Below are 72,089 nucleotides of genomic sequence, written 5' to 3'. Positions count from 1 at the left end.
AGCGGAACTGTCCTCAATACCTGACCACCCTGAAGAACAAGAAGGATGGTCCTTCTAGAGGAATGCTCATTATAGAATCTAATCTTTTGGTTTTCTCTGCATCCAGTTGGGTACTTGACTCTGGTTCTAGTGCTCATTTGTGCACTTCTATGTAGGGTCTTGAGGAGAACAGAAGGCTGAGGGATGGGGATATGATCCTACGCATCGGGAACGAAGCAAGAGTTATTGCTGTGATTACCGTTAGAATTAGATTTAGTTCTTAGAGATTGTTATTATATGCCTGCGGCAAGCAAGAATTTGATTTCTGTTTCATGTTTAGCATAAGAAGGCTATGTGATTAGCTTTCATAAGAATCATTGTAATATATTTTATGAAAATAATAAAGTTGCAAATAATTTTCTTATTAATGGTCTCTATCAGCTACATATTGATGTATCTGTATTTCATATCGAGAAAAATGTGAATGCCATGGGAATTAAAAGGTCTAGAGATAGTCTAAATGATAGGTATCTGTGGCACCTAAGGCTAGGTCATATAGCGGAAGACAGGATTAACAAATTGAAGAAATTCGGGCTATTGAGTCCGTTGACTTCCAAATCATATCCAGTTTGTAAATCATGCCTTCAAGGCAAAATGATCAAGCTCCCTTTTATAGGGCATGGGGAAAGGGCCACAGACCTACTTGACCTAGTACATACAGATGTATGTGGCCCATTTGATGTATCGGCTAGAGGTAACTATGTTTACTTCATTACTTTCACTGATGATATGTCTAGGTATGGATATATGTTTCTAATAAAACATAAGTCTGAAGTCTTTAAAAAGTTTAAAGAATTCAGACATGAAGTAGAAAAACAAACAGAAAAACCCATTAAGGTTGTTCGATCAGATCGAGGAGGTGAATACCTTAGTCGGAAGTTCTTAGACTATCTTAAGGACAATGGCATAGTCTCTCAATGAACTCCACCTGGAATGCCACAACTCAATGGGATTTCAGAACGGAGGAACCGGACCCTATTAGATATGGTCCGTTCCATGATGAACTTCACAGACCTCCCTGAGTTTCTTTGGGGATATTGTCTCATGATAGCAATATATGTATTGAATAGGGTTTCCTCTAAAACCGTTCCTACCATACCATATGAGATATGGCATGGTAAGAAGCCAAGTCTGAGTCATCTCAGAATTTGGGGTTGTCTGGCTCATGTCAAGAGATAGCAGATGGACAAGTTAGAGTTTAGGTTTTTTAGAGCTCGGTTCATAGGATATCCTAAAGAGTTATTAGGATACTATTTCTATATTCTAGAAGATCACAATGTGATTGTGAATCGACATGCTATTTTTCTTGAAAAATAATTTATTCAAGATGGTGGCATCGAAAGAATAATTAAGCTCAAGGAGAATGTCTACCAAGAGCAACGAGCTAAAGAACCTGAGGAACCCAATCAATTAGAACCAGTTCTAATACAATCTCTTCCACCCCATAGATCGACTAGGATTTTTTGTCCTCCTAAAAGGTACTTAGGTGCTATACAAGAGAAAGAAGAGAAAATATTTCTCACAAAAAATGAGACTCATGGTGATGACCACAAGACTTATGATGAGGTGATATCAGATATCAATTTCGAGAAATGGTTAGAGGCAATGAGATCAGAAATTAACTCAATGCACTCAAACCAAGTCTGGACCTTGATAGATCCACCTGAAGGTATTGTACCTATTAAGTGTAAATGGATCTTCAAGAGAAAGATAGGTGCAGATGGGAATGTGGAGACATTCAAGGCTAGGCTCGTAGCGAAAGGTTATAGTCAGCACGAAGGCATTGATTATCAGGATACCTTTTCGTTCGTAGCCATACTAAAATCTATCCGTACATTGCTTACTGTTGCAGCCTATTTCGATTATGAAATATGACAGATGGATGTGAAAATGGCGTTCTTAAATGGATATCTTGAAAAAGATATCTATATGGAATAGCCGCTTGGTTTCACATCCAGTGATGATGATCACAAGATCTGCAAGCTGCAAAGGTCCATTTATGGACTTAAGCAAGCATCTCGGAGCTGGAATACTCGTTTCAATGATGTGATCAAAATGTTTGATTTCATCAAGAATGAGGAGGAACCACATGTGTTCAAGAAGGTCAGTGAGAGCGCAGTTGTCTTCCTCGTACTGTCCATAGATGACATCCTCCTGATTGAAAATGATATTTTTATGTTGACCTCAGTCAAAATATGGTTGTCTAAAGAGTTCTCTATGAAAGATCTAGGAGAGCCATCCTTTATACTGGGTATTAAGGTCTATAGAGATAGACCAAATAGGATGCTAGAACTTTCATAGAAGATGTACATAGAGAAGATGCTAAAAAAGTTTAGCATGAAAAACTCCAAAAGAGGTTTAGTACCTTGTAGATATGGCATTCATCTCTCCAAGAAGATGTGCCCTAGCACACCTGAGGAGACTGAACGAATGAGCAAGATCCCTTATGCTTCGGCAATAGGGAGCCTCATGTATGCCATGCTATGTATACGACCTGATATAGCCCATGCTGTGAGTGTCACAAGCAGATATCAGTCGAATCCAGGCAAAGAGCACTGGACTTCTATGAAATGTATCCTTAAGTAATTAAGAAAGACTAAGGATATGTTTCTAGTCTTTGAGAATAGAGAATTCCAGGTTCAGAAATTTACAGACTCAGATTTTATATCTGATATAGATGATCGAAAGTCGACATCTGAAAGTCTGTTTATTTGTAATGATGATGCATTAGCTGGAAGAGTTTCAAGCAGACGGTGATTACTGATTCCATCATGGAGGCAGAGTATATTGCTGCATCGAAAAATACGAAGGAGGCATTCTTGTACAAGAAGTTTGCTGCAGAGCTTGGAGTGATGTCATCAGATGCCATCCCTCTTTACTGCGACAATAATGGTACCATAGCCCTAGCTAAGGAGCCAAGGTCTCACTAGAAGTCCAAGCATATCGAGCGGTGATTCTATCTGATTCATAATTACCTCGAAAAAGATTATGTCGAGGTTAAGAGAGTCGACTCCACAGACAATGTGGCGGACTCACTGACAAAGCCATTAGGCCAGTAGAAGATCGAAGCCCACCTTGAAAAGATGGAACTTAGATATGTAGCCAATTGGCATTAGGTCAAGTGGGAGTTTGTTAGATGTGTGCCTTAGATGCCGGATAGGCTGACACATTCCTGTACAAATGTAAGGGTAAATTTATAATTTTGACTATAAATGAATAAAAGAATTATTCTACTATCACATTGTGTACATTATGTCTGTGATACATCCTTTGAGTTAGTAGGAATGTTAATTCATATTTTCAAGAGTTGAAAATTTAAGGCATGAATTTACATAACTAACTCATAAATAGCTCCTGACCATAGGATCATCATGAGGATGGTGATCGATCCGGAAGGTTGGTGTACGATCACTTTCTTAGGGTAGATGTGTCTTGAGTCTACAGTGTGGAGACACCAGAGTGAGAGTATAGGTATTCGTTGAGAACGAGAGTACTGAGCGTGACCACCTCGGGCAGTCATAAAGAAATCTACCTTCTTGTCGATGACTAGCTCGATGCTGCAGCTGTGTGTCTAGTTCTTTGACCTGAGGTATATCGACAGTTCACCTTAAGTGTGTTATAGTTTGACTACATCATAACTCGATCTCCTAGCCATTCGAAACCCTGAGGTGTATGTTGGCTGTAGCATATTCATTATAGGAACCAGATTGCACCAAGATGGGATCTATCAACCTCGATAGATAAGAGGAGTAGTCCTATGATGATCGAAAGATTGAGTTCTTAAGCTCATGGCTATGGCAGAGTGAAATAATAGAAAAGAGTTTTCTATTAAGGTTTCATATTGGACTTGGATCGATCGATTGATTCATATGACTGATGTTGGGTTTGACGAGTTCACCTTAATCCTAATTCAGTCGGGACTCATGATAGAGGAACTCAATCACATAGGTAGCTGCACCGAGAGGTTCATCTTTATTTCTTATGAATTGCCACCATATACTGCTAGGTGTCACTGGTGGATTTTGGGAGCAATTAGAATGATCTTGATGATCGATCATTCTAATTGTCTGAATCAGAAGAGTTCTGGTCCATCGAAAGGAGTTTCGATGATGTCGATGATGAGATCACAACATGTCTCATTACCATACGAAAATAAACCTAACTGGGTCACACAAATAAAAGTTAGGATCTGGATATCATCAATTGAGCTAGCCCAGTTTGATTGATTTGGATTAGATGTAATTAGGTTCAAGAAAATTGTGCTAGCATACGATTGAGCTTAACTTTCTCCTCGTGTAATCTTTTCTATCTCGACTGAGACAAATATGATTTGACTCACCCAGAGAACCTTGAGAAGGTTTCTCTCAGTCTGACTGGAGCCAGTCTAGCTTAGAAAAGACTTGTCTTAATTCATGAGATGAATTTAAGACAACAACTGCGAATTCTTGTCACCTGCCATTTTCATTTTAGGATATTGATCAAACGTTGACCCATGGACCTTGGACTGAAGGCCACTTGGCAAGAGGTCATTGGAGAATTTTTGTGGAGTGTCCACCTACTAATTTTATCCTCAAAGTGGGCACCACAATCATATATGGCGTGCGCCTCAAGTGGATAAGGATAGAGTCCCATGAAATGAGGACTCTGATCCCTTAATCAACTTGGACTGTGGGGTGCCAATCTCACTGTGCTTATCCAGTGTTGGCACCAATAGTAGGAGGAATTATGGAGATTCTTATCTAATATGATCATATGATATTACTCCACCAATCAAAATTTTTTTAGAATTAATTAAAATTTTTTGATTGATCGAATGATGTGGCATTGCATGGCGCAGCAGGGTCTTTTTAAACCCTATCTTCGCCTAGGGTTGAGAGACTCTGCTAAATAACTAGTAAAAACCTAAATCTTCTCCACTTCTCCATGCCCCCTCTGCTCCTCTCCTTCCCCTCTTCATGTCCAAGAGGTTGGGCATCCATTTGGTGCTTGTCCAAGGCGTGATGGCTTCCTGATTAGAAGGTTGTAGAGATTTGTCGAGAAGCTGCTGCTCCAGCTTTAGAAGATCTTTTGAAGATCTTCCAGATCAGATCCAGATCTAATTTTTAGAGCAAAGATTCATGAAGAGAAGACGATCCAGATTCTACTCGAGTGGATACTGATAGAGGCCAGGTGACTGCGTGGCTATTTTAGAACCTCGGACATTGCTGCGATCATCTACAGGGTAATCTAGTTACCCTAGAGGTATTTTTCTATTCCTCATATTTTTAGATTTAATTTTAGATTTAATGTTAGATAATAAGAATTAGATCTAATAGATCTTAGATCTAAAATATTATAGGATAATTTTTTTGAAATATTCCGCCCCAGATCTCATTAGATCTGGAAGATCCTACAAGGAAAAAGTTGATTTTTCCTTCAGCCCCATCTTCACAAGACAGGCTTTAGTCTTAGGCTAGCTAAGTGACTTACCAGTGGGTCATCCACATCTCATGTAGAGTTTGCTCTCTGCACCTCTATGTATTTTTACTTGAGGTAGTCGCATGTTCTGCTACTCTTTGTGCTTGGATATCTTGTGAGATCTAAGCTCCTTAGCAAGGGCTATGGTGCCGTTATCTTTGTAGTATAGTATCACGGTATCTGATGGCATGACATCTAGTTTTGTAACTAATATTAAAATCAAAATACATCCTACACATCTATAGTGTACTCAGCTTCCATCGATCGATTGCTTAGAATCCTTCCAAGATATCGATATGATTACACCTATGATGCAGACATTCTACCATCAACATCAGACATAAAATCTGAATTGGTATATCCTTCCACTCCTAGCTTTGATCCTTCTCCAAATTAAGAATAAATCTTTAGTTTTATTTTCATAGCAATCTAGCATTCTCAGCCTGGATATAACTGATATCTACTCATGACATTCATAGTGTTGGGTATAAAATACCCACAGCCGGAACCCACGGCGGAACCGCCATCAGCAAACGCGACTCCGCCCGGACTCCTACGGGAGCCGGGCTCCACCGACGACATCAGCACAGCTCCGCCCGGACTCCTACGGGAGCCAGGCTCCACCGACGACATCAGCACAGCTCCGCCCGGACTCCTACGGGAGCCGGGCTCCACCGACGACATCAGCACAGCTCCGCCCGGACTCCTACGGGAGCCGGGCTCCACCGACATCAGCACAGCTCCGCCCGGACTCCTACGGGAGCCGGGCTCCACCGACATCAGCACAGCTCCGCCCGGACTCCTACGGGAGCCGGGCTCCACCGCCATCAGCAAGTGCAGCTCCGCCCGGACTCCTACGGGAGCCGGGCTCCACCGCCATCAGCAAGCGCTGCTCCGCCCGGACTCCTACGGGAGCCGGGCTCCGCTCTCAATATCAATCGCTGGTAAGCTCAATCCGGACTCCTATCAGAGCCGGACTTCACCCTTGATTTTGTTTGCAACGCAGCTCCGCCCGGACTCCTACGGGAGCCAGGCTCCACCGACGACATCAGCGCAGCTCCGCCCGGACTCCTACGGGAGCCGGGCTCTGCCACCATCATCACAGCTCCGGCCGGACTCCTACGGGAGCCGGACTCCACCGCCGACATCAGAACAGCTCCGCCCGGACTCCTACGGGAGCCGGGCTCCGCTCACGACGGCTCCGACCATTGCCGAGCTTCAATCGACAGATCCACGCCCCCTGACAGGCCCTCAAAACGGCTGCGACCCTGCTCCACCTCCTGTGGCGGACTCCACGCAGTATCATCATTCCCTGACAAGCCGCAGCAGCCATAGCCGCCCTGCTCCACTTCCTGTGGTGGACTCCGCACAGCTCCATTATCCCCCTGGCAGGCCACAGTAACGGTCACGAACCTGCTCCACCTCCTGCGACGGATACCATGCGATTCTCCTGACGACGGACACTGCTCCACCCCTCATAACGGATTCCACGTGGCAAGTCGAGGTGATACCCACGTGTCTGCTCCATTATCTTTTGCAATCAATTCCCCTGACCATGGGCGGCCCACTACCAGGCAGTTACACACGTCGCCATCAGTCCGTTGCCTCCCCCGCCTATAAAAAGGGGGACTCAGATACGTTATTTTTTAAGCTCTTTTGCCTTATCTCAAAACTCTGCTAAATTCTTCGCTCGAGCACTCCATTCTTGTTGAGGCAGAGAACTGACTTGAGCGTCGGAGGGTCTTGCCGGAGCAACCCCACCTCTGGTTTAGACTTCCCTTGCAGGTCCCGGCGGCGACCGCGGCTTCCTCAACTCCAGCTTCTCCGGCGCAGGCGAATTTTTGCACCAACAGGATTGGCGCTAGAGGAAGGGGCCTGTGTCTTCGCGGCACCCTTGTTCTTGAAGGAGCGCTCAACGGAGCCACCTCCGGCCATCTCTCCATCATCTACTCCTAATCCTCCCCGGCGAGATCGACACCCGATGCCTCCGCGCAGGGCGTCCACCCGACGGTCCACGGCCTCCGCGGCCAGATCTCAGGCTCCGGCCTCCCCTCCCGTGTCTCAGCCAGCCCCTCCTCCCCCTCTGGTGACGGTGGTCGGCGCGGAGCAGTTTGACTTGCTGGCGCAGCAGGTCAAGGGCCTCGTCGAGGCCGTACAGGCGATGCAGCAGCAGCCGCCGCAGGCGTCAGCGCATCCGGAAGGGGCATCTCCGGAATGCCAGAACCCGACGGTGGGGCGGGCCACCTGGGCTAGCCGCCCCATCCTTCCCGAGAAGGCGAATCCGAGGGTGGAGAGCCCTCAGTCGAACCACGGCTCCACCCCTGGGAGATCCCTGCCCCCGTTCTGCCAACGGACCCTCGAGACTCGAAGTCGAGAGGATTTCCTGGACCGAAGGCTCCAGGAGATGAACCGATGGATCGAAGAACTCCGCCATGCGCCTCCCACTTACGGTGAGGATATCTGCACTAACCCTCCCTTCTCCCAAATGATTATGCAGGAACCGATCCCGTCGAATTTCAAGCTCCCCTAGTTTGAAAGCTACGACGGGACGTCGGACCCGATGGACCACCTGGAGGCCTTCCGAACAATGATGCTGCTTCATGGTGCCCCCGACGCCATCTTGTGCCGGGCTTTTCCGTCTACTTTGAAGGGAGCAGCAAGAAACTGGTACTCGGCACTGAAGTCGGGTACCATCTTCTCCTTCGACCAAATGAGCCACCAATTCGTGGCCCATTTTGTCAGCAGCCGACGTCCCCGGAAAGGTTCGGAGTCCCTCATCAACATCAAGCAGAGGGAAGGGGAGTCCATACGGGCCTACATCAACCGCTTCAACATCGCGGCGCTGGAGGTCCAGAACTTGGACCAGTCAGTGGCCATGGTCGCCCTGAAAGGTAGCCTTCAGAAGAATGATCTCTTGTACTCCCTGGAGAAGAAGTACCCCAGAGATTTTGCTGATCTGCTGGCTCGGGCTGAAGGATACGCCCGAGCGGAAGAGGCCTTCAAAATGAAGGATGAAGAGACTGCAAGGGAGCGCCAGGTGGGAGATTCTGGCAAGCCCGCAGTTGAGAAGAGGCCAAGGGAAGCCCGGCCTCGCTCCCGATCCCCTCCTGGGCACAAGCGCGCCCATACTCCACCCCGGACATGCAGGCAGAGAAGCCCGGACAACAGGTTTCGGCGGGGTTCCCCGCCAGGGAAGTTCCGCAGCTACGCCCCCCTCAACGCCTCGAAGGCCCAGGTACTGATGGAGGTCAGGGAGCTGATCCCTAGGCCGGAGAGGATGCGCACGCACCCCGGGAAGCGCAACCCCAACAAGTTCTGCCTCTACCATCGCGACCACGACCACGACACCGAAGAGTGCATCCAGCTCCAGGACGAGATCGAGGAGCTCATCTGGCGAGGTCGGCTCGACAGATTCATCCGCCGCAGGCCTGAGGGTAGAGGAGACCGGCCAAGAGCCCTCCCACCGCCCGAACCGCAGAAGAGGGAGGAGCAGCCCGGGGACCGGCCTCCTATCGGGACCATCGACTCCATTGCCGAAGGGCCTCAAGGAGGAGCGGGAGAACTGTAAATGTATTGCCTACTGTTTCGTTTTGAATCTACTTTTCTTTCTAGCTAACGCACTCCTCCTGCTTAACGCGGATGTATTATGACTGGATATGACCTCTCCAAAAAACAACGGTCGTGTCAGGAACAGGAGGAGAACCTCGTCCTGACATGAGCAAAGTCAAAGGCCCGGTTCTTTTAGACCGAATGGGGGGAGAGGCCTTACAACGCCCTAATGTGCCCCCACAGCCCTGTTAGGGACAGGAGGAAAACCTCGCCCTAACTTGAGCAAAGTCAAAGGCCCGGTTCTTTTAGACCGGATGGGGGGAGAGGCCTTACAATGCCCTAATGTGCCCCCACAGCCCTGTTAGGGACAGGAGGAAAACCTCGCCCTAACTTGAGCAAAGTCGAAGGCCCGGTTCTTTTAGATCGGATGGGGGGAGAGGCCTTGCAACGCCCTAATGTGCCCCCATAGCCATGTCAGGAACAGGAGGAGAACCTTGTCCTGACATGAGCAAAGTTGAAGGCCCGGTTCTTTTAGACCGGAGGGGAGAGAGGCCTTACAACGCCCTAACGCGCCCCCATAAGCCAGGCTGATGATGAGAACCTCGCCACCGGCTCAAGCGAAATGGAAGACCCGGACTCCTACGGGAGCCGGGTTCCGCCGCAAAGGTAGGCTTCACCCGGACTCCTACGGGAGCCGGGTTCCACCGCCAAGGTAAAGCTTCACCCGGACTCCTACGGGAGCCGGGTTCCGCCGCCAAGGTAAAGCTTCACCCGGACTCCTACGGGAGTCGGGTTCCGCCGCCAAGGTAAAGCTTCACCCGGACTCCTACGGGAGCCGGGTTCCATCGCCAAGGTAAAGCTTCACCCGGACTCCTATGGGAGCCGGGTTCCGCCGCCAAGGTAAAGCTTCACCCAGACTCCTACGGGAGCCGGATTCCGCCGCCAGGTAAAGCTTCACCCGGACTCCTACAGGAGCTGGGTTCCGCCGCCAAGGTAAAGCTTCACCCGGACTCCTACGGGAGCCGGGTTCTGCCGCCAGGTAAAGCTTCACCCGGACTCCTACGGGAGCCGGGTTCCGCCGCCAAGGTAAAGCTTCACCTGGACTCCTACGGGAGTCGGGTTCCACCGCCAGGTAAAGCTTCACCCGGACTCCTACGGGAGCCGGGTTCCGCCGCCAAGGTAAAGCTTCACCCGGACTCCTACGGGAGCCGGGTTCCGCCGCCAGGTAAAGCTTCACCCGGACTCCTACGGGAGCCGGGTTCCGCCGCCAAGGTAAAGCTTCACCCGGACTCCTACGGGAGCCGGGTTCCGTCGCCAGGTAAAGCTTCACCCGGACTCCTACGGGAGCCGGGTTCCGCCCCCAAGAAAGACTTTGCCCGGGCTCCTAAGAAAGCCGGGCTCCATCCGCCACTTCGCCAGCAAGGGTTAAAAACGGTGGCGAGGCTCGGCCACATGACGAGATCGGATGGAAGGGAAGAGCCCTTTCCCACGGCGACCTCTAAGCCAAACAGGCCAAACAACGAGAAAGGGTCAACGAACGACAATATTAGTGCTACGCGCGGACAAGGTAACACAAAATGCCTTTTTCTCATTTCCGATATATGTGCTACAGGGCCAGGACGGCCAGAAAAAGAGGGACAAAACGACAAGAAAAGAAAAGGGGGGCAGCTACAAAAAGGGGGTGACTACTAAAGAACTCTAAGGAGGTCCTGCTCCCTCTAACATAGGATGATCACCTCCATCCCCCGACCAGGACTGCCTCAGGGTCTCCACCATTTCCTCTAGTTCTTCCTTCTTTTGCAGCATATCCTGGAGCGCCTGACGAAGTCGCCGACTCTCAGCCTCCGCTTCCCGATGCCACTTCCGCAAAACTTCGGACTCCGCCTCTGCGTCCGCGACGGCCTTCCACTCAAGTCCCAGTTGAATTTTTACTTGTTGAAGCTCGACCGTCTTCTCCCCAAGTGAGACAGAGATCCCCTCGACGGTGCCTCTCAAGGCTCGAAGCTCTTCGGTGTCTTGGGCGTTCGTAAGCTGCGCCCTGGTAACCAGCTGCTTCTGAAGACGAACGACCTCGTCCGCCGCCTGTCGAAATCTCCTCTTGTGCTCTTCCACTTGCCGGCGCCAACTAGCCCGCTGCACGTCGTGGCTCATTTCGGCGTCTTGAAGCTGCATCTGGAGGTCGGAGACCCTCTGCGACCATTTTTGGGCATCGTCAGCCCGCACTAGGGTCCGGGATGAGTTTCCTTCCAGCTGGCCAATCCTCCTCTGCGCAGCTGAAAGCTCCATCTTAAGGGCGCTGATCCTGGCTTCTTGAGCCCAAGTTCGGTCACTGGCGCTCTTCTTACATTCCTCAAGCTCTTTTGTGAAGCTCGCCTTCCTCCGACTGTAGTCCATGATCGCCTTCACTTGAATACTCCTGAAGTGGGCGGCCTCGGCAGCGGCCTCGGAGTAGCATTTTTTCGCCTGACGGAGCTCGCCTTCCGACTTCTTCAGCTTCCTTGTCAAGTGAAGGACCTCCTTTTTCAACCGTCGGATAGTGGACTTCAGCGGGACCCCCAGGGGCAAGGGGAGTGCTTCAGCGAGACACTGCCATCGGAAGAGGCAAGCGTCAAAGATCGATTCGTTACAAGAAGAAGGGCCGGAAAGAAGGAGTAGAGGGAGGAAAAAATCATCCACAAAAAGAAATTCGGCTTTATTAATTGATCTTGAAGACAAATGAAAAGGAAGCATGACAACAAAAGAAAGATACAAGGTCGGAGGTCTCAGACCTCGGGAGCGGGGGGTGGAGAGTTCGGCGCGGGGGGTGCAACTGCTGTGGCGGCGGGCGAAGGGCCGGCCTCGTCGTCGGACTCCTCCAAGAATTCGAGGCCAAGATCGGGATATCTGCTGGCCACCTTCTCCCGGCAAAGTTCAAACCCTTTGGTAAATGCCTTCAGGCCGAACTGGACGTTCAGCTCCCTCATCTCCGCGGAGGCCTTGAACTCCTCCACCGCAAGGGTCCTGGCCTCCGAGACCAGAACCGGAGTTTGCTCGGCCAGATGGGCGACCTCGGCCTCCACCTTCCTCACCGACTCCTCCAGGCTCCGTCTCTCCGCCTCTCGGGCTTGTCTCTCCTCCTCCCGGGCTTGTCTTTCCTCTTCCCGGTCCTGTCTCTCTCTCTCCAGGGCCTCCCGGAGGGCGGCCACCTCGGCCGTCTTCGCTTGAAGATGGGCAGCCTCATCCCGGCAGCGCTCCTCCGCTCGGAGAAGGTCCCTTCTCGTGCGGCCCGATGCCTCGACGTAGGCGAAGAACTGGTGCCCGATCTGCAAGGACGGATAGAGAATTACAACAAAGACCGAACAACCATGCAAATAAACATCCGCTTACCTCAAGAAAGGATCCCAGAGTATCCCAGGCCCGCTGCTCGGGATCGGCATGGTCGATCCTCTCCACGACATCGGGCAGAATGCAGCCGTCGAGCAGCCGCCTGATTAGAGCCTTGTCGTTGAAGGGGTTCTCCGATCCCCCCTCGGAGCAGACGGACTCGTCCGCGGTAGTTCGGTGGCCGCTCGCCCTGCGGGCCACCGATTTCCTTCTCTTCCCCACGGCGGGCGCCTCCGCGGGGCGGACCTCCGGAATGGGGACCTCGGTCGGTGGGCTCCTTGGGGGAGCCCGGGGGACCACTGGTTCAGCATCCGAAGGAATGTCGATGGCCGGGGTCACCTGGACGGGCGCGACCAAGCTCGTCTCTCCCACCTTGGCCCTCTTCGCTGAGCCAGAGGTCGTCGCGCCCTTCCTCTTCTGGGCTCTCATGGACTTGGCGAGCATCCGTGTGGCTTCGGCGTCCATTGCTAAAGAAAAAGGAGGGGGGGAGAGAAGAAGAAGAAAAAGAAGCAACATCGATCAGTCTGGAGTCAAAAAAAAAAAAAAAAAAAAAAAAAAAAGAGAGAGAGAAGAGAAGGAAGAGGAGAGAAAAAATAAACAAAAAGAAGGCGAGAAAAGATAAATACTTGCTGGATCCTGGGGGCTCAGGCCGATGTTGAAAAGAAGCTGCTCCCTCAGAAGGTTAGGAAGGGAAGGAGCGGGGTAACTCAGAAGCTTCTGGGCGGCCTGGAGGTCGTCCTCTCCCAGGCTGGGAGCCCGGCGGACGGAATCCCTCAGAGCCTCCCAACGGGGCAGACCTAGTTCTAAGGTCGGGCAGTAGACAAAGAGGAATTTCCCCTTCCAGTTGTGAATCGAAGAAGGGGCGCCCTTCAGCAACCCCTTCTTACCGAACTGGGGGGAGAAGTACCACCAGTCCTTCGCTGAAGGATGGCGTTTGAAGGTGTAGAAATGTCTGAATAAGGAGAGGGATGGCTGGACCTCGGCTATATGGCAGAGAGAGAGAAACCCTATCAAAAACCTAAAGGAATTCGGGGCAACAGAAGCAAGTGAAATATCTAAAAAGCGAAAGAAGGCGGCGACGAAGTTTGGGAGCGGAAGCCGAAGCCCGGCACGAAAGGCCTCCTGGTACAGGCAAAAGCGGCCGGGAGGGGGAGCGCTGGCCCTATCAGAGGGGCCAGGAAGCTCCAGGTCGTACTCCGCAGGGACCCCGTATCGAGCCCTTATCAGGAGAAGTTCGTCCGGAGTCGACGAACACGAAATGGCACCCGACGCGAAAACTGGGCGAGGCCCTACCCCGAGCGTGGGTTCATCCGCGGAAACGGAGGCCTGGGGGTTCGAAGCAGAAGAACTCCCAGAACTTACGGGGACAGAAGATTCAGAAGACATTTTTTCTCGGGGGAAAACCTAAAGGGCCCTAGAAAGGCAAATCGAGAGGGGAACGAAACGCCAAAGGTCAACCCGGAGGAAGACACGAAGAGAATGAAAAGACGAAAGATCCCTAGGCGGTGAAAAGAAGGTGGGCACTAACCTATCTTGCTCTGAGGACCCGGGGGGCGAGAGACGGAAGGCGCCTACGGCTCGAAAGGGCGTTCGCGAGAGCAGACTCTCGGGGAGATGACAGACGCCAGCGAAGATCAAAAATGGAGTAGGACGCCTGAAGGGGGGAGGACGGGTTTAAATAGACCCTGGGATCTGGCGCCATAATGATCTCGAATCCCCCCAGGCCAGTCCGCGCTCAACACGTGTCCCACTCCCCGCGGCAGACGACTAAAGGCGGCTGGCGGTTGGCAGGGCCATAATTACGCCGTACCTAGGACAGCGTACCTGCGGGGTCTTCGAAGCATCCCCTCGTACCGCCCCAATTCGAAAAGACTCCGGCACGCGCTCATTTAATGCCAAAATATCTGGGAGCGGCAGGGCGCGGGATTCGAAGGGACGGTTCCGGCTGTACTTCTGTGTACTTCCTTCGTTTGAAATTCAAAACTCGGATGTAGGGGGACTGGTGTTGGGTATAAAATACCCACAGCCGGAACCCACGGCGGAACCGCCATCAGCAAACGCGACTCCGCCTGGACTCCTACGGGAGCCGGGCTCCACCGACGACATCAGCACAGCTCCACCCGGACTCCTACGGGAGCCGAGCTCCACCGACGACATCAGCACAGCTCCGCCCGGACTCCTACGGGAGCCGGGCTCCACCGACGACATCAGCACAGCTCCGCTCGGACTCCTACTGGAGCCGAGCTCCACCGACGACATCAGCACAGCTCCGCCCGGCCTCCTACGGGAGCCGGGCTCCACCGACGACATCAGCACAGCTCCGCCCGGACTCCTACGGGAGTCGGGCTCCACCGACATCAGCACAGCTCCGCCCGGACTCCTACGGGAGCCGGGCTCCACCGACATCAGCACAGCTCCGCCCGGACTCCTACGGGAGCTGGGCTCCACCGCCATCAGCAAGTGCAGCTCCGCCCGGACTCCTACGGGAGCCGGGCTCCACCGCCATCAACAAGCGCTGCTCCGCCCGGACTCCTACGGGAGCCGGGCTCCGCTCTCAATATCAATCGCTGGTAAGCTCAATCCGGACTCCTATCAGAGCCGGACTTCACCCTTGATTTTGTTTGCAGCGCAGCTCCGCCCGGACTCCTACGGGAGCCAGGCTCCACCGACGACATCAGCGCAGCTCCGCCCAGACTCCTACGGGAGCCGGGCTCTGCCGCCATCATCACAGCTCCGCCCGGACTCCTACGGGAGCCGGACTCCATCGCCGACATCAGAACAGCTCCGCCCGGACTCCTACGGGAGCCGGGCTCCGCTCACGATGGCTCCGACCATTGCCGAGCTTCAATCGATAGATCCACGCCCCCTGACAGGCCCTCAAAATGGCCGCGACCCTGCTCCACCTCCTGTGGCGGACTCCACGCAGTATCATTATTCCCTGACAAGCCGCAGCAGCCATAGCCGCCCTGCTCCACTTCCTGTGGTGGACTCCGCACAGCTCCATTATCCCCCTGGCAGGCCACAGTAACGGCCACAAACCTGCTCCACCTCCTGCGACGGATACCATGCGATTCTCCTGACGACGGACGCTGCTCCACCCCTCATAACGGATTCCACGTGGCAAGTCGAGGTGATACCCATGTGTCTGCTCCATTATCTTTCGCAATCAATTCCCCTGACCATGGGCGGCCCACTACCAGGCAGTTACACACGTCGCCATCAGTCCGTTGCCTCCCCCGCCTATAAAAAGGGGGACTCAGATACGTTATTTTTTAAGCTCTTTTGCCTTATCTCAAAACTCTGCTAAATTCTCCGCTCGAGCACTCCATTCTTGTTGAGGCAGAGAACTGACTTGAGCGTCGGAGGGTCTTGCCGGAGCAACCCCACCTCCGGTTTAGACTTCCCTTGCAGGTCCCGGCGGCGACCGCGGCTTCCTCAACTCCAGCTTCTCCGGCGCAGGCGGATTTTTGCACCAACACATAGTATTAACTATGTTAGTTCAAGTACATTATATGGCATACAACTATATCTAAGAAAATAGCAGATCTCTCTCCGAGATTTCTATACTGAACCCTTTCAGCATCTAGTCTCTGTAATTTATCTGTGAAAACACAAGCATCCAATTGCATCTATCTCTATAGATCTTTATATTCACAGAATATTGGATGCTTGCTTTATGTCTTTCATGAAAAATTCTATATTCAACCATATTTGAATCGATATCAGTATTGGACACTCCCACTGACTCTTTTGAAGATACATAATTTTTCTTTTCTGATCAAACAATTTGATCATATCATCAAAATGAATGTTCTAACTTGAAGATTATTGTAGACTTTGTGATCTTCTATCACAAGAAGTGAAATCTACGAGCTACTCCATATAGAAATCTTCAAAAGATATCTAGTCAGAAAAGCTATTTCATATCCCTTCTTGGAGTTGATGTCTAACATCACCTCATTGTAGGTTCTGGGATCATCTCTATGTTCTCCATCTCCCATGAGAAATAATTTTTTCTACATCTTCTGTTAAGCATACCCAAGTACCTTTCGACAGGATTGAAGATCTTACTATGTGTACGAGGTGGAAGAAGAATATACATCTACTGGCTCATCAAGAATAGGTTCTTTAGGTCCTACGGCTCATTGCTCTTCAAAGACACTCTCTTTAAGCTTAACTTTCCTCCCACTGCTTCATCTTGGTTAAATAATTTTTCAAGAAGATAGCATATCGAATCACAATCATATTGTAATCCTTTCAGAAGGTAGTATCCCAAACTTTTTTAAGATAAACTTTATAGACCTATCCTCTAACATATCCACCTGCTGTCCTAAACATAGGCTGGATATTTTTGGATCTTGAAATAATCAAGATTCAGTTCTCACCATGTCATATCTCATATAGTGTAGTAGGAACAAGTTTAGAAAAAATCTAATTTCATAGAAATAAAGCATGTCCCTAAAAAAATAAAATAAATCAGTAAATTTTATTATGGATCGGATCATATCTCATATAGTCCCATGACTCTTCTTATCTTGTTGAGCTGAGATATACTAAGAGGGGTTCAATATGAAACTATACTATTTTATGAGATAATCGAGAAATTTCTTTCATTGGTATTGCATCATCAATCTGATCGAAGTATCTTTAGAATTTTTTTAATTTATTTTTCTACTTTACATCTGAATTATTTGAATCTTTCAAAAATTTTAGATTTATATTTCATATACTTACCCATACTATGACTGATCATCGGTAAAGATAACAAAGTAGAGATAATTCTTTTTGTTAGCACATCATATGGGCTACATACATCAAATGTGTACCGAGATAAGTATCTCAGTGGTCTTTTTTTTCTTATCCCACAAGAGTAGCTTGGTCATATTCCTCAAAGAGATGATACACAAACTAGATATAACTCAGCGGTCAATGACCCCAAAGACTCATATTTCTTTAGTTTGTTAATCATTTCTTCTCCAGTACGATCTAGCTTAAGATTCCACATATACTTTAGTTTTATGTCAATTCTGGATCTCTCAGATCTAATGGCATTCACTGCTTGCTTAATTGAGTTCATAGATGCATTACCATGCAAATGATAGAGACTGTCTCTAAGAACTAAATTCAAACGATGATCACAAAGGACAGATACCCATAGCCACAGTAGCAACTTTTGCCTTATTACCAATTTTAAGGGTTACTTCCTCAGTCTTCTACCTTTTCATCGACTCTATAAAATCACTAGAGTCTATAACTCAACTGGGAGAAGAAGAAATCGTAAGGATAGTATTGAGTAATTTTGACATACCTACTCTAGGCATGTCTTTGTTTCTTTAGGCTCTCCAGATATTTACCTCTAAACTCTTTTAAAGTTCTTTTGTTACCAACACTTTGGCCAATTCAGATAAGATGCCAAAATGATCGTTCAGATGGTAGTTTATCATAAACTATCCATATAAACTAATCAAGGATCGCAGGATCAAATCCATAAGTAATTTTTTGTGCATGGTCATGTCGAGCCTTTTAAGCTCCTTAATATCTTTGATCATTATCAAATAATGATCATAGATTGACTATCCATCATGCATCTCATACGCTGTGCGACTCTAATCATCTCACAACACTTGTAGATGAATCAATGTATCATTGACAGTGAATATGTGCTCATGCATATGTTGGAGTTCATCTAACATGGACTTCAACATATAGCACCTATCTTTATTGTCATTGTCCATCTACTCATCAAGTATAGCTCGTTGACTTTGGATTAGATACACTGTTAACATCAGAATAACTTGATAGAAAATATTGCTTAATTTTTTAAAATTAAGAATGATTTTTAGGTTTATGAGTCAATCTATGTAATTGGTTTCGGTTAATCAATTGATATTTAGGATTTAAGCTAGAGGGTTGGAAGCTGACACAATAAATAGCAGAGAGTAAAGATTCTAATTGGATGTTTGTACTTATTTTATAATTTATTTTAGAGACTTTTAGATGCAAAAGAGACTCACTATTTTATCAGATCTCTCACACTCTCTGAGTGGAGAAACGAAAACCCTAACGTGATAACTAAATTTCTAGTGGATGCTGTGGTCCCATCGATATCGTACACCTCACCTCATAGTTATTGGTAACATGAACAAACACCGATGCGTGGATAACTTTTTGCCCAGATACTTCTCTAAGCATATTGCAGTGACTTGGTCTTTAAGTCATGTGGACTCATCTAACAGTTATTGCCTGCATTTTTTAGTTAAGCCAGACCCACCATTCATAAGTAGGTAGAAAGCCATTATTGGGTCCCTCACCTAATAGTTATTGGGCCCAACCTTATTTTTATCCTGGAGCAACTCTTTGGTAATAGAGTAGTTGCATATTCTCAATGCAACTGAACCACTGTGACCAGCTGAGAATAATCAATGTCGGTAGCACGCCCGCATATCTACAATGGTGAAAAACCATTGGACTTAAGATTTATGGAGAGATTTGAATTTTAGATCTCATCTAATCAATCATCATATGATTGATGTAATTAGCATGGACTAAATCAAACTGTCAAGCTATCATATTGGAGACTCAATCTTTCAAATTGATCAGGTAAATAGAGATTGATGGGGGTCCCCCTGTTGCTTTTCTTAGACACCAATAAATTGGTCAGATCAACGATCAAAACTAATTAAATAATCACCTTTTAATTACTTATCTTAGACATCAATTGGATAATTGATCTAAATAGATTAGCTTAGGTGAATCAGATTCGAGCTATAGAGTCGAATTAGATCCTTAGGTTAATCGATTCTATATATGGGTGTCAATCGATTCGATCAATTATATGATTTTAAACTCTATTGACCTCATCCTAATCAATACTTGACTCGATTTGATCAACTGTTAAATCGATTCAGACCCAATATGATCAAATCAAAAATCTTAGATGTAATCCAATTACATGATCTAATTTGATCTACCCATTACCAATCCTTTATGCACAAACATTAATTTTAGATCTTAAATCTAAATTTTCATATCTAAATTCTTTACATGAAAAGTATATTTTGATCTCAAAATAATTTTAGATTATACATATAAATATATATCATATACATGAATAAGTTCGGATCATAGAAATAAATTTCAGCCCTAAACATATCATCATATATCATATATATGAATCAAAATAGATCTCAAAATTTTTTTTTAGATCTAAATAACAAAACATATATCACATATATACTAAAAAATTGGATCTAAAATTCTATTTAGTTAGAAATTTTAACATCGTTCTAGGACAACCGTTCAGCATAACAAGTCATGCTAGGGCAATCTTATGTCAGAACGACATCAAAAACTTTTAGATCTAAAATTTTTCTCTATAGATTTCAGATCTAAATCCTAATATCATGCATATAATGTAGCTCTGATATCACTATTGAATTTTCATGATTTTATGCATGCAAAATTTTTCAAAATAAGTACACAGCAAAATTTTAAAATTTTCATATTAAATCTAATTTAATCTAAGCATGCATAAGATCAAATCTTAAAATTATAAACAGGATCATCATATGTGAGATAGGATTTAGATATAAAAATTAAATAAAAAAAAAATATCTTGGCATGGATCAATCTTCATCACGAATTGATGATCATGAATGTCTTTTGACAATTCCTTGTAGCCGCACAAGCGTTTGGCCTTTACGGATATCCACATGAGATTCTGATCTGATCAGAAGCTTTTTGATCTCATCGGAGTGTGAGCTTCTTTACAGAGATTGCATCTTGATAGTTGAAAATCTTCTTTTCTCTCAAGATAATCTTAGAGAAGAAGAAGTATGAGGATGTTGATCTCTACGTTAGAGATCATAAGAAGAACCCTTTCTTCTCTTTTATTCTTTAAACCCATGCACCAAATCTCTACACTAGAGATGTAAAAGTTTTGTCCAACTTTTGGATAAAGAGAAGTGAAGAAACCCATGTCTAAAAATGGACAAAAGATGGGAGAGAAGGTGTCCTAACAACCAACCTTTGGTTGTTTGTAATAAAGAAGAGATAAGTACAACCTTACCTTACACCATGGAGCAATTCACCATGCCCTCTCCCCTTGTTTTTCTCCACACACTCTCCTCTGGTTTGGGCATCCAAAATCTGATCTCTATCAGCTATCCAATGTCCCACATGACCCACGTTTAAATAGGCAATTAGGAGTTAGATTTTGAGTAGGAGATTAGAGTCCAAACAACTTTGGACTCTTGATTTTTTATGCCGCCCACCATCTAAATTTTGTGCACCTCATATCACATGTAAATAAGAGAGTTTCCATGGATTATTACACATCAAAAAGAGGAGTGGGGTGTGGGGTATTTTGGCATCAAAACCTGGTTGGCATGGGACCTTGTTGGCACATGAAAGGAAGGAGTTTTAATCTCATGGGACTCTTCTTTTAGATGGCTGATTTAAACCAATTTAAATCCCAACCAATCTTAATCATATTAGAAACTGATTAGATCCAAATAGATAAAAATTAAATCTAATTTAGAGTTTAAACTATTTAGATTAGATGTCACTTAATTAGAGAAGGAGTCCTAGTCCTTTAGGACTCTCTCTTGGTGTTTGAGTCAAACTCAATTTAATCTTGATCCAATTAGGATTTGGTGCACCCATGAAAATGAAAATTTTTAGTCTAAATAGGAATTCAAATATTTTTGTTTATATCCTAGTCTAATTAAAAATTAAGTCAAACTCAAATTCTAATTCTATAAGGAATCAATCTTCCATACAATTTGGTTATCTCAGAATCCAATTAGGCTTGATCAAATCAAACCCATATCCAATCAAATTAAATCTAATTTAATTAGACTTGATGCAAGCCCCATAGCTTAATCAAATTGAGCCAATTAGCAATTCAATTACTTATTAATCCTCCTATAACTTACTAACTCTTTAGCGAGTTACTTAATTATAACTTTTGCATTAGATCAATCATCAATCAAATTGATAATCAAATCCTATCATGATTCATAATCATAATTCAACTATTTGATCAGTCAAAAATCTCTTTTGTGTATGATCTCATAGGTTCTATTCTGTCTGATAGTGAGATATAATGTGATCTCTATCATAATATCATTAAAACTCTTTTCAATGGGTTGGAACCGTTCTAACTCTGCCTACCAAGGATTATCGATCATCAAGATGATGCTCGTGGGTCTCATAATTCATCAGTGACATCTAGCAGTATGTAGTGATAACTCAGTAGAATAAAAGGTGATGAACTTTTAGGTACAGTTAACATATGATACAGTTCCTCTATTGTGAGTTCCGACCACATGGCAGGTCATGGATAAATCATCAAATCTCATCATCGGTCATATGATAGATTCAATCAGCTCGAGTCTATGTATGATTTTTAATGAATTTTTTTTTAATTAATCACACTGCTATGGTCATAAACTTAATGACTTAGCTTCATAAATCTCATAGAACTATTCTCTTCTGCTAGGATCGATAGATTTCATCTAAGTGCACACCCTACTCCTACAGTGGATCAACTATCACCAACATCCACTACAAGGGCTCATTGAGACCCATGTTTATGTGTAGTCAAGCTCCAGTAGCCTTACTGCGAACAGCTGTAGTACTATAGATCAAAGGATCAGTTATACAACTGCAACATCGAGAAAGTCACTAACAAGTGAGCAGACATCCATGTGACTTCTCATGTTGGTTATGCTTAGTGCTAGTTATTCTCTAACAACTACTTATACTTTTGCTTCAGTGTCACTACAACACAGACTCGAGATCCATCATCCGAAGGAAGAGATCTATGCACTAGTTTATTTGGATCAATCGCCATCTTCATGATGATCCTATAATCAGGAGCATTTAAGAATTAACCATCAATGACACATGTCTCAAATTCTCAACTCTTTGAGAATATGTGTCATCACCTTGTTAATCCTTTGGATGATTCATGGACACATAAAATATGAATAAAAATCTAAATACCCATAAAGTATAAAAATATGTCCTAAAAATATAATATGTGTCCGCCAAGATTGGTTTCTAAAGCATACATCCAACAATCTCTCACTTGCACTAAAGTCAATCTACTATGTACTAAGCTCCATCTTCATAAGATAGGCTTTAGTCTTAAGCTAGCTAAGTGATTTACTAATGGGTCATCCATATCTCATGTAGAGTTTTCTCTCTACACCTCTATGTATTTCTACTTGAGATAGTCGTATGTTCTGCTGCTCTATGTGCTTGGATATCTGATGAGACCTAGGCTCCTTAGTAAGGGCTATGGTGCCATTATTTTTGCAGTACAGTATCACGACATCTGATGGCATGATATCTAGTTCTGTAACTAATATTAAAATCAGAATACATCCTACACATCCACAGTATACTCAGCTGCCATCGATCGATTGATATAATTACACCTATGATGTAGGCATTCTACCATCAATATCAGATATAAAATCTGAATTGGTGTATCCTCCCACTCCTAGCTTTGATCATTCTCCAAATTAAGAATAAATCTTTAGTTTTATTTTCACAGCAATCCAACACTCTCAGCCTAGATATAACTGATATCTACTCGTGACATTCACAGTATTAACTATATCAGTTCAAGTACATTACATGGCATACATCTATGCCCAAGAGGATAGCAGACTTCTCTCCGAAATTTTTATGCTGAACTCTTTCAGCATCTAATCTCGATACTTTATTTGTGAAAACACAAGCATCCAATTATATTTATCTCTATAGATCTTTATATTCGCAGAATATAGGATGCTTGCTTTATGTCTTTCATGGAGAATTTTATATTCAACCATATTTTAATCGATGTCAGTATTGGACACTCCCACTGACCCTTTTGAAAATACATAATTCCTCTTTTCTGATCAAACGATTTGATCATATCATCAAAATGAATGTTCCAGCTTCAAGATCATTGTAGATTTTGTGATCTCCTATCACAAGAAGTGAAATCTATGAGCTACTCCATATAGAAATCTTTAAAAAATATCTAGTCAGGAAAGCTATTTCATGTCCATTCTTGGAGTCGATGTCTAACATCACCTCGTAGGTTCTGGAATCATCTCTATGTTCTCCATCTCCCATGAGAAATAATTTTCTCTACATCCTCTATTAAGCATGGAGGAGGAATATACGTCTACTGGCTCATCAAGAATATGTTCTTTAGGTTCTATGGCTCATTGCTCTTCAAAGATATTCTCTTCGAGTTTAACTTTCCTCCCACTGCTTCATCTTGATTAAATAATTTTTCAAGAAGATAGCATGTTGGATCACAATCACATTATAATCCTTTCAGAAGGTAATATCCTAAACTCTTTTAGGATGAACTTTATAGACCTATCTTCTAACATATCCACCTACTATCCTAGATACAAACTGGACATCCTTAGATCTTGAAATAACCAAGATTCAATTCTTACCATGCCATATCTCATATGGTATGGTAAGAATAAGTTTAGAGAGAACCCAATTTTATAGAAATAAAGCATATCTCTGAAGAAATGAAATAAATTAGTGAATTCCATCATAGACCAGACCATATCTCATATAGTCCTATGATTCTTCTTATCTCGTTGAGCTGAGATGTACTAAGAGGGATTCAATATGAAACTATGCCATTTTATGAGATAACCAAAAAAATTCTTTCATCGGTATTGCATCCTCAATCTGATTGAAATACCTTTAAAAATTTTTTGATTTGCTTCTCTGCTTTACATCTGAATTCTTTAAACTTTTCAAAAATTTCAGATTTGTATCTTATATACTTATCTATACCATGACTGATCATCGGTAAAGGTAACAAAGTAGAGACAACTCCTTTGTTAGCACATCACATGGGCTACACACATCAAATGTGTATAAGGATAAGTATCTTAGTGGTCCTTTTTCTCTTGTCCCATAAGAGTAGCTTGGTCATATTTTTTTAAAGAGATGATGCACAAACTAGATATGACTCAATAGTCAATGAGCCCAAAGATCTATATTTTTTTAGTTTGTTAATCATTTCTTCTCTAATATGACTTAGCCTAAGGTTCCATATATACTTAAGGTTTATCTCAATTCTGGATCTCTCAGATCCAACGACATTCACTGCTTGCTTAATTAAGTTCATAAATGTATCACCATACAAATAACAGAGACTGTCTTTAAGAACTAAATTCAAACAATAATCACAAAGGACAAATATCTATGGCCACAGTAGCAACTCTTGCTTTATTGCCAATTTAGGGTTACCTTCTTAGCCCTCTACCTTCCTATAGACTCTATAAAAATTACTAGAGTCTATAACTCAACTGAAACAAGAAAAAATTGTAAGGATAGTATTGAGCAATTTTAATATACTTACTCTAGGCATATCTTTGTTTCTTTAGGCTCTCTAGGTATTTATCTCCAAACTCTTTCAAGGTTCTTTTGTTAGCAACAATTTGACTAATTCAGATAAGATGTGAATATGATCATTCATATGGTAGTTTACCATAAACTATCCATATAAACTAATTAGAGATCGCAGGATCAAATTCACAAGCAATTCCTTATGCATGATTATGTCGAGCCTTTTAAGTTCCTTAATATCCTTGATCATTATCAAATAATGATCATAGACTGACTACCCATCATGCATCTCATGTGCTGTGCGACTCTGATCACTTCACAATACTTGTAGATGAATCAATATATCGTTGGTAGTGTACATATACTAATGCACGTTAGAGTTCATCTAACATGGGCTTCAATATATAGCATCTATCTTTATTGTCTTTGTTCATCCACTCATCAAGTATAGCTCATTGATTTTGGGCTGGACAGACTGTTAACATTAGAATAACCTAGTAGAGAATATTAAAATAACACGTATCAACCTTTACGAGTATCCATTGGGGTCAGTCTCGAATTGATCTCCTCATTGTATAATCTTCTTATCAAGAAGAATTTTAGCCTTGAGATCTTAGACCAACACCTTGATCTGGACTGTAAAAGAAATTTGAGGTAGTACAATACATGCAATTGAAAAATTTTTGTGCAGTGAAAATAATAGATTAAACAATTTAATCCTAATCATATGTATAAGATCTAATCTTAGAGTACCACATCAAGATCTTTGAAATAAAAAATATATATTTTAGATCTAAAAATAAAAATCACATCGATCTCATCAATGCTGAAATTCTAGATCTAACTATTAGATCTACCATAGGAATTAAAATAAGTTAGGGATCATTACCAAACAAATTTTGATCTTGATCTCTTCTGATCCAATGATTAGAGAGGGTATTCCTCAGGTCACTCACAGCCATACAAAGTCATCTGGCCTCTATAGAAAAATCCACGTGAAGACTGGCACAGATCAAGGGCTCGGAGATGCTAGTCTGTGAACAACTTCGACAGCTGACCTCTTCCTTCTTCTACAAGCACCTTGGATACTCCAAAGTACTAGAGGATCTGGAGGAGAAAGAGAGGAGGAGGAAAAGAGGCTCTAAAAATAAAAAATCTATAAAGAAATTGATCATGGGATGTCCAAGAGAGGGGTCCCCTTTTTATAGACTAGAAATTAGGATCTTCCAAGAAAGGATGCCATGAATCAATGCCAAAACTCCTTTTTGGCATCTCCAAAAATTCCAAAAAAAATATTAAGACATGGATAAGAAATTTAAAGTCTTACATGTCAAAGAATTCCTTAAGAAAAATAAAAAAAAAGACTCCAATAATATACTATATATGAAAAATTTCTTTCCTAGTCTGTATCTTATCTCTAATTCGGATCGCATTCGAATTAGGCAAGATATAATATTATGACTCATCAACTATAGCCAACCATCCTTATTAGATTCTCTCTCACGATGCCAAAAGTCACAACCTAAATCCAATTAGGCATGGAGAAATTGATATGGATCCGATGTGGTGCAAAAGATAAGGATAGAGTCTTAGTCTGAATTGGACTCTTCATTTCTGATTCAATTCTAATCCAAATCAAATTTGAATTGAAACCACTGATAGAAATGAATCTAATCTAATTAAAAATTTAAATATCTCATCAAATTCCTAACCCAATTAGGAGTTACTCGAGTCCAAATCCTGATCGAATCAGGATCAAATTTCTTTTGTAATCGGATTTGATCATAATAATCTCAATATGAGTCGAACTAAATCTAATTTAATTAGACTTATTCCAAAGCTCTTTATTCAATCAAATTGAGTCAATTAGTAATATAATTACTAATTAATCCTTCATAAATGGTAGAATCCCAATCCCAGTGGGACTCTCCCACAGAGTCCTAGTCCAAGTAAGACTCTTCACCAGAGTCACAATCCAATTGGACTCTTCAGCCATCTGATTTGATCAAATCTTCTAATGTGTGTGATCCCATAGGTTCGAACCTAAGTCGATAGCATAGGAATAACTTTCTATACCAATCGATGTAACTATCTAGCAATGATGACCCGACGACCGGATGGGTCGAAGTGTTGCAAAGCAACCTTCTAGAATCTACTGGCGTATGGTTACCATATAATTCATCCCTTTGACCCAAATGCTCAAGGTGACTTAGAATTTAACTGTCAACCTTAATTAAATCGATCACATTGTATTTTAATCTTTCAAATCCATCTCATGGATTATCCTGGTCAAGATTTTGCTAAATTGAAATAGACTGATGCGTATCTCTTACCAATTCAGAGGGATCAATTTCATCTTAACTGACACACTGACTTGATAAGTACTTGACTGTACCTAATATCATTCAGTCACTAAGTTAGAAATTTAGATAGTCTGATACTAAAGTACAGTGAGTTGTTTACAAGTCACCATGGTGGTCTCAGGTCGGAGGGACACTTATATCCATACCCTTCACAAGCTACTCTTGACAGCAGAGTGCTCGGCACATGGTCACATTCGATGCGAATGTACTCCTACATTCTATCTGCATGCCATAACAGTATCTCTACACTTCTTGATTAAGAGGATAATCAACTCATATGGTACATAATGACCTACACTTGATATCGCTATCGTCCTAGTAATAGCGTATCATTTGGTTGCGAATAATTTTAAGGACTTAACGACAAATCCTCCTTTGTCGATTAATATATATAGTTCTAAAGACTTCATTACAATACAAAAATTCAAAGATGGTTAATTTGTAATGAAAATGCCAAATAACTTTTATCAATAAAAATTTATATACAATTTACAAGATGAGCACAATCGTCTAACGATTGGCTTTGGGATACATTTTCCAACAACTCCCACTTGGACTAAAGCCAATCGATACAGTATCATATATCCATCTTCGATTTGTGGTCATCAAACTTTTTGATTTTGAGAGCTTTAGTAAATAGATTGATCAGGTTCTTCCTTCCATCGATCTTCTGAAGATCGACGTCACCTCGATCCATGATCTCCTGGATAAGATGATAACAGTGCAGAATATGTTTGGTGCGTTGATGGGATCTCAGCTCCTTGGATTGAGCAATGGCTCCAGTATTATCGTAGTATAATAAGACAGGGCCATCAACACAGTATTGTCGCAGTATTCTCACCTAGATCTAATTGGTATCTGCTCATTATTCCTAGTGAGTATGCTACATCCGATCTCGTACATGTCATGACGTATATTATAGAACCCACTACCGAGACATATGGGATTCTACTTATATGCTCTCTCTCTTGAAAGATTGTTGGATAATTTTTCTTCAAGAGAAAAATTTCATGGCCTATTGGAAGATAGCCTTTCTTAAAATTTTCCATGTTGAATCATTTTAGTATGGTATCTATGTACGTGGATTGGGAGAGCCTGAGCAACCTCTTAAATTCATCCCTATAAATCTTTATCCCTAGGATGTAGGCTGCTTCTCCTAGATCTTTCATGGAGAATTGTGATGACAGTTACACTTTTATTCTCTATAATGCAGGGATATCATTTTCGATTAAGAGAATATCATCCACATATAATACAAGAAATATAATTATCAAACTATTTGCCCACTTATATATGCAGGATTCCTCTCTATTCCTAACAAAGCCATACGTTCTGATCACCTTATCAAAATGTATATTCCAACTTCAAGATGCTTGCTTCAATCCATAAATGGGTCTCTGAAGCTTGCACACCTTATGGCCTACAGCGATCTATGCTTGATAGAAGCTGTCGTCCTTATTAACAGCCCATCATTTGGTTGTGAACAGTTTTAAGGACCAATCAATAAATCCTCTCTTTATCGAATCTAAATAGTCCTAAGGACTTCATCACAATAATGGAGTTCATTAGAAGATGAAAACTTATGATAAAAATATCAAAAATATATTTTATTTATTGATAAATCAATTATAATACAAGGTTGCTCAACCGTCAATAGATTGACGATTGACTTTTGGGATATATTTTTCAACAACTCCCACTTGTCCTAAAGCCACTCGACATAGTATCTAATACCCATCTTTGACTTGTGGTTGTCGAACTTCTTTATCGTCAGGGCTTTAGTGAAGGGGTCAGCCAGGTTCTCCTTTCCATCGATCTTCTGAAGATCGATGTCATCTCGATCCATGATCTTCCGGATCAGGTGGAAGCGGCACAAAATATGCTTCGTCCGCTGGTATCCTTTGGGTTCCTTCGCCTGAGCTATGGCACCAGTGCTGTCGCAGTAAAGTAGGACCAGACCATCGAGGGAGGGTGCTACTTCGAGCTCGATGATGAATTTTCTCAGCCACATAGCTTTCTTCACGGCATCCGATGCTGCGATATACTCCGCCTCACAAATAGAGTCTGCCACAGTATGCTGCTTGAAACTCTTCCAGCAGATGGCTCCACCATTCAGAGTAAAGATATAATCCAACACGCTTCTGCTGTCATCATGGTCAGATTGAAAGCTGAAGTCTGTGAACCCCACAAGTTTTAGATTTGACTCACTATAAATCAACCATTGGTCCTTAGTATTTATCAAATACTTAAGGATGGTTTTTACCACTTTTCAGTGGTTTTCTCCAGGATCAGATTGGTATCTACTCACTACTCCTAGTGAGTATGCCACATCTGGCCTTGTACATATCATGACGTACATGATAGATCCTACGATCGAAGTATATGGGACTCTACTCATACGCTCTCTCTTTTCAAGAGTTATCGGACAATCCTTCTTAAAGAGAAAAATTTCATGGCCTATCGATGATAGCTCTTCTTGAAATTCTCCATGTTGAACCTCTTCAGCATAGTGTCTATATACGTGGACTGGGATAACCCAAGTATCCTTTTAGATCTATCCCTATAGATCTTCATCCCTAGGATGTAGGATGCTTCACCCAAGTCCTTCATGGAGAACTGTGATGACAACCAAACTTTTATTCTATATAGTGTGGGGATGTCATTCCCGATTAAGAGAATGTCATCCACGTACAAGACAAAAAATACCACAACTGGACTATTTGCCCATTTATAGATGCAGGACTCTTCTCTGTTCTTAATGAAGCCATACATTTTGATCACCTTATCAAAATGCATGTTCCAATTCCGAGAAGCTTACTTCAATCCATATATGGATCTCTGAAGCTTGCACATCTTGGACTCATCTGTGGATGTAAACCCCTAAGGTTGTATCATATACACTTCTTCGGTCAGCTCTCCATTTAGGAAAGCTATCTTTACATCCATCTATCAGATCTCATAATCCAGATGGACAGCTATTGCAAGCATTATCCGAATAAATTTGAGCATTGCCATAGGGGAGAACGTCTCGTTATAGTCAATACCATAATGTTGACGATACCCCTTGGCAATCAGACAGGCTTTATAGGTCTCCACCTTTCCATCTGCGCCCCTCTTCCTTTTGAAGATCCATTTACACCCAATGGGTTTAACTCCTTTAGGTGGGTCAACCAATGTCCATATATCATTGACCTTCATGGACTCCATTTCGGATATCATGGCTTCAAGCCATTTCTCGAAATCAGGTCTCTGCATTATATCCATATAAGTGATCAGTCGAGTTCGATGGGATCACCATCTTGGACTAAGAAATTATAGTATCTATCCGACTGACACGGTACTCTATTGGATCGTCTTAATGGTGCAGGTACATTGGGCTCCGGATTTGATCTAATCAAATCTGACTCAGGTTCAGCTATTAGTGTTGGTCCTTCTACCTATTGAACTTCATCAAGTTTAACCTTAGAGGCAACGGTTCCTTCACCAAGGAACTCCTTTTCTAAAAAGGTTGTCTTAAGGCTGACGAATATTTTTTGTTCATCAGCATGGTAGAAAAAATATCCTTTGGTCTCTTTGGGGTATCCTATGAATGTGTATTTGTCAGACCTAGGTCTAAGTTTATCTGTAACTAACCGTTTGACATAGGCCGGATACCCCCAGACCCTAAGGTGTGAAAGTGCTGGCTTACACCCTGTCCATATCTCATATGGAGTCTTAATTACAGATTTACTTGGAACCCTATTTAACAAATAACAGGTCGATTCAAGTGCATATCCCCAGAAGGATATCGGTAAGCTAGCAAAACCCATCATGGATTGGACCATGTCTAACAGAGTCCAATTTTTTCTTTCAGACACACCATTATGCTGTGGTGTTTCTGGAAGAGTCCATTGGGAGAGAATCCCATTCTCTTCTAGATATGTGAGAAACTCACCAGAAAGATATTTTCCTCCTCAGACAGATCGAAGAGTTTTAATACTCTTTCCAGTTTATTTTTCTACTTCACTTCGAAATTGTTTGAACATTTCAAATGAATCAGACTTATGTTTTATCAGATAGACATATCCATATCTGGATAGATCATTCGTGAAAGTGATGAAGTAGAAATATCCACCTCTAGCACTTATACTCATGGGCCCGCATACATCAGTATGTACTAGGCCCAAGAGCTCAGTAGCTCTCTCACCTTTTTCAGTAAAAGGTGACTTGGACATTTTACCAAGGAGACAGGACTCACAGGTTGGAAGTGATTCACAATCACTGACTTCGAGGATTTCCTCTTGAGTCAACCTGTTTATCCTGTTCTTGTTTATATGATCTAGTCAATAGTGCCATAAGTAGATATCTGATACACTATCTAATCTAGGGTGCTTACCAGTAGAATAGACTATGTCAATAGGTTGTGATAACATATACACACCATTATTCAAATATCCATAAAAAATAGTAACACCATTCACAATGATATTGCAAACTTATTTTTTTATTGAAATTTCATAATCATTTTTGGCAGAAGGCCTATAGAAATAATATTTAAAAAGAAACTGAGATAGAAATGATAATCATTGAGAACAACAGTATGGGACTCAAATACAAGTTTCAAGATTCCTAATGCTAGAACTGGAACTGATCTTCTATCTCCAACGTTCAGAAACCTCTCATCTTGCTCGAATCTCCTACTGACCTGCAACCCTTACAACGAATTGCAAATATGGTAAGGGCTATTGGTATCCAATACCCAGTCAGTTATATCATAAATAAAAAAATTACAAGGAGTTATCATATAAATACCTTGCCCAGCAACAGCTTGCTTCTTTCTCTGCCTGTTCGGGTCCAAGGAGGCAATGTACTGAGGATAGTTTCTTTTCCAGTGCCCTCGCTTCTTGCAAAAGAAGCATTCAGTTTGACTCTTATCGAGCTTGATCTTTCTGGTTTGGCTCTGCACTAATGTCCGAGCCTGAACTTGCACCTTCTTCACTTTCTTTTTCTTATTCTTCTTTTCTTTCTTAAAGGATCGAGAACCAGAAGATGAATCTCCTACTAAGTTCATCGACTCCTTGTGGAGTTGGTGATCCTTCTCAAAGTTCTGAAGTAACCCCAGTAACCCGTGGTAGTTTACTTCAGGCTTTGTCATTCTATAATGAGAGAGAAATGGAAGATAAGACTTGGGCAGTGAGTTTAGTATTACATCTTTCCTAAGCTGCTCATGTAAGGAAAAGCCGAGCTTGCTCAAAGGCTCCATTAGCTCGATCATGTACAATACATGATCAGTGACAGAGGCACCATCCCGCATTTTGACGTTGAAGATGACACAACTAGTCTTGTGCCTCTCTATGTCATCGGGTGTGCCAAAGGCATCCTCCAACACTTGAAGTATGTCTTTTGGCTGAGCTGTCTCAAATCTGTGATTAAACTCATTGCTCATGGCAGCCAGCATGATGCAGCGCACCGTGATCTGATCACTGAGCCACTTCTGATAAGTATCTCTGATTGTTCTGCATGCATTGACAGCTGGCTCCTCAGGTGCAGGATCCGTTATCATATATAGGATCCGTTCATGCTCCAGGACTATCTTCAACTTTCGGTACTAGCTACCGAAGTTGGGTCCCACCAAATTTTTATTATCTAACAATGATCAGAGCGATAGGGAAGTAGCCATATTTGCATAAAGAAAAATCATAACCTAATTAGTGATTGAATCATTAAACCTAAAGATTTAGAATTTAATCAAAAAGTTTCTCTCAATATTTTATTCAAATTGATAGCCTTTACTTCCAATTCGAAGAATTATCCTAATTTCTTAGTGGGTACTAGAATCCACTTATACTGCACACAAGTCCAACTTTGGTTGGCCAACCTATGTACATCTAAGGATAGATTCATAATCAATTATTTTTTTAAATAATTTTTAGTAATTTAAATTTTACCCCAGTCCCTAATCAGTAGGCTTTGGCCTCCACTGAAAAGGTCTGGTTAGGTACAACCATTAACATGACCATACTGTGGGGAAAATTCAATGCAGGGGTAAAATGATAATTTTAAAATTTTTTCAAAATTATGATTTTACAGTGAAAAATATTAATTAATCTAATTAATTAACATAAATTTATCCTACACTAGGATCTAAATATAATATATAGCATACATTCATTTAAATTTGAATTTTAAATTCAAACAGTAAACACTTTACTGTAATGTGTTCAGAACATAATACCTTTGTGCGGATAGTAGATTACCGTAATCTGATCACCGTCGAAAGAGTTTGATCATCGTGATGCAGCCACACAGTGTGTCTAGCCTCTACGGATCATCCACACGAAGCTCCCGATTGGATCGACTCCTCACGAGTGCTAGCTCGTTGTAGAGCCCTTTTGACGGCCGATGCTGATCGAACTCCTTCGATCGATGTCTGTCGATTCTTCTGATGCTTCGAATCATCAACAGACATGCTTGAGATGATGTTGAAAATCTTCCTGAGATTTTGTGAGCTCATGACACACGTAGCTCACTTTCTCACTTCCCGAACCCCAGGCTAAAACTCTAGGAAACTCACTGGAAACCTTGCACCTACTTTTCTTTCTTTTCTTTCTTTTTCTCTTGGAAGGATATGGACTTCCTTCTCATGCACAAGACTTCTCATGTCTCAAAATTTTTCTCCAAAAATCTTCTTCTTGCACGCCCCACTCTTCTCCTCCTTTTATAACCACGTCAAACATCTTATCCAAAAGAAAGGATAAAGATGAGTAATTGCACATTTGAATTCAAATCAAAATTTGAATTCAAATGGACACCAACTCATCCCTTATCCACTAAAGGTGTGAGGCATGGCTTAAATTGTGTATAGAGTGATTTCATGAGAAACTTTTTCTCATGTAATAAATGGGGCATAAAAAAAGGGATAAGGTGCAAAGATTGATTGCCCATTCAAATTCAAACTTTATTTTGAATTTGAATGGCCAATCAATCATCCTTATCCATTCATATGGCACATTAAAGTGGGGCGTGGAGAGGGCTTGGCGTGAGAAAATAATTCATGAGAAGTTCCTTCTCATGAATTCAAATGGGTGCAATGGAAGTGAGGTGGCGCATGGAGATTGGGTCAAGGTGGTTTCATTATTTAAACCAACCTAATTGAACCAAATAATTTAGGTCCAATTAGACTAATTTAAACTCAACTAAATTAGACTTAATTAGGCTCAATAAAATCTTAATCAAATCAGAAATTGACTAAGCCCAACCCCTGATCAAATCAGGGACCAAACCATCTTGACGATTAGGTCAACTCTTAACCTAATCGGGTCAAACCCAACTGAATCCAATTCAATTGGACTTGATCCAAAAATAATTACTCAATCAAATTGAGTTAATTAGTGATTAAATTACTAATTAAATCTCTCATAAATATTGAGTCCAAATTCGATGGGCAATCGGACATCAAAATTCATCGATATGTAATCCTGATCGAAAAGTCCCAACCAGTGGTACTCTTGACCCCGGTACCTATAATGTGTGGAATTCGTGATCAGAGAATCCTGATTCTCGATCACTGAGTCTCAAACATGTAGGATTCTACATCAGCCATTAGATCAGATTGGAACCTCTAATGTGTGTGACCCTGCAGGTTCGAACCTAAGCCGGTAGCACAGGAACCAATTCCTGTACTAATCGAAGTGACCATCTAGCAATGGTATCCGATGTCCGGATAGGTCGAAGAGTCGCAATTGCAACACTCAGAACCTACATGAATATGGTTACTATATAATTCATCCTTTTGACCCCTGTGTTTAGGATGACTCAGGGTTAAACTGTCAACCCTGATCAGATCATCCGAATCGTGCTCAACTCAAACAGTCCTGTGACTCCTCATAAGGACTACCCTGGCCAAGATTTTACTAAATTGAAACATGACTGTACACAGCTCCTAAACTGGAGTGGTCAATCCCATCTTGACACACGCACCGATAAGTCAAGTACTTGACTACACCCAGCAGCCTTCCGTCACTGAATTAAAAATTCAGGTAGTCCAGTGCCTCAGTGTAGTGAGTTGCTTGCAAGTCACCGTGACAGTCTCAGGTCAGAGGGATATTTATACCCATATTCTATCGGAGCAAATCTTGATAACAGAAATAGCTCCAGAGTCGGTCACGTTCAGTGTAGATGTACCCTTACATCTCACCTGTATGCCATACCAGTGTCTCCACACTCATTGGTTAAGAGGACAACCAACCTATATGGCACACAATGACCTAAGCTTGATAAATGTTGTCGTCTTTGGTAACAACGTATCATTTGGTCGCGAACAGATTTAAGGACTAAACGACAAATCCTCCTTTGTCGATTCTAAATAGTCCTAAGAACTTCACCACAACATAGGAGTTCATTAGAAGATGAAATATTTTATGATGAAAAGTGCCAAAATAATTTTTATTAATTCATAATTCATGTACATATACAAAAATGAGCACAACCGTCAACAAACTGACGATTGGCTTTGGGACACTATTCCCAATAATATCCCACTTGGCCTAAAGCCAATCAGTGCAGTATCTAATACCCATCTTCGACTTGTAGTCATCGAACTCCTTCACCGCAATGGCTTTAGTGAATGGGTCAGCCAGGTTCTCCTTTCCGTCGATCTTTTGAAAATCGACGTCACCTCGATCCATAATTTTTCGGATGAGATGGTAGCGGTGCAGAATATGCTTCGTCTGCTGGTGTGCCTTTGGTTCCTTCGCCTGAGCAATGGCTCTAGAGCTGTCATAGTAGAGCAGAATCGGACCAACAAGGGAGAGTGCTACTCCAAGCTCGGTGATGAATTTCCTTAGCCACACTGCTTCTTTGGCAGCATCTGATGCAGCAACATACTCTGCCTCGCAAACTGAATCAGCCACTGTGTGCTGCTTGAAACTTTTCCAGCAGATAGCCCCATCATTAAGGGTAAAAATAAATCCTGACATACTTTTGCTATCATCGTGATCAGACTGGAAACTAGAGTCTGTAAACCCTATAAGTCTCAAGTCCGATTCACTATAAACAAGCCACTGGTCCTTAGTATTTCTTAAATACTTCAGAATGGTTTTAACAACCTTCCAGTGATTCTCCCCTGGATCAGATTGGTATCTACTCACTACCCCTAGTGAGTATGCCACATCTGGTCGTGTACATGTCATGGCGTACATGATAGATCCCACTGCTGAAGCATATGGAATCCTACCCATACGCTCTCTCTCTTGAGGTGTTGTTGGACAATCCCTCTTCGAGAGAGACATTCCATGGCCTATCGGAAGATAGCCTTTCTTATAATTCTCCATGCTGAACCTCTTCAGCATAGTATCAATGTATGTGGACTGAGATAAACCAAGCAACCTTTTAGATCTATCCCTATAGATCCTCATCCCTAGGATGTAGGAAGCTTCTCCCAGATCCTTCATGGAGAACTGTGACGATAGCCAAATCTTTATTCCCTATAATGCAGGGACATCATTCCCGATTAAGAGAATATCATCCACATACAATAAAAGAAATACTACTACTGGACCATTAGCCCACTTATAAATGCATGGCTCTTTTCCATTCTTAACGAAGCCATACGTCTTGATCATCTTATCAAAACGTATGTTCCAACTCCGTGATGCCTGCTTAAGTCCATAAATGGACCTCTGTAGCCTGCACACCTTAGACTCATCTGTGGACGTGAATCCTTCAGGTTGTATCATATACACCTCTTTGTCCAGCTCTTTATTTAGGAAAGCTGTCTTCATATCCATCTGTCAGATTTCATAGTCCAGATGGGCAGCTATTGCAAGCATAATCCAAATGGATTTGAGCATTGCCACAGGAGAAAACGTCTCGTCATAGTCTATACCATAATGTTGACGATATCCCTTGGCAACCAGACGGGCTTTATAGGTTTCCACCTTTCCGTCTGCGCCCCTCTTCCTCTTGAAGACCCACTTATACCCTATGGGTTTTACTCCTTCGGGTGGGTCAACCAATGTCCATACATCGTTGACCTTCATGGACTCCATTTCGGATTTTATGGCCTCTAGCCATTTCTCAGAGTCGGATCTCTGCATTGCATCCATGTAGGTGATCGGATCCTCATCATTTTCATCAAGTTCGATAGGATCGTCATTCCGGACAAAAAAACTACAGTATCTGTCCGGTTGATGTGGTACTCTACCAGATCGCCTTAAGGGTGCTTGAACAATGGGCTCCAGATCTGATCTAATCAAATTCGGTTCAGATTCAGCAACTTATGTCGGTTTTTTCACTTGTCGAACTTCGTCAAGTTCGACCTTAGAGGCAACAGTCCCTTCACCAAGGAACTCTTTTTCCAAAAAGATTGCCTTAAGGCTGACAAATACTTTTTGTTCATCAGCTAGGTAGAAGTAATACCCTTTGGTCTCTTTTGGATATCCTATAAAATTACACTTGTCAGACCTAGGTCCAAGCTTGTCCGTAATTAAATGTTTAACATAAGTCGGACACTCCCAAATCCTAAGGTACGAGAGTACTGGCTTACGTCCTATCCATATCTCATATGGCATTTTGGTTACAGACTTACTCAAAACTCTATTTAGAAGGTAACAAGCTAATTCGAGCGCATATCCCCAGAGGAAGATCGGCAGACCAGCAAATCCCATCATGAATCGAACCATGTCCAACAAGGTCCGATTCCTCCTTTCAGATACACCATTATGCTGTGGTGTTCCAGGAAGAGTCCATTGAGAGAGAATTTCATTCTTCCCAAGATATGTCAGAAACTCATTGGAAAGGTATTCACCTCCTCGATCAGATCGAAGAGTTTTAATACACTTCTCAGTTTGTTTTTCTACCTCATTTCGGAATAGTTTGAACATTTCAAACGACTCCGACTTATGCTTCATTAAATAGACATACCCATACCTCGATAGGTCGTCTGTGAAGGTTATAAAGTAGAAATATCCACCTCTTGCACTTGAGCTCATGGGTCCACATACATCAGAATATACCAGACCCAAGAGTTCACTGGCTCACTCACCTTTTCTAGTAAAAGGTGACTTGGTCATTTTACCAAGAAGACAGGACTCACAGGTTGGAAGTGATTCACAATCATCTACTTCAAGAATTCCTTCTTGAGCCAACCTGTTTATCCTGTTCTTATTGATATGACCTAGCCTACAGTGCCAAAGGTAGACTTCTGACACATTATCTATTCTAGGGCATTTACCAGAGGTTTGAACCACATTAACAGGTTGTGATAGAAAGTAAATTCTATTATTAAGTTGTCCAACAAATATTGTAACACCATTCAGAATGATATTGCAAACGTTTTCTTTTATTAAAAATTGATAACCGTTCATGGCCAAAAGGCCTACAGAAATAATATTTAATAAAAAGCTTGGACAATAGTGACATTCACTCAGAATTATGTTTCGAGAATTGATTACAAGGTTCATGATTCCTAATGCTAGAACTGAAACTTTGCTTCCATCTCCAACGTTCAGGAATCTCTCACCTTCATCAAATCTCCTACTGACCTGCAGACCCTGCATCAAATTGCAAATATGATAAGGGCTTTCGGTATCCAATACCCAGACAGTAGTATCACAAAAGAAAAAGTTGCAAGGTGTTATCATATAAGTACCTTGCTTCTTCTTTGGCTTGTTCGGGTCCAGGGGGGCAATGTATAGAGGATAGTTCCTCTTCCAGTGCCCCTGCTTCTTACAAAAGAAGCACTCTGCCTAGCTCTGGTCAGGCTTGTGCTTCTTGGTCTGACCCTGTGCAGACATCCTAGCATGCAGCTGCACCTTCTTATTCTTCTTCTTCTTGTTCTTCTTCTTCCCTTTCTTAAAGGGTCGACGACCAGAAGAAGACCCTCCCATAACATTCACCGACTCCTTATGGAGCTGGTGATCCTTCTCAAAGTTTTGCAGTAACCCCAACAAGCCGTGGTAGTTCACTGTAGGCTTTGTCATCCAAAAATGAGTAAGGAAGGAGAGGAAGGACTTGGGTAATGAATTAAGGATCGCATCCTTACCGAGCTGCTCGTGCAAGGGAAAGCCTAGTTTACTTAGGCGCTCAATTATTTTGATCATGTACAGTACATGATCAGTGACTGAGGCTCCATCCCTCATCCGAGCATTGAAAATGGCACAACTAGTTTTGTGCCTTTCAACGTCGTCAGGCATGCCAAAGGAGTCGTTCAACAATTGAAGCATCTCCTGGGGTCGGGCATTCTCGAACCTGCGGCTGAACTCATCATTCAATGTCGCCAGCATTATGCATCGAACGGTGGTGTGATCGTTGAGCCACTTTTGATAAGTATCTCAGACCGTCCCTTTAACGTTCGGGGCTGGCTCCTCAGGTGCCAGATCCGTTACTACATAAAGGATCCGCTCATGCTCAAGGATGATTTTTAATTTTCGATACCAGCTATCGAAATTAGGTCCTATGAGCTTGTCATTATCTAATAATGACCGGAGTGACAGGGTAGTGGCCATAGCTGCATAAAAGAAAATCAGACCTCTATTAGTACATAAATTATAAATACTAAAGACTTGGACTTTAGTCTAAAATTTCTCCCAGTATTTTTACGAACTGGTAGCCTCAATTTTCAATTCGAGAAATTACTTTAATTTCTTAGTGGGTACTAGAATCCACACAAACTACACACGAGCCCAACTTTGGTTGGTCAACCCATGTGCATCTATGGATAGGTTCATAACCAGTTGTTTCTCTAAACAACTTCTAGTAATTGATTTTGCCCCAGAACCTAATCAGTAGGCTTTGGCCTCCATTGAAAAGATCTGGTTAGGTCCAACTATTAACATGATTTGATTTGGTGAATCAGATCAATAAATGATCAGGCCCGACTTTGACCAGCCAACCTGATCACTATCAGAAAGACTCAAACCAAATTATCATATTATGAATGATAATTCCATTAGTCAATAAGCACCAGGCCTTTGGGCCTCCAATGATTATTAAACTAATGGACTCATTATCACTCACTTAATGGGAGGCTATGACTTAGTTATCAATATAACTTAATCATTTTTAGAGACCTAATAATTTTTGAGGATTTTATTAAAGGATAGATGAGAAGAAAATATCCAGTCAATTTTAATCCTCCCACTGACTTCACCAAGTCAGATTAAAAAGGATTTAATTAAAGCTGGCATTAGGAGCACCTAAATTAGTCAAACTGATTTACCTAATGACATGGGTGAGCCCTAATCACCAAGTGATCTAATCAAAATCTAATTCACCAGGTTGGCCAGGTAAGTGAGATCAGTGGTGGGGATAAGCCATTAACTCATCAGAGATCGAATCACTGCGAGAAGCTCCCGCTTAAAAACCACTAGTCAAACTGCCAAACTTACCTTAGACACCAATCGGTTCATTAGTTTTAATTTGATCAACTTAGTGAATAGGGTTCCACCACGTAGCCATGAATTAAGTCCATCTTGGTCTAGTTAAAGACATGGACCCATTCAACTACAACTATTGGAGTTGAGTCTAGAGTATCCTTGACCTAATCTAATTCAACTTTTGATTAGATTTAACCAATTACTCTAATTTAGTCTATTTCTTTAAGCTAACCTTAGGTCTAACCCAATTATGGACCTAATCCATCTAACCCATTGACCCACAAGTTTATGCAATTGTCTTAGGTCTTAATTCACAATTCTAGATCTACTAGACAACACTTAATTCTTTTAATTAAGTATTTGGGCTGATGGATCAGGGTTTGGCATTTTGAAAATAATTTTCAAATTTGAAAGATTTTATTTTTTGTTCACCAAATATGTTGACTCATTTCACAAATAGATCAGCATATTTCATAAATAGCAATCCTATTGCTAATTACATAACAGAAAATAACTCAATCAAAATAAATCATGAATATTCCTTTAGATCTAATCTAACACATTCATGATAAATTTTACAATTAAACCTTTACAATTAATTCCTTTCGCTGCTTCATCTGCATGGGATATAATTACAGCGGTACCCCTACCGCCATAGAAGACCCCATCGAATGGGAGGAGAGGGCCTTTAAACCCTACTTTTCTCCTATGACCGGACGGCCATAGCAACCAACCCAATTCGATTACTTGCTACTTGGATCAAGTATATCTAAATATATCAATTTTAAAATTTAAATTTTAAATTTCAAATTTTAAATTTTAAATTTTAAATTTCAAATAAATTTCAAATTTCAAATTTTTAAATTTTTGAATTTCAAATTTTGAATTTCAAATTTCAAATTTTAAATTTTGATTTTCAAATTTGAAATTTCAACCAAATTTCAAATTTCAAATTTTAAATCTTAAATTTCAAATTTTTAAATTTTGAATTTCAAATTTTAAATTTTAAAATTCAAATATCAAATTTTGAATTTTAAATTTTTGAATTTTAAATTTCGAATTTCAAATTTCAAAATTCAAATTTTAAATTTTGAATTTCAAAATTTTGAATTTTGAATTTCAAACAACTTTCAAAATTCAAAATTTAAATTTTGAATTTCAAATTTTAAATTTAAACTTTTAGATTACAACTTAATCTATGCATGCAAATATATATATCATATCTAAGAACCCGCTTTGATACCATTTTGTCGAAAAAATTCAATGCAGGGGTAAAATGATAATTTTAAAACTTTTTCAAAATTATGATTTTACAGTGGAAAATATTAATTAATCTAATTAATTAATATAAATTTATCCTATACTAGGATCTAAATATGATATATAGCATGCATTCATTTAAATTTGAATTTTAAATTCAAACAGTAAACACTTTACTGTAATGTGTTCAGAACACAATACCTTTGTGCGGATAGTAGATCATCGTAATCTGATCACCGTTGGGAGAGTCTGATCATCACGATACATCCACACAGTATGTCTGGCCTCTACGGATCATCCACATGAAGCTCTCGGTCTGATCGATTCCTCACGAGTGCTAGCTCATTGTAGAGCCCTTTTGACGGCCGATGCTGATCGAACTCCTTCGATCGATGTCTATCGATTCTTCAGATACTCCAGATTATCAACAGATATGCTTGAGAGGATGTTAAAGATCTCCCTGAGATTTTGTGGGCTCACGACACTCGTAGCTCACTTTCTCACTTCCCGAACCCCAGGCTAAAACTCTAGGGAACTCACTGAAAATCTTGCACCCACTTTTCTTTCTTTTCTTTCTTTTTCTCTTGAAAGGATATATACTTTCTTCTCACACACAAGACTTCTCACACCCCAAAATTTTTCTCCAAAAATCTTCTTCTTACACGCCCCACTCTTCTCCTCCTTTTATAACCACTTCAAACGTCTTATCCAAAAGAAAGGATAAAGATGAGTAATTGCCCATTTGAATTCAAATCAAATTTTGAATTCAAATGAATACCAACTCATCCCTTATCCACTAAAGGCGTGAGGCATGGCTTAAATTATGCATGGAGTGATTTCATGAGAAATCTTTTCTCATGTAATAAATAGGGCGTAAAAAAAAGGATAAGGTGCAAAGATTGATTGCCCATTCAAATTCAAACTTTATTTTGAATTTGAATGGCCAACCAATCATTCTTATCCATTCATATGGCATATTAAAATGGGGCATGGAGAGGGCTTGGCATGAGGAAATAATTCATGAGAAGTTCCTTCTCATGAATTCAAATGGGTGCAATGGAAGTGAGGTGGCGCATGGAGATTGGGTCAAGGTGGTTTAATTATTTAAACCAATCTAATTGAACCAAATAATTTAGGTCCAATTAGACTAATTTAAACCCAACTAAATTAGGTTTAATTAGGCTCAATAAAATCTTAATCAAATCAAATACTGATTAAGCCCAACCCTTGATCAAATCAGGGACCAAACCATCTTGACGATTAGGTCAACTCTTAACCTAATCGGGTCAAACCCAACTGAATCCAATTCAATTGGACTTGATCTAAAAATAATTACTCAATCAAATTAAGTTAATTAGTAATTAAATCATTAATTAAACCTCTCATAAATACTGAGTCCAAATCCGATGGACAATCGGGCATCAAAATTCATCGATATGTAACCTTGATCGAAAAGTCCCAACCAGTGGTACTCTTGACCCCGGTACCCATAATGTGTGGAACTCATGATCAGAGAATCCTGATTCTCGATCACTGAGTCTCAAACATGTAGGATTCTACATCAGCCATCAGATCAGATAGGAACCTCTAATGTGTGTGACCCCACAGGTTCGAACCTAAGCCGGTAGCATAGGAACCAATTCCTGTACTAATCGAAGTGACCATCTAGCAATGGTACTCGATGTCCGGATAGATCGAAGAGTCACAATTGCAACACTCAGAACCTACATGAATATGGTTATTGTATAATTCATCCTTTTGATCCCTATGTTTAGGATGACTCAAGGTTAAACTGTCAACTTTGATCAGATCATCCGAATCGTGCTCAACTCAAACAGTCCTGTGACTCCTCATAAGGACTACCCTGGTCAAGGTTTCGCTAAATTAAAACACGACTGTACACAGCTCCTAAACTGGAGTGGTCAATCCCATCTTGACACACGCACCGACAAGTCAAGTACTTGACTACACCCAGCAGCCTTCCGTCACTGAATTAAAAATTTAGGTAGTCCAGTGCCTAAGTGCAGTGAGTTACTTGCAAGTCACTGTGGCGGTCTCAGATTGGAGGGATATTTATATCCATATTCCATCAGAGCAAATCTTGACAGCAGAAATAGCTCCAGAGTCGGTCACGTTCAGTGCAGATGTACCTTTACATCTCATCTGTATGCCATACTAGTGTCTCCACACTTATTGGTTAAGAGGACAACTAACCTATATGGCACACAACGACCTATGCTTGATAAACATTATCATCCTTGGTAACAACGTATCATTTGGTCGCGAACAGATTTAAGGACTAAACGATAAATCCTCTTTTGTCGAGTTTAAATAGTCCTAAGGACTTCACCACAACATAGGAGTTCATTAGAAGATGAAATATTTTGTGATGAAAAATACTAAAATAATTTTTATTAATTCATAATTCATGTACATATACAAAAATGAGCACAACCGTCAACAGATTGATGATTGGCTTTGGGATACTATTCCCAACACATACTTGGTCCATTTAGCCAATGAATGATTAGGCCCAACTTTGGTTGGCTAATCTAACCACCAGTTAGAAAGATGCAGTTAAGAAATCATATTATGAATAACAATTCCATCAACCGATAAGCACCAGGCCTTTGGGCCTTTAATGATTATCCAACTGATGGATCCATTATCATCCACTTAATGGTAGGCTATGATCTAGTTATCACCATAACTATTTTATTTTAAGAACCTAATAATTTTAGAGAATTTAATTGATTTAGAGGAGGAGGTCAGATGAACCAGCTTATCATGATCCTCCTACTGGCATCACCAAGTCAGCTTAAGGGAGACCATTAAAAGGGCTAGTCTAGGAGCACCTAAATCAGTCACACTGATTTACCTAGCTGACATGGGTTAACTCGAATAATCAAGTGATCCGATCAAAATATAATTTTACCAAGAGGTCAGGTAAGTTCGATCGGTGGGAGGGTCTGCCAAAGTTTGCTTTAGACACCATCAGAATTGACCAGATAAGTGGGCTGCTAATTAAAAACCACCGATCTAGTTTACCTTAGACACCAACTGGTTTAATTAGTTTTGATTAGATCAACCTAACAGTTCATGCTAGACCGCTTAGTCAAGAATCAAGTCCATTTGGTTCTCGTTAAAGACATGGACTTGACCAACTACAACTATTGTAATTGATCTAGAGAATCTTTGACCTAATCTAAGACAACAATTGATTAGATTTAGTCAATTCTCTAATTAAGTCTATATTTAATCTAACCTTAGGTCTAACCCATTTAACGGGCCTAATTTCCACTAATCCATTAACCCAATGTGTTATGGTTTGTGTCTTAGGTTCTTCAATTCACAATCCTAGAATCTAATCAAACAACTTCTTAATTCTCAATTAAGTTTTGGGCTGATAATTGGAGTTTGGCTTTTCGAAAATAATTTTTATATTTATAAAATATTTTTACAACATGATTGTACCAATCAAGTTGCATGTTTGATTTATAATAAAAAATACAAGTGAAATAAGTATGAAACTACTTTAGATCTGATCTAAACAGGTTCATGTAATTGAAACAATTTCAACTTTAAACTGCATAAATTTCTTAGATAAATATATGATGGTTCTTTGTGCGAAAATTATTAACAAAAAAATTTTATTTTAGATTTAAATATTTTTTAAATTTAATAAATTATAAATTTAATCTAAATCATATCTAATAAATTTATAATTAAAGATAGATCTACACAAACTAGAACAACCTTTACACTGTAAGGGATAAACCTTACAGCAAGATAACCTATAGTTCGTGATTGATCTAAAAATTTTAATTTTAAATTTAATAATTAGATTATAAATTAGATCTAATCTAAGAAATAATCTAAGCATGTATAAATAATCATGTAATAAACAATGTAGGCTCTGATACCAATTGAAGGAACCAAATCTAGGATTTCAGGGTTAGATCTTGAAACTTTTTCAAGATCAGGCAGCGGAAGACTAAAATAAATCAAAATTTATTTTATTAAAATTAAAAAATTTCTAGAACTAATATTCTATGATATGATTATTACATGGTATTAATTCAAAAATTAAAATATAAAGAGCAAGAACTACATGTTGATCATATCAACATGTTTCTATACTACATCTAATGTATGTAAAATATAATAGATCCGATCTATTACCTTGCAAGTTAGACGTTCTAACTTTGCTGATTTAGGCTTGAGGATGATATTGTGAGCCATACATATGTCTGACCTCTAGGAGTCGTTCACACGAGCCCACGAATCACGATCAGAAGTTCTGATCTAAAAAATTAGCACAGTATGCTAGTACTATACTGATCCTTCTTCGATGGTCTATCAGATGCCTCTTTCTTCTTGATTTAGACTTTTTCAAAAATGAGAAGTAAGAGAAAAAGTTTTAGATATGAGACACTCTCAGAAAACTCATAGATGGAGGAAGAGAAAAGGTGAACTCAGCAACCTTAGAAGAAGACCCTCTTCTTCTTCTCTTTGCTCTAACCCAGATATTTAGTTTTGTGTCTATTATATCTCCACACCCTAATACTCTTTCTCTCTAATTTTTATAAACCCCAAAGGTCTCTCAATGCTCTATAATTCATAAAAATTTTAAGAAAAAATTCATCTTAAATAATGAGATATGAAGAATCCTTGTCTAGGTCAAATATCTAGTCAAGAAAAATCCAAACAAGGCAAGACAAGGGGTGCCCAACTCATGGGCGCTCCCTCTTTCTTTTTTTGTCATGGACCACTAGAAAAGGGCACACAATATGTGCCATAAAAGCCACAAAAATTTTAAATAAAATCTGGATAAAATTAGTGCCATAAGAAAAGAGTTTTGGTTTTCTAAAATTCTATTTCATAGAATTTGAAATCCAAACTAATTCCTACTTTGAATTGGTCCACAACCACGTTCCATATAAGAGAGAAAGAGTGGAAAGCTTTGGGTGTGCATGAAGGCCTGGGAGAGAAGGTTTTGTCACATAAAATAAGAGAGAGTGGGTGTGGGGGGCTAAGGTGGCGCAAGGTGAAATCTTAGTCTTACTAGGATTCAATCTATGACTTGTTCAAATTTTGTTTCTCAAATCAAATCAAACTAAAACCAAATCAATCTAATTAAAATAGTTTTTAACCCAATTAAGAATTTAATTTAATTAGATTAAATTATATTTAAATCTAATTTAATTTTTTAATCTAATTAGAAATTAGGTTGACCCAAGTCCTAATTGAACAAGGACTAGTTTTTCTTTGCACTTGGCTTATCCAATAAACTAATTGGACTGGATCCAATCAAACCCAAATCAAATCAAATTAAATTATATTCAATTAAAATTAATTTTAGCTCATTGGTTTAATCAAATTAAGCCAATTAGCAATTGAATTGCTAATCGATCCTCCTGTAACACTTGCACTAGATTAAATGTCAATCGTATTGATTGTTTAACCCTAGAACGATTCTTAATCATTGATCAACCATCCAATCGAATCATGAACTCTAATGTGTGTGACCTCATAGGTTCAAATCTAAATTGATAGTATAGAAATAAATTTTTATACCAATCGAAATGATCATCTAGCAATGGTACCTGACGGCCAGATAGGTCGAATGTGTAGAACAACATCCTTAGAACCCATGCGGATATAGTTTTTATATAATTCATCCCTTTGATCAAAATGCTCATAGGACATCTCAGAGTTCAACTGTCAACTCTAATCAAGTTGTCCACATTGTATTTCAAAATATCAAATCTATCTGATGGATTATCCTGGCCAAAGTTTTGCTAAATTGAAATACAGCGACTCATTCTTCTCCAACTCTTGGAGTGGTCAATCCCATCTTGATCACACTCTGACTTCACAAGTATTTGACTATGCCAAGAAGCCTTCCGTCACTGAATTAAAAATTCAGTTAGTCCAGTACCAAAGCACAGTGAGTTGCTTGCAAGTCACTGAGGTGATTTCAGGTCTAAGGGATACTTATATCTATATCCCATCAGAGATATTCTTGACAGCAGAATGCTCTGAAGTTGGTCACGTTCAATGATGATGTACCCTTACATCTCACCTGTATATCATACCAGTATCTCCACACTTCTTGGTTAATAGGACAACCAACCCATATGGCCTACAGTGACCTATGCTCGATAGAAGCTGTCATCCTTATTAACAGCCCATCATTTGGTCGTAAATAGTTTTAAGGACTAATCGATAAATCCTCTCTTTATCGAATCTAAATAGTCCTAAGAACTTCATCACAACAACGGAGTTCATTAGAAGATGAAAACTTGTGATGAAAATACCAAAAATATATTTTATTTATTAACAAATCAATTATAATACAAGGTTGCTCAACCGTCAACAGGTTGATGATTGGCTTTTGAGATATATTTTCTAATAATATCCTCTTATTTTCTTGGGGTACCCTATAAAATTATACTTATCGAACTTAGGACTGAGCTTGTCAGTTTGTAATTATTTAACATAAGCTGGACACCCCCAGACCCTAAAGTAAGAGAGGTTCGGCCTACGTCCTGACTATATTTCATATGGTGTCTTACTAACTGACTTGCTCGAAATATTATTGAGCACAAGACAGGCTGTTTCAAGTGCATATCTCCAAAAAGAGATCGATAGAGTTGCAAATTCCATCATGGATCGAACCATGTCCAACAAGATTCTATTTCTCCTTTCTGAGATGCCATTATGCTGTGGTGTCCCTGGAGAGGTCTATTAGGAGCGAATCCCATTCCCTCCTAGATATGTTAGAAATTTATTGGAAAGGTATTCACCTCCTCGATCAGACCGAAAAATTTTAATACTTTTTTCAGTTTGTTTCTCTACTTCATTATGGAACCATTTGAACATATCAAACAATTGGAATTTGTGTTTCATCAAGTAGACATACCCATACCTAGATAGCTCGTCTGTGAACGTGATGAAGTAGCTATACCCTCCTCTAGCATATGTGCTCATGGGTCCACATACATCAGTATGTATCAGACCCAGCACATCACTGGCTCGTTCATCTTTTCTAGTAAAAGGTGACTTGGTCATCTTTCCAAGCAAACAAGACTTACAAGTAGGTAATGATTTATAATCATGTTTATCAAGAATTTCCTCTCGACCCAATCTGTTTATCCTGTTCTTGTTGATATGACCTACCTACAGTGCTAAAGGTAGGCATTTGTGACATCATCTATTCTAGGACATTTATTTGAAATGTACATTACATTAGGTCTAGATACAATATAGATACTATTGTTCAATTGTCCACGTAAAATTATAACACCATTCAAAATGATATCACAAAATTTTTTTTTTATTGATATTTTATAATTTGAATTGGCCAAAAGGCCTACAGAAATAATATTTAAAAAAAAATTAGGATAGTAATGATACTCATTAAGAACAATATATTGAGACTCAAATACAAGCTTGATGATTCTTAAAGCTAGAACTGAAACTGATCTTCCATCTCCAACATTCAAGAATCTCTCACCTTCTCCAAATCTCCTAGTGACCTGAAGATCCTGCAATGAATTGCAAATACGAATAGGGCTTTCAGTATCCAATACCCAGGTCATTATTTCTATAAGAGAGAAGTTACAAGGTGTTATCACATAAGTACCTTGTCCAGCTACTGATTGCTTCTTCTTCTTTAGTCTGTTCGGGTCAAAAGAAGTGATATACTGAGGATAATTCCTCTTCCAGTGATCCTGCTTCTTGCAAAAGAAGCACTCTACCTGACTTTGATCAGCCTTGAACTTGGGTTTCTGGGACTGACTCCCAGCACTGGCACCTTCTTATTTTTCTTCTTTTTTTCTTTCTTAAAGGGATGATGACTATCCGAAGAAGATCCTCCCACTAGATTCACTGTCTCCTTGTGGAGCTGGCGATCTTTCTCAAAAGTCTGTAGCAACCCCAATAGATCATGGTAGTTGACTACAGGCTTCGTCATTCTGAAATGACTGAGAAACGGTAGATAGAACTTAGGTAGAGAGTTCAGGATTGTATCCTTCCCCAGCTGTTCATACCAAGGAAAGCCGAGTTTGCTCAAATTTTCAATCTGCTCGATCATTTACAATACATGATCGGTAACAGATGCACCCTCCCTCATCCAGATATTGAAAATGATGCAATTAGTCTTGTGTCGCTCAACATCATCAGAAGTACCAAAAGAATTCCTTAACACTTGAAGCATTTTCTCTAGCTGAGCTTCTTCAAACTTTCAATCGAACTCGTTGTTCATGGAGGCCCACATGATGCAACAAATCATGGTGCAGTCATTGAGCCACTTCAAATAAGTATCTTGGACCACTCCTCGAGCATCAGGAGCAGGCTCCTCAGGTGTCGGATTCATTATCACATAAAGAATCCACTCGTGCTCCAGGACAATCTTTAATTTTCGATATCAATTATCAAAATTCAGTCTGGTAAGCTTCTCACTGTTCAATAGTGATCGGAGTGACCAGTTTGAGACCATATCTGCACGCACAAAAAAAGAACAAAGCTTAATTAGTATATGAATTTATTAATCCTAAAGATTTGGATTTTAGTCTAAAGGTCCTCTCACTATTTTATATGAATTGGTAGCCTCTACCTCCAATTTGAGAAATTATCTTAATTTTTTAGCGAGTATTAGAATCCATACAAACTACATATAGGCCTGAGGATAGCTCGGTCAACCCATATGCATCTATGGGTAGGTTCTCAATCAATTGTTTCTTCAAACAACTTTTAGTATTTAATTTAGCTTCAGATTTCATTTTAGTAGGCGATGGGCCTCCACTGAAAGTTTTGGTTAGGTCAAACCATTAATATGAACTTACTTAGTGATTCTACTTAATGAGTGATCAAGCTCGAGAATGGCTCGATCAACCCAACCATCATCAGATAGTTCATCAAAGTCATCATATGATGAATGATAATTTCATCATTCAGAGAGAACATCAGACGGATGGTGCCAGCAATGTCAATCAGAAATAATGGACTCATTATCACTCACCTTAATGGGAGGCTATGATCTAGTTATCATCATAACCAGCTCATTTTAAGAACATAATAATTTAAATGATTTAATCGATTTAGAGAAGAGAGAAGAGAAGAAAAGATCAATCAACAGACCATAATCCTCCCACTGACTTCACCAAGTCACTGAATCAGGTTAGGTCATGCTGATTGAACTGGCACGTAGATCAATCACACTGATCAACCTTAATGACATGGGCTAACTCGAGTCACTTAACGATCTAATCAAAATCTAGTTCATCAAATTGGCTAGATAAGTGAGATCGATGGAAGGGTCTGCTAAGTTGCCTTAAATACCATCGAAATGGTCAGATAAGCTACTCCTAATTAAAAATCATCAGTCAAAATGCCAAACTTATCTTAGACATCAATTGATTAACTAGTTTTGATTTGACCAACCTAATGGTTCGGATTCAACCACTGAGCAACAATCAAGGTCCATTTGGTCTAATCAAAGACTTGGACTTGACCATCTACAACTATTGTACTAGAGAAATCCTGATTAATCTAATTCAATATTTGATTAGACTTAAATAATTTTTCTACATGGTCAATCAATTCTTTGATTCTAACCTTAGATCTAACCCAATTAGAGAGAAGAACCTGATTTGAGCTAACCTATGCCCCATATTTTATGCAATGTCATTAGATCTAAATCACAATTTTAGATCCAATCAGCTTGACACTTAATTCTCAATTAAGTTTGCATCAACATGGTTAAAGTTTTAAAAATAATTTTTCATATAAATTTTTTACATCAAGTCATAAAATTTGTTAGATCAAATCTAAATTTTTTTATAGTTTTAGATCAAAATAATTTTGACTAAACAAGATTAGATGTAACTAACTATCTTCGCAACTTGCATCACATACAACAACACCTAGGGTTTCAAGATCTAGAGTTTTGTAAGAAAGTAAGTTTTCTCTTTTCACTTTCTTCTTTATAGGATCTCACAGTGGCACCCCTACACACTATGAAGAGCACCACATTGAATGGGAGGAGAGGATCATAAAATCCTACTTGCTCCTATGACCGGATGGCCTAATGATTACCCAATCTGAGTACTTTGCTACTCAAAATATCTAATTTAAATAAATAATTATCAGATTTAAAAATAAACTAATTTAGATCTAATCTAAATCATAAATAATTATATCTAATAATAAAAAATTAGATCTAAAGTCTTATTAATTCATATCAAAACAACCTTGCTCTGATATCAGTTGAAGAAAATTTACAGTAGTGCAATACATGCAATTAAAAAACTTTTGTACAGTGCAAATAATAGATTAAATAATTTAATTAAAATCATATGTATAAGATCTAATCTTAGACTACTACATCAAAATTTTTGATATGAAAAATATGTGCTTTAGATCTGAAAATAAAAATCACATCGATCTCATCGATGCTGAAATTTTAGATCTAACTATTAGATCTACCATAGAAATCAAAATAAGTTAGAGATCGTTATCAAATAAATTTTGATCTTGATCTATTCTGATCCAATGATTAGAGAGGGTATTCCTCAAGTCACTCATGAAGAAAAAATCGCCTTTTTTCTTTGTAGGATCTTCCAGATTTCATCAAATTTGGGATGGAATAATTAAAAAAAATTTATCCTATATTTATTTTAGATCTAAGTCTCTAGATATAATCTTCATATCTGAAATTAAGTTTAAAATAAATCTAAAAAGGATGAGGAAATAAGTAATACCTCAAGGATAATCTGATTACCCTGTAGATGATCTCAGCACAGTCCGAGGTTTTGATGTAGCCACGCAAGCACCTGACCTCTACCAGTATCCACTCAGGTAGGACCTGAAACATCTTCTCCTCATAAATCAATGCTCCAAAAATCAGATCTTTATCTAATTTGAAAGTACTTCAGAACTCCTTCTGAAGTTGGAGCGGCAGCATGTCGAAGATGTCCTGCAGCCTTCCTATTCCAGGCGTCACCACGCCTTGGACCTTTGCCAGATGGATGTCCAACTCCTTGGATGTGAAGAGGGGAGAGAGGAGAGCAGGGAGGATGTGGAGAAGAAGAGAGGATTCTCATTTTGACTAGGTATTGAGCAGAAACTTTCAAACCCTAGGCGCAGACATGGATTTTATAGATCCTGTATGCTGCGCAGTGCCACATCATTCGACCAATCAAAAAATTCTAATAAATTCTAATTGGTGGAGTGATGTCATTTGATCACATCAGATAAGAATCTCCACCCTCTCTCCTATGTTGGCACCAACTTTGGATAAGCACAAGCAAGGTGGCGCCAAAGAGTCCATGTTCATCAGGACTCTTTCATTCTTATCCATTTGGGGCACCCACTTTAATCCAATTGGGCTCACACCATAATCTGATTATGGCACCCAATTTGATGTGGTTTAGGTATGTGGACACTCCACAAAAATTTTTCAATGAGCTCTCTTCAGTTTAAGACCCATATGTCAACATTTGACAGATGTCCTAAAATGAAATTGGCAGGTGACAGGAATTAGCAGGTGCTTGTCTTAAATTCATCTCATGAATTAAGACAAGCCTTTTTTAAATTGGACAAGCTTCATTTAGACTGAGAAAAACCTTCTTAAGATTCTCTGAATGAGTCAAATCATATTTGGCTCAGTAGAGATAGAAAAGATTACATGAGGAGAAAGTTAGGCTCAATCATGTGCTAGCACGATTTTCTTGAACCTAATTGGATCTTATCCAAATCAATTGGGTTAGCCCAATTGATGACATCCAGACCCTAACCCTTGTTTGTGTGACCCAGTTAGGTTCAATTTTGTATGGTAATGAGACATGTCATGATCTCATCATCGACATCATCGAAACTCCTTTCGATGGATCAGAACTCTTCTGATTCAAACAATTAGAATGATCGATCATCAATATCATTCTAATTGCTTCCAAAATCCACCAGTGACACCTAGCAGTATATGGTCGTAATCCATCAGAATTGAAGACGAACCTCTCGATGCAGCTACATGTGTGATTGAGTTTCTCTATCATGAGTCCTGACTGAATTAGGGTTAAGGTGAACTCGTCAAACCCAACATTAGTCATATGAATCAATCGATCGATCCAAGTTCGATGTGAAACCCCAATGGAAAACTCTTTTTCCATTATTTCACTCTGCCATAGCCATGGGCTTAAGGACTCGATCTTTCGATCATCATAGGATAACTCCTCTCATCTACCGAGATTGATAGATCCCATCTTGGTGCGACCTAGTTCCTACAATGAATATACTACAGCCAACATACACCTCAGAGTTTCGAATGGCTAAGAGATCGAGTTATGGTGTAGTCAAACTATAACACACTCAAGGTGAACTATCGATGCACCTCAGGTCAAAGAACTAGACACACAACTGCAGCATCGAGCTAGTCATCGACGAGAAGGTAGACTTCCTTATGACTGCTCGAGGTGGTCATGCTCAGTACTCTCATTCTCAATGAATACCTATACTCTCGCTCTGGTATCTCCACACCATAGATTCAAGACACATCTACCCTAAGGAAGCGATCATACACCAACCTTCTGGATCGATCACCATCCTCGTGATGATCCTATGGTTAGGAGCTGTTTATGAGTTATGTAAATTCATGCCTTAAATTTTCAACTCTTAAAAATATGAATTGACATTCCTACTAACTCAAAGGACGTATCACAGACACAATGTACACAATGTACACAATGTGATTGAAGAATAATCCATTTATTGATTTATAGTTAAAATTTTAAATTTATCCTTAGATTTGTACAGGAATATGTCAGCCAATCTGGCATCTAAGGCACACATCTAACAAACTCCCACTTGACCTAATACCAATTGGCTACATATCTAAGTCCCATCTTCTCAAGATGCGCTTCGATCTTTTGCTGGCCCAATGGCTTAGTCAGCAGGTCTGTTACATTGTCTGTGGAGTCGACTCTCTTGACCTCGACATAATCCTTTTTAAGGTAATCACGGATCAAATAGAATCGCCGCTCGATGTGCTTGGATTTTTGATGAGACCTTGGCTCCTTAGCTAGAGCTATGGCACCATTATTGTCGCAGTAAAGAGGAATGGCATCCGATGATATCACTCCAAGCTTTGCGGCAAACTTCTTGTACCAGAATGCCTCCTTCGCAGCTTCCGATGCAGCAATGTACTCTGCCTCCATGGTGGAATCAGCAATCACCGTCTGCTTGGAACTCTTTCAGCTAACTGCACCACCATTGCAAATGAACAAACTCCCAGATGTCGACTTTGGATCATCTATTTCAGACATAAAGTCTGAGTCTGTATATCTCTGAATCTGAAGTTCTCCATTCTCAAAGACTAGAAACATATCCTTAGTCCTTCTCAAGTACTTAAGGATACATTTCACAGAAGTCCAGTGCTCTTCATCTGGATTCGACTAATATCTACTTGTGACACTCACAGCATGGGCTATATCAGGTCGTGTACATAGCATGGCATACATGAGGCTCCCTATTGTTGAAGCATAAGGGATATTGCTCATGCGTTCAATCTCCTCAGGTGTGCTAGGGCACATCTTCTTGGAGAGATGAATGCCATGTCTAAAAGGTAATAAACCTCTTTTGGAGTTTTTCATGCTAAACTTTTTTAGCACCTCCTCTATGTACATCTTCTGTGAAAGTCCGAGCATCCTATTTGGTCTATTTCTATAGACCTTAATACCCAGTATAAAGGATGCCTCACCTAGATCTTTTATAGAGAACTCCTTAGACAACCACACTTTGACTGAGGTTAATATGGGAATGTCATTCCCAATTAGGAGGATGTCATCTACGTACAATACGAGGAAGACAATCGTACTCTCACTGACCTTTTTGAACACACATGGTTCCTCCTCGTTCTTGATGAAATCAAACATTTTGATCACATCATTGAAATGAGTATTCCAGCTCTGAGATGCTTGCTTAAGTCCATAAATGGACCTTTGCAGCTTGTAGATCCTGTGATCATCATCACTGGATGTGAAACTAAGCGGCTGTTCTATATAGATATCTTTCTCAAGATATCCATTTAAGAACGCTGTTTTCACGTCCATCTGCCATATTTCATAATCGAAATAGGCTACAACCGCGAGCAATGTGCGGATGGATTTTAGCATGGCCACAGGCGAGAAGGTATCCTGATAGTCAATGCCTTCGCGCTGACTATAACCTTTCGCTATGAGCCTAGCCTTGAATGTCTCCACATTCCTATCTGCACCTATCTTTCTCTTGAAAATCCATTTACACCCAATAGGTACAATACCTTCAGGTGGATCTACCAAGGTCCATACTTGGTTTGAGTGCATCGAGTCAATTTCTGATCTCATTGCCTCTAACCATTTCTCGGAGTCGATATCTGATAACACCTCATCATAGATCTTGGGATCATCACCATGAACCCCATTTTTCATGAGGAACATTTCTTCTACATCCTCTTGTATGGTACCTAAGTACCTTTCAGGAGGATGAGAAACTCTAGTCGATCTACGAGGTAGAAGAGGTTGTGCTAGGATTGGTTCTAATTGATTGGGTTCCTCAGGTTCTTTAGCTCGTTGCTCTTGGGAGACATTCTCCTTGAGCTTAATTATTCTTCCGATGCCACCATCTTGAATAAACTATTTTTCAAGAAAAATAGCATTTCGACTCACAATCACATTGTGGTCTTCTGAAATATAGAAATAGTATTCTAATGACTGTTTAGGATATCCTATGAATCGAGTTCTAAAAGACCTGAACTCTAACTTGTCCGCCTGCTGTCTCATGACATGAGCCGGACAATCCCAAATTCTGAGATGATTCAGACTTGGCTTCTTACCATGCCATATCTCATACGATGTGGTAGGAACAGTTTTAGAGGAAATCCTATTCAATACATAAATTGCTGTCATGAGATAAGGTCCCCAAAAATTCAGGGAGGTCCGTGAAGCTCATCATGGAACGGACCATATCTAATAGGGTTCGATTTCTTCATTCTGAAACCCCATTGAGTTGAGGCATTTCAGGTGGAGTCCATTGAGAGACTATGCCATTATCCTTAAGATAGTTTAGGAACTCCTGACTAAGGTATTCACCTCCTCGATCTGATCGAAGAACCTTAATAGACTTTTCTGTTTTATTTTTCTACCTCATGTCTGAATTCTTTGAATCTTTCAAAAGCTTCAGACTTGTATTTCATTAGAAACACATACTCGTACCTAGATATATCATCAGTAAAGATAATGAAGTAGACGTAGTTGCCTCTAGCCGGCACATCAAATGGGCCATACACATCCGTATGTACTAGGGCAAGTAGGTCTGTGGCCCTTTCCCCATGTCCCACAAAAAGAAGCTTGGTCATTTTGCTTTGAAGGTATGATTCACAAACTGGATATGACTCGGAAGTCAACGGACTCAATAGCCTAGATTTCTTCAATTTGTTAACCCTGTCTTCTGCTATATGACCTAGCCTTAGGTGTCACAGATACCTATCATTTAGACTATCTCTAGGCTTTTTAATTCCTATGGCATTCACATTTTGCTCGATATTAAATACAGATACATCAATATGTAGCTGATAGAGACCGTTAATAAGAAAATCATCTGCAACTTTATTATTTTTATAAAAAATATTATAATGATCCTTATGAAAGCTAATCACATAGCCTTCTTGTGCTAAACATGAAACAGAAATCAAATTCCTGCTTGCTGCAGGCACATAATAACAATCTCTAAGAAATAAATTTAATCCTAATGGTAATTGCAGAGGGTAGGTTCCCACAGCCACAGTAGCAACTCTTACTCTATTTTCGATGCGTAGGATCATCTCCCCATCCCTCAGTCTCTTACATTCCTCAAGACCCTGCATAGAAGTGCACAAATGAGCACTAGAACCAGAGTCAAGCACCCAACTGAATGCAGAAGAAACCGTAAGATTAGATTCTAAAATGAGCATACCTCCAGAAGGACCATCCTTCTTGTTCTTCAGGATGGCCAGGTACTGAGGACAGTTTCACTTCCAATGACTGTTTGATTGGCAATGGAAATGTTTTTCCTTATCAGCAGCCTTCTTCTTCGGTTATGTCTTCTTCTTCTTGCCATCCACCTTCTGCTTCTTCGCAGACTTCTTTTTCTTTTCAAAAGACTTTCTCTTGGAAGAAGTCTGCTCCATAGTAAGAACTGAACCTTTTGAACCCTTCATGGAAAGCTCAGTCGTAACCAGCATGTTCATTAACTCGGTCAAGGTATACTGCATCTTATGCATATGGAAGTTCATGATGAACTGACCATATGCATCGGACAAGGACTGAAGGATCACATCAATATGAAAATCTTTATCTAAGATGATGCCGAGCTTCTCAAGCTCCTCAAGATCTTTGATCATTGTCAAACAATGATCTTGAATTGACTGTCCATCACACATCTTGGCCTTAAAAAGTCTTTGATAGACTTGATACTTGGCTGCGCGACTCTGTTCACCAAACAACTCTTGCAGGTGAGCCAACATTTGGTGGATAGTCAAAATATTCTCATGCTGGGCTGCAAGTCATCAGACATTGCACCCAACATATAGTACCTTGCTTTGTTATCATCATCCGTCCACTTTTCCAGAGATGCTCTCTGTTCAGCAGTCGGACGTGCTGGCATAGCAGGTGGGTCCTGATCCAAGACATGAGTCAATTTTTTAGAATCTAGAATAATTTATAATTCCTCAACCAGTCCTTGAAATTGGATCCAGTCAATCTGTGGGTGTCTAGTATTTTGGTCAGGGGGTTTGAGGCAGACATATTTTCTTAGAGAGTCAAAATTTTCTAGTTAGATTTTGTAATCAGACTTAATCAATTTATTTAGGGGTTTCATTTTTAAACAAATTAGGCTCTCACTATTTTCTTAGATCCCTACACTCCCTAGGTAGAGATGTGAAAATCTCCGTGATCAGTGATTTCTAGTGGGTGGTGCGGTCTCACCGACTGGCTCATCACCTCACCTAACAGTTATTGGTGATGGGTCAACCAATGAGTGGACAACTCTTGTCTAATGATTCTCTAATCATGGTGCACCCAAAACTTAGTTTCTAATTCATGAAGCTCACCGTATTCGGAATATTGCTCCAATCCTTAGTTAAGTCAAATCCACCATTTGCACGAACTAGATTCCTGATGGGGTCCCTCACCGTATCCAGAATATTGAGCCCAACCCATCCTCTAATCCGTAGCATCCAATGCCTAATGGACATGGTTGCATCTTTCCGGTGCAACTGAGCCACTGTATCTAGTCGAGAACAATCAACCCCGGAAAGGGTCCGCACATCCACAATGGTGGAAGACTCAGACTTAATATTTTTTTAGAGAGATTTGATTTAGGTCTCATTAAATTTGACTTGACATAGTCATAACAATTATGACTAATCTAGTGGCATGGGTCAGCTCGAATTGTTAGCCACCTCTAATCAGAACTGAGTCGACACATATGGTCAGGTAAGTGAGATCGATGGGAGGGATATGCTATTAACTCAACAAGAACGTATTCGAGTCGAGTAGCTCCCAATTAAAAACCATTCAGTCGTATTTGCCAAACTTACCTTAGATACCAAATTATCGAACCAGAACTAATTGGGTTAGCCTACAATTCAGGCTCTAACCTCTAAGCCAAATTAGGTCTTAACTTGATCAAGTCACATCTAAATGTGATTCGACCTTGACCCAGACTTAATCCTATTAGGCTGGTCAATTATTAATTTTCATGATCCCACCTAACCAACTCTTGATTCAGTTTGATCAACCGCTAGACCTAATTGAGCTACCCAAGTCCGAACCCAATTTTTATAAAAATATCTTAGATCTAAAATTCTCAATTTTAGATCTAACTTAATTTCATAAGCTTAATTCATTAATTAAGTTTGAGTTCATAAACAAAGCATGTAAAATAAATCCTAGGGTTTCAGGATCTAAGATTTTGTAGAAAAGTAAGTTTTGATTTCTGATTAAGGATGAATGCATGGCACCCCTACATGTCATATGAACACCCCATTGAATGGAAAGAGAGGGTCTTAAAACCTTACTTCATTCTTATGACCGGACGGTCATGAGGAATACCTTAATAAAAAATATAAATTTAACTACAAAACTAGTTAGATCTAAATTTACATATCTCATATACAATTTAAGATCTAACTAATACATATTTTGTGTACCTCTCATGTATCAAAAATTGATCTAATTAATATGCTTTCAGATCTGATACATCACATGTAATATTTGAAAAATAAGATTTAAATTAAACTATTCAAAATTAAATCTATTCTAGATAAGTTACTAGAACAATTCTACAACTAGTCTAGACATGCAACAGATCAATTTTATGGAATAATTAAAATTTTATTTTTTATTTTTGATCTGATTATAATATTTATAATATCAAAAAAATAGAGAATAAATTAGATTTAATTCATATTTTAATCATATTAAAATATAAACTTACAAGACTATTCATGGATTCAACTAATCCTAGTCTAGTCATGCATCTCATGCATGTTAGAACTTCTTAGATTTAATTTTAAATATTTTGATTTCAAATCTTATTATATTTGATGTGACATCTAAAATATTTTAAATATCAAATAAATAAATAAAAAATTAGATCTAAATTAGATCTGAAATAGAGCCAAAAACCTGGCTCTGATATCAGTTGAAGGAAAAACCATCTTTTTCCTTTGTAGGATCTTCCAGATTTCATCAAATTTGGGGTAGAATAATTTTAAAAAAAATTATTCTATATTAATTTTAGATCTAAGTCTCTAGATCTAATCTTCATATCTAATATTAAGTCTAAAATAAATCTAAAAAGAATGGAGAAACAAGTAATACCTCAAGGGTAATCTGATTACCCTGTAGATGATCTCAGCACAGCCCGAGGTTCTGATGTAGCCACGTAAGTGCCTGGCCTTTATCGATATCTACTTAGGTAGGACCTAGAACATCTTATCCTCATAAATCTATTCTCTAAAAATTAGATCTCTATCTGATTTGGAAGTGCTTCAGAACTCCTTCTGAAGTTGGAGCAGCAGCCTGCCGAAGATGTCCTGCAGCCTTCTTGTTCCAGACGTCACCATGCCTTGGACCTTTGCCAGATGGATGTCCAACTCCTTGGACATGAAGAGGGGAGAGAGGAGAGTAGGGAGGATATAGAGAAGAGGAGAGAATTCTCATTTTGGCTGGGTATTGAGTAGAAACTTCCAAACCCTAGGCACAGACATGGATTTTATAGACCCTGTATGCTGCGCAGTGCCACATCATTCGATCAATCAAAAAATTCTAATAAATTTTGAAAAAATTTTGATTGGTGGAGTGATGTAATCTGATCATATCAGATAAAAACTCCCATCCTCTCTCCTATGTTGGCACCAACTTTGGATAAGCACAAGTAAGGTGGCGCCAAAGAGTCCATGTTTATCAGGACTCTTTCATTCTTATCCATTTAGGGCACCCACCTTAATCCAATTGGGCTCATGCCATAATCTGATTATGGCACCCAATTTGATATAGTTTAGGCATGTAGACACTCCATAAAAATTTTCCAATGAACTCTCTTCAGTTTAAGACCCATATGTCAATATTTGACAGATGTCCTAAAATAAAATTGGCAGGTGATAGGAATTAGTAGGTGCTTGTCTTAAATTTATCTCATGAATTAAGACAAACCTTTTCTGAACTGGACAAGCTTCATTTAGATTGAGAGAAACCTTCTCAAGGTTCTCTAGATGAGTCAAATCATATTTGGCTCAGTAGAGACAGAAAAGATTACACGAGGAGAAAGTTAGGCTTAATCATGTGCTAGCATGATTTTCTTGAACCTAATTGGATCTTATCCAAATCATTTGGGTTAGTCCAATTGATGACATCCAAACCCTAACCTTTGTTTGTGTGACCCATTTAGGTTCAATTCTGTATGGTAATGAGAAGGTTCAATTCTGTATGGTAATGAGACATGTCGTGATCTCATCATTGACATCATCAAAATTCTTTTCGATGGATCAGAACTCTTCTGATTCAGACAATTAGAATGATCGATCATCAATATTATTCTAATTGCTTCCAAAATCCATCAGTAATATCTAGCAGTATATGATGGCAATCCATCAGAACTGAAAATGAAACTCTCGGTGCAGCTATCTGTGTGATTGAGTTCCTCTATCATGAGTCTCGACTGAATTAGGATTAAGGTGAACTCGTCAAACCCAACATCAGTCATATGAATCAATCGATTGATCCGAGTCCGATGTGAAACCCCAATGAAAAATTTCTTTTTCATTATTTCACTCTGCCATGGCCATGGGCTTAAGGACTCGATCTTTCGATCATCATAGGACTACTCTTCTCATCTATCGAGGTTGATAGATCCCATCTTGGTGCGACCTAGTTCCTACAATGAATATGCTACAGCCAACATATACCTCAGGGTTCTGAATGGCTAGGAGATCGAGTTATGGTGTAGTCAAACTATAACACACTCAAGGTGAACTGTCGATGCACCTCAGGTCAAAAAACTAGACACACAACTGCAGCATCGAGCTAGTCATCGATGAGGAGGTAGACTTCCTTATGACTACTCGAGGTGATCACGCTCAGTACTCTCATTCTCAACGAATACCTGTACTCTCACTCTGATGTCTCCACACTGTAGATTCAAGACATATCTACCCTAAGGAAGCGATCGTACACCAACCTTCCAAATCGATCACCATCCTTATGATGATCCTATGGTCAGGAGTTGTTTATGAGTTAGTTATGTAAATTCATGCATTAAATTTTTAACTCTTGAAAATATGAATTGACATTCCTACTAACTCAAAGGATGTATCACAGACATAATGTACACAATGTGATAGAAGAATAATCCATTTATTGATTTATAGTCAAAATTATAAATTTGCCCTTAGATTTGTATAGGAATGTATCAGCCAATCTGGCATCTAGGGTACACATCTAACAACTCATAACCATATGATGTCATCTGGTCTCTATAAAAAAATCCACATGAAGACTGGCACAGATCAGGGGCTCGGAGATGCTAGTCTGCGAATAACTTTGACAGCTGACCTCTTTCTTCTTCTATAAGCATCTTGGATACTCCAAAGTGATAGAAGATCTAGAGAAGGAAAAGAGGAGGAGGAGAAAAGGCTCTAAAAATAAAAAATCTAGAAGAGAATTGATCATGGGATGTCTAAAAGAGGAGTCCCCTTTTTATATACTAGGAATTAGGACTTTCCAAGAAAGGATGCCATGAATCAATGCCAAAACCCCTTTTTGGCATCTTCAAAAATTCCAAAAAAATATTTAAGATGTGGAGAAAAAATCTAAAGTCTCACATACCAAAGTATTCCTTAAAAAAATAAGAAAAAAAATAATATAACTCCAACAATATATCATATACGAAAAATCTCTTTCCTAGTCTGCATTTTATCTCTAATTCGGATCGCATTCGAATTAGGCATGAGATAATATCATGACTCATCAGCTATAACCAACCACCCTTATTAGATCATCTCTTATGATGCCAAAAATCATAACCCAAATCCAATTAGGCATGGAGAAATTGGTATAGATCCAGATGTGGCGCAAAAGATAAGGATAGAGTCCTAGTCTGACTTGGACTTTTCATTTCTATTTCAATTCTAATCCAAATAAAATTTGAATTGAAACAACTGATAGAAATAAACTTAATCTAATTAAAAATCTAAATATCTCATCAAATTCTTAACCCAATTAGAAATTAGCTGAGTTCAAACCCTGATCGAATCAGGATCAAATTTTTCTTATAATCGGATTTGATCATATCAATCTCAATTTGAGTCGAACTAAATCTAATTTAATTAGACTCATTCCAAAGCTCTTTACTCAATTAAATTAAGTCAATTAGTAATCTAATTACTAATAAATTCTCCATAAATGGTAGAGTCCCAATCCCAGTGGGACTCTCCCACAGAGTCCTAGTCCAAGTAGGACTCTTCATCAGAGTCACAATCCAATTAGACTCTTCAGCCATCAGATCTGATCAAATTTTTTAATGCATATGACCCCACAGGTTTGAACCTAAGCCAGTAGCATAGGAATAACTTTCTATACTAATCGATATAACCATCTAGCAATGATGACCCAATGATCGGATGGGTCAAAGTGTTGCAAAGCAACCTTCTAGAACCTACTAGGTATGGTTATCGTATAATTCATCCCTTTGATCCAAATGCTCAAAGTGACTTAGGGTTTAATTATCAACCCTAATTAAGTCGATCATATTGTATTTTAACCTTTCAAATCCATCTCATAGATTATCCTAGATAAGATTTTGCTAAATTGAAATACACTGATTCATATCTCCTACCAATTTAGAGGGGTCAATTCCATATTGACTCACACACCGATTTGATAAGTACTTAACTGCACCTAGTATCCTTCCACCACTAACTTAGAAACTCAGATAGTCTGGTACTAAAGTGTAGTGAGTTGCTTACAAGTCACCGTGGTGATTTCAGATCAGAGGGATACTTATATCCATACCCTTCACAAGCTACTCTTGACAGTAGAGTGCTCGGTACATGGTCACGTTCGATGCGAATGTACTCCTACATTCCATCTGCATGCCATAAAGGTATCTCTATACTCTTTGGTTAAGAGAACAACCAACTTATATGGCACACAACAACCTACATTTGATATCGCTATCATCCTAGTAATAGCATATCATTTGATCGCGAACAATTTTAAGGACTTAATGATAAATCCTCCTTTGTCGATTAATATATATAGTCTTAAAGACTTCATTATAGTATAGGAGTTCAAAGATGGTCAATTTGTAATGAAAATACCTAATAAATTTTATTAATAAAAATTCATATACAGTTTACAAGATGAGCACAATCATCTAATGATTGATTTTGGGACACATTTCTTAATAGACTGTGCGATCAACTCCTTGATCTACGGCCTTCTTTTTCTTCTCTTCAATCTTCACTCTTGAAGACAAAATAGCATCACCTCTTGGCGTATGGAAAGGAGATGCCAAACTCTTGGGCGTGGAAGAGAAGAGAGGGAGGAGAGGAGGTGTAGAGAAGGGAGAGAGAGGATTTTTTTCACAAAAAACTCTATTCTCTAGAAGCCCTAGAGATAGGCTCTTTATATAGGCACTACCCTGATACATAATTGGAACCCACTTATCTTAAAAAGGTAGATCCTTATCTCATAAGAATCTCTACCTTTTTAATCTGATTTATTCCAACTAAAATCAGAGATAATTGGTATATAATCAGCCCCTTTAAGTAGGTACAAGGGGCACCCTAGAAATATATGTTAGATAGTTGTTGGCACCCCACATAAGGGTTTTTTGCCATATGAGAGGGGGTGTGGTCCCTCTCTCCTCCGTGCCATGCCACATAAGAGGGGGCTGGTCCCTCTTACAATATCCTAGGATTTGGCACCCATTTTCTGCCAAAGACAAAAGTAGGCACCACTCATTCTTGTATTTATTCCACATGCACTTTTAGAGATAATTAGGAGATAAAAAAGAGATAATATTAGAATAATTTTACCAACTAATTGACTTGATCAAATCTGTTCGAAAATGTGTTCCAAAGCTAATTGTTTGATGATTGTGCTAATTATATATGAATTGATAAATAATAAAAGTTATTTAGCATTATTCTTCACAAAGTTACATCTTCTAATGAACTCCTATGTTGTGATGAAGTCTTTAGGATTTCTTTGATCGATAAAGGAGGATTTATTGTATAATCTTTAAATTAGTTTATGACCAAATGATACGCTATTACTAGGACGATAGCGATATCAAGTGTAGGTCATTGTGGGCCATATGTGTTAGTTATCTTCATAACCAAATGATGTGGAGATACTGATATGGCATATAGGTGAGATGTAGGAGTACATCATCACTGAATGTGACTAACTGCAGAACACTCTGCGGTCAAGGGTAGCTCATGAAGGGTATGGGTATAAGTGTCCCTCCGACCTGAGATCACCATGATGACTTGCAAGCAACTCACTGTACTTTGATACCAGACTAACTGAGTTTCTAATTCAGTAATGAAAGATTTTTGGGTGCAGTCAAGTACCTGTCAAGTCGGTGTCTGAATCAAGATGGGATTGATCCCTCTAAATTTGTAAGAGCTAATGTATCAATGTATTTTAATTTAGCAAAATCTAGGCCTGGATAATCTATATGATAGATTTGAAAGATTGAAATACAATGTGGATAATTTATCTATGATTGACAGTTAAATCTTAGATCATCCTCAAGCATTAGGATCAAAGAGATGAATTATATGATAACCATACACCAATAGGTTCTTAAATGTTGCTTCGCTTTCATTCTATCTATCCGAAAGTTGGGTCACTATTGCTAGATGGTTATATCGATTGGTTCAGAAAGTTATTTTTATACTATCGATTTAGGCTCAAACCTATGAGGTCATACTCAAAAGAAGTTTCTGACTGATCATGTAGCTGATCAATGATTGAAAATTATTCAAAAACTTAATCATTAATTCGATTGAAGGTTAACCTTATACAAAAATTGTAATAAATTAATTCATCAAGTGTTAGTAAATTAATAGAGCATTAATTAGCAATTAGATTGCTGATTAGCTTAATTTAATTAAACAAAGAGGATTAAATAAAATTTAATTAAATTAGATTCAATTAGGTTTGACTCGATTAGGTTATGAGATGACCTAATCGCTAAGGAAGAATTTTCCTGATTTGATCAGGACTTTGGTTCAATCAATTTTTAATTTGATTAAAAATTTATGAACCTAATTGAATTGGGTTTCATATATTTTATTTGGACTAAACTAGATGTGATTTAGTTTGGATTCAAATAAGGAAACCTAGAGTCCATATATGATTGGACTCTTCTCCCTTGCGCCAACCCACTTTGCATGCCATCAATCTCCATGCACAAATAGTTTTTGCATGAATTTTTTTTTTACATCAAAGAGTTCTTCTCTCTTTCTATGTCACTTCTAAATCTGATTTAATTTTGACAAAAGAAAGATTTTAAAATTAGATTTCAAAATATTTCTTATCAAGAGAGTTTGTTCTTATCCAAATCACTCCACATGCCAACTTATTTTTTTTCCTTATTTGTGTAATATTTTAAGAAGATTTTTTATAAAAAATTAGTTTGAGAACTATTTTATTGTGAAAAAAATATGGGAAGGGGTGTCCCATATTTTTTGGATATATTTTGGCGTAGAATTGGGAGAGGGTGCAACATCTCTTGGTAGAGTCCAAGATCCTTAGGACTATTCACCCAACTTATTATATGCCTATAAAAAGAAGTTTTGTTTCTCTCTTTTATACGTGTAAGAGGTAGAGAAAAGGGCTTTCACAGTGAGAAGTCATTGGGTATGGGTTCATGGTGTGAAAAGAGAAGGAGAGTCCTTTCTCTTGGGGTGTGTGCAAAATCTATTTTTTTGGGATTTGTTCCTCAGGGTTTGGGAAGAGAGAAAAAATAAGAAGAAAATTATTTTCTTCTCTATATTTCTTTTACATATTCATCTCCTCCATAAGTTCATTTTTAATTTTTGAAAAGATTCTAGAGATTTGAAGAAAAGATTCAAATCAGTCAAAGAGAAGGTCTTCGTGCGAGCTAGCACTCTCAAGGAGACCGATCAGATCGGGGCTTCGAATGGATTTTTCATTGAGGCTGGATGCGTGTGCAGCTATGAGCAATCAATGAGGACCCTCTTTACCATGTTCATTAGTAGCGGTGATCATCAATCCATGCTCAGGTATCGAGTTTTGAACTCAGATTAGAAGTAGATATGATCTACTGCTCCATGCATGCATGCTGATTTTATCTTTAGTATATTTTAGATTTTATATGCATCATATCATGTCATAGATCCTAGAGTATATTGATTTGATGATTAGATCATATACATGTTAGATTAATTTGATAAATCTAATTATCTTTCATTATAATTTATTTAAAAAAATTTTGAAATACATACATGAAATCACCTACGTTAACCAATAGTGGTATCAGAGCCTCGATTCATTATGACATGATTTATGTGCATGTTAAATCCAAAATTTAATTTTATTTAGATCTGATATGTGATATTTAGATCTAAATTTAATTAATAGTTGATCACACAAACTGACATAAGATTGTTTTGCTGTAGAGTTTACCCCTTACAATAAAAAAGTTATCCTAGTTTGTGCTGATTATTGATAAAATTTAATTTTATATCATGCATGTGGTATTTATGATCAGATTTAGATGTGATCTAAAATTATAATCAGATATGATGTAATTTAGGTTAGATCTAAATTTATGCGTATATGATATGTGATTAGATTAGATGATCCAATTAGCAAGTACTTGGATTAGATTGATCACTAGGCTGTTCGATCATAGGAGCAAGAAGAGTTTAAAGGCCCTCTCTTTTCATTCGATGGGATGCTCTTATGGTGTGTAGGGGTATCATATGATTAGATCTCATAAAAAAAAAATATAAAAAGGAAGAACTTATTTTTTTGCAACATCCTAGATCTTGAAATACTAGGTTTGTTGTATGTGATACAAAGTGGTATGAAAAATAAAGTATCTAATCTATATGATTAAAATTATTTTAATCATAAAAAAATAAAATCTCAAATTATAAAAATTTTAGATATGATCTAAAAGTATTATGATTGATTTTATTTTAGTGGTATGCAAGAATTTTTAGATCTGAAACTCTTTGAATCGTGCTCACACAATTACTGAGCCAAACCAATTTTGAACTGAGTTGACCTAGTCCCCTTGTGTAGCTGGCTCAATATTGATGGAGTCGATCCAGTTTTAGAATAAAAAATTTTTACATAAAAATTGTTATAAATTATTTACAAAATAAAAAGTTAAAATTATTTTAAACCATAACCTAAACCCATGTTGATGCTGAATTTAATTAAGAATTAAGTAAATGATCGATTAGATCTAGAATTGTGATTTAAGATCTAATGACATTACATAAAATATGGGGACATGGGTTAGCTTAAATCATGTCCTCTTAATTGAGTTAGACCTAAGGTTAGAATCAAAGAGTTAGTGGACTAACTAGAGAAATTGATTAAATCTTATCAAATATTGAATTAGATTAAATCAGAATTTCTCTAGAACCAATACAATAATTGTAGACGATCAAGTCCATATCTTTGATTAGATCAAATGGACCTTGATTATGGCTTAGTGGTTGAACCTGAATCATTAGGTTGGTCAAATCAAAACTAATTAACCAATTGGTATCTAAAGTAAGTCCGACATTCCGACCAGTGGTTTTTAATTTAGAGTAGCTTACCTAGCCATTTCGATGGTGTCTAAAGCAAACTTAGCAGACCCTTCACCAATCTCACTTATCTGTCTAATTTGGTGAATTATGTCTTGATTAGATCGCTAAGTGATTCGAGTTGACCCATGCCATTAAGATTGATCAGTGTGACTGATCTAGGTGCCAGTTCAACTAGCATGACCTTAATCTAATTTAATGACTTGATGAAGTCAGTGGACGGATTGTGATTTACTGATTGATCTCTTTTTTTTTTTCAACTCATAAATTAAATTCTTTAAATTATTGGATCCCTAAAATGAGCTAGTTATGGGAATAACTAGATCATAGCCTCCCATTAAGTTGGATGATAATGGGTCCATTAGTATGATGATCATTGGAGGCCCAAAGGTCTGGTATTCATCTGCTATTGAAATTATCATTCATAATATGATGACTTAGTCGAGTCTCTCTGTCAAGTGGTTAGATTAGTCGACCAAAGTTGGGCTTGATTATTTGGTAGTTAGATTCATAAATATGATCATGTTAATGGTTGGACCTACCTAGGGCTCGCAGAGAAGACCAAAGTCAACTGAAAAGTTATCTAGGGCTAAATCAATTACTAAAAATTATTTGATAAAATAATTGATTAAGAATCTATCCATAAATGTATATGGGTGAGCTGGCCAAAGTCGGATTCGTGTACAGTCTATGTGGATTCTAGTACCTGCTAAAGAATTAAAGTAATTCCTCGGATTGGAGATAGAGGCTACCAATTTGATCAAAATAATGAAAAAATATTTAGACTAAAGTTCAAATCTTTAGGCTTAATCAATTCATAAACATAGAAGTCTTGAGTTTTTCTTTCAGTTATAGCTAGATGTCCGTAGCTCCATTCACTATTTGATAGTGACTTATTTATAGGATCTAACTTCGATAAATTGGTATCGAAAGTTGTAAATAATTTTAGAGCACGAATGGATCCTATATATGATTGCGGATCCAGCACCTGATGTTCTCAAGTCTAACACACATGATGCGATCAAAGGCACTTGTCAGAAGTGGCCAAATGATTATATCACTGTATGATATTTTTGAGAGCAATAAAAAATTATGAATTTAGTTATAAATTCGATGATGCTCAGTGAGAAAAAATTCTTCAAATATTGAAAGAGTTCTTATTGCACCTCTAAAGATGTGTCTTCAGTGGGATAATAATTCTTTTAAGAAAGAAAAGAAAAAGAAGGTGCAAGAGTGTCGTACTTGGGCTAAGGAGCCTGAACTGATAAAAAAATCTAAGATTAACCTAGTCTAGTAGAGTTTCTTGATCCGAACAGGCTAAGGAAGAGAAATCAGTAAAGGATTACCGAACAAGGTACTTATATGATAACACCTTATAATTTTTCTATCTGTGACACTACTACTTGGGTATTGGATATTAGAAATCCATGCAAGTTGTTGTGATGACTTCAGATTAATAGAAAGATTGAAAACCACAAGAGATTTCTGAATATTGGAGATGGAAGTTATGTTCCAATCCTGGCTTTAGAAATTCTCGAGCCTATTTTCAATTCTGACAATGTCATTTTAGTGATTGTCACTATTGTCTAATAATTTTTGTGATATCATTATGAATGATATTAAAATCATGTGGATAACTAAGAAATGACATTTACACAGCCTGTTAATGTATAGTACACAACAATCAAACTCCTAAAGTAGATTATGTCCTAGAAGCCTATCTTTGGTAGCTTAAGCTTGGTCATTTAATAAGAATAGGATCAACAGGAGATAATTCTCAAAATCAATGATTGTGAATCATTGTCAACCTGTCAATCCTATCTCTTTAGTAAGATGATCGAATCATCTTTTGCTAGAAAAGGTGAATGAGCCAATGATGTTCTGAATCTAATACATACTAATATATTGGATCTACGAACATATTTGTCATAAATTTGAATTACTTAAAATATTTAAATAATTTTATTATAAGATAAAGAAATAAACTAGAAAGAACATTGAAATTCTTTGATCAGACTAAGGAGGAGAATGCCCTTTCAGTGAGTTTTTGACATATCTAGAACAGAATAAGATTCTCTCTTATTGGAATTGACTTTGTTAGACATAGTTCGATCCATGATGGATTTGCAAATCTGTCAGTCTCCTTTTAGGATTATGTTCTTAAGACTTTTGTTATGTTCTGAGTTAGATTCTGAATTAATCAGTCGCAATGACTTCATATGAGATATAGACTAGGTGCAAGCCGATACTTTCTTACCTTAGGGTTTGGGAGTGTTCATTTTATATCAAGCATTTGCAGACCGATTAGCTTGAATTTTGATCCTATATGTATTATTTTGTAGGATATCTCAAAGAATCTAGGGGATATTACTTCTATCTTGCTAAAGAATAAAAATTGTTCGATATTCTTTTTAGAAAAAGAGTACCTTGGTGAAGGTACTAATGCTTTTAATGTAGAATTTATGAAGTTTGACAGATAGAAGAATCAGATTTGATTAGATCAAATCTAGAATCCATTGTAGAAACATCATTAAGGAGATCCGGTAGAGTACCGCATCTATCGGATAGATACTTCGGTATCTAGGTCTGGGATGTGATTCTGTTGAACTCGATGAGAACAACAAGGATCTGATCGCCTATATGGATACCATGTAGAGGTCCGACTTTGATTAATGGCTTGAAGCCATAAAGTTCAAAATTGAGTCCATGAAGGTCAACGATGTATGGATACTCGTTGATCCACTCGAAGGGGTAAAATTTATAGGGTGTAAGTGGATCTTCAATAGGATCAGAGAACGCAGACGAGAAGGTGGAAACCTACAAAGCTCGTCTGGTTGCCTAATAATATTGTCAACATTATGGTATTGGGTATAACGAGATATTTTTTTCTATGGCAATACTAAATATTTTAGAGTTAGAGCATGTATTTTGATAAATGATCAA

This window comes from Elaeis guineensis, chromosome 6, assembly GCF_000442705.2.
Source record: "Elaeis guineensis isolate ETL-2024a chromosome 6, EG11, whole genome shotgun sequence".
Lineage (NCBI taxonomy): Eukaryota > Viridiplantae > Streptophyta > Magnoliopsida > Arecales > Arecaceae > Elaeis > Elaeis guineensis.
This window is presented reverse-complemented; position numbering follows the sequence as displayed.